At 43.4% G+C, this 72,089-nt stretch overlaps 3 protein-coding genes across 3 annotated transcripts; 2 read left to right on the top strand and 1 right to left on the bottom strand.

Annotated features, from left to right (window-relative positions):
* Positions 1-23,065: 23,065 nt before the first annotated feature.
* LOC135518178 (ectoderm-neural cortex protein 1-like) lies at positions 23,066-33,722 on the bottom strand. Its single transcript, XM_064943132.1, has 4 exons — positions 33,348-33,722; positions 31,373-31,600; positions 29,620-31,229; positions 23,066-26,204 (listed from the first exon to the last, which is right to left on the bottom strand). The coding sequence occupies exons 2-3, from the start codon at positions 31,592-31,594 to the stop codon at positions 29,676-29,678; spliced, it is 1,776 nt and encodes a 591-aa protein (XP_064799204.1). The 5' UTR covers positions 31,595-31,600; positions 33,348-33,722; the 3' UTR covers positions 23,066-26,204; positions 29,620-29,675.
* A 2,250-nt stretch (positions 33,723-35,972) lies between these two features.
* On the top strand, positions 35,973-54,131 carry LOC135518177 (beta-hexosaminidase subunit beta-like). The gene is made up of 14 exons (XM_064943131.1): positions 35,973-36,282; positions 36,668-36,819; positions 38,642-38,707; positions 40,239-40,285; positions 40,576-40,686; positions 40,843-40,944; positions 42,857-42,989; positions 43,212-43,392; positions 43,649-43,735; positions 43,928-44,000; positions 44,220-44,394; positions 48,379-48,469; positions 48,607-48,711; positions 50,335-54,131. Exons 1-14 carry the CDS (start codon positions 36,020-36,022, stop codon positions 50,396-50,398), a joined length of 1,650 nt encoding a protein of 549 aa, XP_064799203.1. The 5' UTR covers positions 35,973-36,019; the 3' UTR covers positions 50,399-54,131.
* A 441-nt stretch (positions 54,132-54,572) lies between these two features.
* Positions 54,573-68,285, top strand: LOC135518176 (ribosome biogenesis protein NSA2 homolog). The gene is made up of 6 exons (XM_064943129.1): positions 54,573-54,741; positions 55,228-55,415; positions 55,622-55,772; positions 56,069-56,248; positions 67,316-67,508; positions 67,922-68,285. The coding sequence occupies exons 1-6, from the start codon at positions 54,739-54,741 to the stop codon at positions 67,987-67,989; spliced, it is 783 nt and encodes a 260-aa protein (XP_064799201.1). The 5' UTR covers positions 54,573-54,738; the 3' UTR covers positions 67,990-68,285.
* Positions 68,286-72,089: the final 3,804 nt, after the last annotated feature.

Here is a 72,089-nt window from a genome sequence, read left to right as displayed (position 1 = left end):
TAGCAGCGGCGTAAAAGAGGGGGGGGGGGCAATGCTAATATAGCAGATATGGAGTATGACTCAGTTTCAAGTTATATTAGTCCTATGTCCAGGATTCACATGGTATTTACCATCCAACAAAATGCTTACTTGGAGGTTACTTCTCGACAGGAAATAAAATATAAGAATATGAACATAAAGTCAATTGCTCAGTAGAATAGAATAAGCATTTTAGCAAAAGTATAATACAGGAAGACACAATTTATAGTCATTTACATGTTGGAAAGTGTATAAACTAAGCAGTATAATAAGAGTCTGGTAGCAGCAGTTGTGATGTGTCTGTTTAGGTGTGTGTCTATGTGGGTGTGTCTGTGTAGGTGTGTGTTTGTGTAGGTGTGTGTCTATGTGGGTATGTGTCTGTCTAGGTGTGTGTCAGTGTGGGTGTGTGTCTATGTGGGTGTGTGTCTTTGTAGGTGTGTGTCTGTGTAGGTGTGTGTCTGTGTAGGTGTGTGTCTATGTGGGTATGTGTCTGTGTAGTTGTGTGTCCATGTGTGTGGGTGTGTGTCTGTGTAGGTGTGTGTTCAAGTGGGTGTCTGTGTGGCTATGTGTCTGTGTAGGTGTGTGTCCATGTGGGTGTGTGTCTGTGTGGGTGTGGGTCTATGTGGGTGTCTGTGTGTGTGTGTGTGTGTGTGTGTGTGTGTGTGTGTGTGTGTGTGTGTGTGTGTGTGTGTGTGTGTGTGTGTGTGTGTGTGTGTGTGTGTGTGTGTGTGTGTGTGTGTGTGTGTGTGTGTGTGTCTATATGCGTGTCTGTGTGGGTGTGGGTGTGTGTCTATGTGGGTGTGTGTTTGTGTGGGAGTGTGTCAGTGTGGGTGTGTGTGTGTCTATGTGGGTGTGTGTCTGTGTGGGTGTGTGTCAGTGTGGGTGTGTGTCTGTGTGGGTGTGTATCTATGTGGGTGTGTGTCTGTGTGGGTGTGTGTCTGTGTGGGGGTGTGTCTGTGTAGGTGTGTGTCTGTGTGGGTGTGTATCTATGTGGGTGTGTGTCTGTGTGTCTGTGTGGGTGTGTGTCTGTGTAGGTGTGTGTCTGTGTGGGTGTGTATCTATGTGGGTGTGTGTCAGTTTAGGTGTGTGTCTGTGTGGGTGTGTGTGGCAGAGATACAGTTTAGAGAGTGAAGCTGCATGTCACCGGTCGGGGGTCAGTCCTAGTCAGAGGAGCGGAGCGTGTCTCTCTCTCTCTCTGAGGCACAGTTAACAAGCTGCCTGCGGGGCAGAAGATAAAAACAGTCCAACTCCTCGCCAGCTGTTGGACGTCCTGCTTAACTTTGCTAATTACAAACTCAGTGGGCATCCTCTCTGTCCAGACTCCCCCTGCACACACACACACACTCACACACACTCATACATGCATATGAACAGGCAGACACGTGCACACACACACACAGGCATGCGCACACACATAAACACCCCACACACACCATGTCCCTGTCACGTTCTGACCATCGTTCGTGTGTGTTTTCCTTGTTTTAGTGTTGGTCAGGACGTGAGCTGGGTGGGCATTCTATATTGTGTGTCTGGTTTGTCTATTTCTATGTTTGGCCTGATATGGTTCTCAATCAGAGGCAGGTGTTAGTCATTGTCTCTGATTGGGAACCATATTTAGGTAGCCTGTTTTGTGTTTGGTTTTGTGGGTGATTGTTCCTGTCTTTGTGTTTGTGGCACCAGATAGGACTGGTTTGGGTTTTTCACATTTCTTGTTTTGTAGATTGTTGTGCTTTCATCTTTATTAAAGATGTACAAAACTAACCACGCTGCATTTTGGTCCGTCTCTCTTTCACCAGAAGAAAACCGTTACAGTCCCATCCTGCCTGTCCCGTCCGACCCCCACCTCTGCTCCATCTGCTAGCAAGCTCTTTAATTAGGAGCAGCTCTTTAGTTGATGAAAGAGAGTGAAGGCTTGAAAACTTCAAACCAACGTCTGACTCCAAACCACGGCACGTCTGCGCTGTGCTGCACTCAACCCCACATACAACTGCCAATGAAATGGGCCTCCTCCCTCCTTCATTAATATTAGATAACAGTGGCTATGCTAGCTACCTCGTCATGTCAGACGTCATTCATCAATGGGGCGTCTAAGGTAAACCAAGTGTGCCTCCATAAAAATACTTTTCCTGAAGCTATGTTGTTCTTTGCTTGCTGGACTTGTTCTCTCTCTGTGGTTGTTTTGGTTTGTAGATTAAGGTCTTTGCTTGGGACTGTTGTTTGGACTAGCTAGCAGGCTGGCAGGAGCACTGAACTTGTCACTGACTGGTACCTTCATTGGGGGTTTGGTAGACTTGTGTGTGTATATGTGTGTGTGTGGGGGGGGGGGTCAGTTCTTTGCTGTGGAGGAAGAATAGTGGCCTTGTGGAATATTGATAGTTTTGATCTGTTGTCAACATTCCCCATCATTTGTTGTCTTGTCTGAGACAACACTCCAACTATTTCCCTCCTCACTCCTCATTCGGATGGAGTGTCTGACCTTCATTCAGATGGAGTGTCTGACCTTCATTCAGATGGAATGTCTGACCTTCATTCAGATGGAGTGTCTGACCTTCATTCAGATGGAGTGTCTGACCTTCATTCGGATGGAGTGTCTGACCTTCATTCGGATGGAGTGTCTGACCTTCATTCGGATGGAGTGTCTGACCTTCATTCGGATGGAGTGTCTGACCTTCATTCGGATGGAATGCCCGACCTTCATTCGGATGGAGTGCCTGGCCTTCATTCAGATGGAGTGCCTGGCCTTCATTCAGATGGAGAGCCTGACCTTCATTCAGATGGAGTGCCTGACCTTCATTCAGATGGAGTGCCTGACCTTCATTCAGATGGAGTGCCTGACCTTCATTCAGATGGAGTGCCTGACCTGAATTCAGATGGAGTGCCTGGCCTTCATTCAGATGGAGTGCCTGGCCTTCATTCAGATGGAGTGCCTGACCTGAATTCAGATGGAGTGCCTGACCTGAATTCAGATGGAGTGCCTGGCCTGAATTCAGATGGAGTGCCTGACCTGAATTCAGATGGAGTGCCTGGCCTGAATTCAGATGGAGTGCCTGGCCTGAATTCAGATGGAGTGCCTGGCCTTCATTCAGATGGAGTGCCTGACCTTCATTCAGATGGAGTGCCTGACCTTCATTCAGATGGAGTTCCTGGCCTTCATTCAGATGGAGTGCCTGACCTTCATTCAGATGGAGTGCCTGGCCTTCATTCAGATGGAGTGCCTGGCCTTCATTCAGATGGAGTGCCTGACCTTCATTCAGATGGAGTGCCTGACCTTCATTCAGATGGAGTGCCTTGCCTTCATTCAGATGGAGTGTCTGACCTTCATTCAGATGGAGTGTCTGACCTTCATTCAGATGGAGTGCCTGGCCTTCATTCAGATGGAGTGCCTGACCTTCATTCAGATGGAGTGCCTGGCCTTCATTCAGATGGAGTGTCTGACCTTCATTCAGATGGAGTGCCTGACCTTCATTCAGATGGAGTGCCTGGCCTTCATTCAGATGGAGTGCCTGGCCTTCATTCAGATGGAGTGCCTGGCCTTCATTCAGATGGAGTGCCTGACCTTCATTCAGATGGAGTGCCTGGCCTTCATTCAGATGGAGTGCCTGACCTTCATTCAGATGGAGTGCCTGACCTTCATTCAGATGGAGTGCCTGACCTTCATTCAGATGGAGTGCCTGACCTTCATTCAGATGGAGTGCCTGGCCTTCATTCAGATGGAGTGCCTGGCCTTCATTCAGATGGAGTGCCTGGCCTTCATTCAGATGGAGTGCCTGGCCTTCATTCAGATGGAGTGCCTGACCTTCATTCAGATGGAGTGCCTGACCTTCATTCAGATGGAGTGTCTGACCTTCATTCAGATGGAGTGCCTGACCTTCATTCAGATGGAGTGTCTGACCTTCATTCAGATGGAGTGTCTGACCTTCATTCAGATGGAGTGTCTGACCTTCATTCAGATGGAGTGCCCGGCCTTCATTCAGATGGAGTGCCCGACCTTCATTCAGATGGAGTGCCCGACCTTCATTCAGATGGAGTGCCTGACCTTCATTCAGATGGAGTGCCTGACCTTCATTCAGATGGAGTGTCTGACCTTCATTCAGATGGAGTGCCTGACCTGAATTCAGATGGAGTGTCTGACCTTCATTCAGATGGAGTGTCTGACCTTCATTCAGATGGAGTGCCTGACCTTCATTCAGATGGAGTGCCTGACCTTCATTCAGATGGAGTGTCTGACCTTCATTCAGATGGAGTGCCTGACCTTCATTCAGATGGAGTGCCTGACCTGAGCCACTTTCCTGTCTGTGTCCAAAAGGCACCCTATGCACATAGGCCTGCCGGTCACTGGAGTAGCAGATGGTGACGGTTCCTCATTCTAATCTAATCACCTCCTCTGTGTCATACCCTGATCTGTTTCACCTGTCTTTGTGATTGTCTCCACTCCCCTCCAGGTGTTGCCCATCTTCCCCATTATCCCCAGTGTATTTATACCTGTGTTCTCATTTTGTCAGTTGCCAGTTAATTTTGTTTGTCAAGTCTACCTGTGTTTTCTCCTTGCTCTTGTCTTTTCTAAAGTTCCTGTTTTTTAGTTTTCTGTTTTTGACCTTTCTTCCTGCCCTGAGCCTGAGCCTGTTTGCTGTTCTGTACCTTGTCCCACTACCCTGGAAAACTGACCTCTGCCTGCCCTTGACCTGTTGTATTGCCTGCCCCCTGTTCTAGTAAAAAAAGTGTTGTTACTTCGACACTATCTGCATCTGGGTCTTCCCTGAAACGTGATACTCTGTGCTGGTTCCTCATTCTAATGTAATCACCTCCTCTGTGTTGGTTCCTCAATCTAATATAATCACCTCCTCTGTGCTGGTTCCTCAATCTAATCTAATCACCTCCTCTGTGCTGGTGCCTCAATCTAATCTAATCACCTACTCTGTGCTGGTGCCTCATTCTAATCTAATCACCTCCTCTGTGCTGGTTCCTCAATCTAATCACCTCCTCTGTGCTGGTTCCTCATTCTAATCTAATCACCTCCTCTGTGCTGGTTCCTCATTCTGATCTAATCACCTCCTCTGTGCTGGTTCCTCATTCTGATCTAATCACCTCCTCTGTGCTGTTTCCTCATTCTGATCTAATCACCTCCTCTGTGCTGTTTCCTCATTCTAATCTAATCACCTCTGTGCTGTTTCCTCATTCTAATCTAATCACCTCTGTGCTGTTTCCTCATTCTAATCTAATCACTTCTGTGATGGTTCCTCATTCTAATCTAATCACCTCCTCTGTGCTGGTGCCTCATTCTAATCTAATCACCTCCTCTGTGCTGGTTCCTCATTCTAATCTAATCACCTCCTCTGTGCTGGTTCCTCATTCTAATCTAATCACCTCTGTGCTGGTTCCTCATTCTAATCTAATCACCTCCTCTGTGCTGGTTCCTCATTCTAATCTAATCACCTCCTCTGTGTGTTTGAAAAGGGCAGCTGACAGGGAATCACTGGAGTCTGACAACATTGGAGACAGGCTCAACAAATGTGTACCAAATGCAAACCTATTTCCTATATAGTGAACTACTTTTGACCAAGGCCCTTGACCAGGGTTTCTAAGGCTCTGGTTAAAAGTACTGCACTGATAGGGAATAGGGTGCAATATGGGACACAAGCACTGTTCAACTGCCAGGCAACGGACTCATTACCAAATTCCTAGATGTAATTAGAAAGCTGATGATAGCGCACCTCGATAATGTTTAGCGTTTAACAGACTTCACCAACACTATGCTACTTTAAAGTGAAAATAATACATAACCAACCTAGCTAATTCAACAACCCCTCCTCTCTCACCCTCTCCTTATCACATGTGCCATTTATCACAAACTCAACCTTAACCACACCCAAGCAAAACAAACTTAGAACAGTAGAAATTGCAGGGCGAACCAACGCCTTTCCTTTGAGTGAGAGCCTAATTAAAAGACCAAACAGGACTATTTCAAAGCGAGAGATAGAGGGGTGTAAACAATGTTATGAGGCTGCCAGCTACACCTTGCGCACGCCTGCCTGCAGGGACTCACTGTTATTACACTATATCCCAAATGGCACCCTATTCCCTATAGGCCCTGGTCAAAAGTAAATAAAATAAAATGTTAATGTGAAATGCTAACCTTAATGTGAAATGCTTACTTTTTTCCCCCTCATTTTTATTTTATTTTATTTAACCTTCATTTAACTAGGCAAGTCAGTTCAGAACAAATTCTTATTTACAATGACGGCCTACACCGGCCAAACCTGGACGACGCTGGGCCAATTGTGCGCCGCCCTATGGGACTCCCAATCATGAACGGTTATAATACAGCCTGGATTACAAGCCCTTAACCAATAATGCAGTTCAAGAAATAGAGTTAAGAAAATATTTACTAAACAAACTAAAGTAAAAAATGAAATAAAAAGTTACACAATAAAGAGGCTATATACGGGGTACAGGTTAGTCAAGGTAATTTGTACATGTAGGTAGGGGTAAAGTGACTATGCATAGATAATAAACAGCTAGTAGCAGCAGTGTAAAAACAAAGGGGGGTCAATGTAAATAGTCCAGGTGGCCATTTGACTCATTGTTCATCAGTCTTATGGCGGTATGCAAATTGGAGTGGGTCTAGGGTTTCTGGGATGATGGTGTTGATGTGAGTCATGACCAGCCTTTCAAAGCATTTCATGGCTACAGATGTGAGTGCTACGGGTCAGTAGTCATTTAGGCAGGTTACCTTCACTTTCTTGGGCACAGGGACTATGGTGGTCTGCTTGAAACATGTAGGTATTACAGACTCAGACAGGAAGAGTTTGAAAATGTCAGTGAAGTCACTTACCAGTTGGTCCGCAAATGCTCTGAGTACACGTCCTAGTAAAGTAGTGCACTATATAGGGAATATGGTGCCACTTGGACACAGAGCGCATCCACCTTATGATGTACTCCCTATGGTGTTTCATCTCTATCCATGAGATACGCCTCTGAGTGCTGAGGTAAGCTAAGTGGCACTGAAAGCAATTCTTAAGACGTTAATAATTACGCTCTAATGACGCTAAACACATTTTATCTTATATGAAAGAGTCTGATAAAAAAAACGTATCACATATTCAACAGAGCAATGCGGTGGGGGGATTGGAATTTACAAGCACAAAGTATGAGGGAAGGAAGGCTTTTAAATCTGCTGCTGTGAGAGAAATGAGAGCGGGCGGGGGGCGCGTTACAAGGCTAGGCTGCAACATGAAGGTATGGAGCCTCAGTCCCAGTGCTTCACAGAGAGAACGCAGCATTCAGTTTTCATATCAGTGTGGGATAGGGAGTTTCATACCTTCCCAAGGATAAAGCTTTGTAAAACCATTAGTCTCTAGGTGTGGAGCTGGAAGATTTGCTGCACGGTGAGGTAGGTAGGTGTCCAAGTTATTGGACAAAACAGAGCTTATTGAGCTCCTCATAAAACATTTCCAGCTGCCTGCTTCTGATGACCTTGCTATGAACATTTATTTTTGTAGGCTTTGGATAGATGAACAGCAGCTACCTTGTCAGGAGTATTGTTAAAACTTAGGGCTGCAATCCCGTTAATGGGATCAATATGACAACAGCCAGTGAAAGTGCAGGGCGCCAAATTCAAAACAACAGAAATACCATAAATAAAATTCCTCAAACATACATGTATCTTATACCGTTTTAAAGGTAATCTTGTTGTTAATCCCACCACAGTGTCTGATTTCAAATGGGCTTTACAGTGAAAGCACCACACACAATTATGTTAGGTCACCACCAACTCACAGAAAAACACAGCCATTTTTCCAGCCAAAGAGAGGAGTCACAAAAAGCACAAATAGAGATAAAATTTATCACTAACCTTTGATGATCTTCATCAGATGACACTCATAGGACTTCATGTTACACAATACATGTATGTTTAGTTTGATAAAGTTCATATTTATATAAAAAAATCTCAGTATACATTGGCGTGTTACGTTCACTAGTTCCAAAAACATCCGGTAATATTGCAGAGAGCCTCATCATTTTACAGAAATACTCATTATAAATGTGAATGTGAATGAAAATACAATTGTTAGACATGGAAATATAGATATACCTCTCCTTAATGCAACCGCTGTGTCAGATTTCAAAAAAACTTTACGGAAAAGCAAACCATGCAATAATCTGAAAATTATCCGCCATGTTGGAGTCAACTGAAATCAGAAATAACATTATAAATATTATCTTACTTTTGATGATCTTCATCAGAATGCACTCCCAGGAATCCCAGTTCCACATTAAATGTTTGATTTAGTTCGATAATGTCCATTATTTATGTCCAAGTAGCTACTTTTGTTAGGGAGTTTAGTACACAAATCCAAACGATCATGCAGGTCCAGTTGAACATCGGATGAAAACTCCAAAGGTATATTACAGGTCGTAGAAACATTTCAAACTAAGCATAGAATCAATCTTTAGAATGTTTTTATCATACATTTTCAATAACGTTCCAACCGGAGAATTCCATTGTCTGTAGAAAAGCCCTGGAACGCAGGTCGCTATCATGTGAAATGCGCGTGACCAGGACCTGGCTCTCTGGCAGACCACTGACTCAAACAGCTCCCATCCTGCCCCACATCACAGTAGAAGCCTCATTCAAGTTTCTAAAGACCGTTGACATCTAGTGGAGGCCTTAGGAAGTGCAACATAACCAAAATCCCACTGTGTCTTCAATAGGGGCTGGGTTGAAAATCGACCAACCTCAGATTTCCCACTTCCTGTTTGGATTTCTTCTCAGGTTTTTGCCTGCCATATGAGTTATGTTATACTCACAGACATGATGATCAAACCATTTTAGAAACTTCAGAGTGTTTTTTATCCAATACTAATAATAATATACATATATTAGCAACTGGGACTGAGGAGCAGGCCGTTTACTCTGGGCACCTTTCATCCAAGCTACTCAATACTGCCCCTGCAGCCATAAGAAGTTCCTTTCCCACTATCCAAAGATGTATTCAGAAATATATTATTTGTGGGATTTGGCAACGTTATAAATATACTACTGGCTTTAACTGGAATTGGGCAAAGCTGGTAACTTCTACCATGCAAGACCATAGTAGCCTAGGCTAACCACAGCCATCAGATGTCTATGACCTTAGGCTGCTTCCCAAGAAAAGCCTTGAGAAACTGTTGCGATCCTCTGTCTTATTAGTCAGAGAAGGCTTGACACTCTCCCCATAAGCCAACATTTACTTTAGCCCTTTTCATTAACGCACACATCTGAGAGATAGCACTGAGCATCAGATCCCACTCCAAATGGTTTGTCGTGTCACGTCCAATCTGCATCTGTAGACCCATTGAGAGGTTTCTGGGCTGAGACAGGACCGGGTTAAGGAGCATTCTGGTGCATTATCCCACAGATGAGGTGTGTCAACTCTGACACTGATAAGCCAAGAGGAACAGAGCCACTGACTGAGACACCACGCTCTGTTTCCCCCTGTCCTTCTCCTGACACTCACCCATACTGAGTCCTAAATGGCACCATATTACCTACAGCACTGGTCAGTAGTGGACTATAGGGGGAGTATGGTGCCATTTGGGACACACTCCCAGTCAACTGTCTCTTTACACAAACAACAACTCCAAGAGCTTGTTTTTCTAAATAGATTTATGTTTAAGCTTAATTTTTTAAGTTTAAGCTTAAAGAACAATCTTTGTAGATTGAATCTGGAAGACGAGAGGAGATAGAGCAGACAGGCGGAGCTGACATCTAGAGCAGACAGGCGGAGCTGACATCTAGAGCAGACAGGCGGAGCTGACATCTAGAGCAGACAGGCAGAGCTGACATCTAGAGCAGACAGGCGGAGCTGACATCTAGAGCAGACAGGCGGAGCTGACATCTAGAGCAGACAGGCGGAGCTGACATCTAGAGCAGACAGGCGGAGCTGACATCTAGAGCAGACAGGCGGAGCTGACATCTAGAGCAGACAGGTGGAGCAGACAGGAGGAGCAGACAGGAGGAGCAGACAGGAGGAGCAGATAGGTAAAAGCAGACATCTAGAGCAGACAGGTTGAGCAGACAGGCAGAGCAGACAGGTAGAGCAGACAGGCAGAGCAGACAGGCAGAGCTGACAGGCAGAGCCGACAGTTAGAGCAGACAGTTAGAGCAGACAGTTAGAGCAGACAGGCAGAGCAGACAGGCAGAGTAGACAGGCAGAGTAGACAGTTAGAGCAGACAGGCTGAGCAGACAGGCAGAGCCGACAGTTAGAGCAGACAGTTAGAGCAGACAGTTAGAGCAGACAGGCAGAGTAGACAGGCAGAGTAGACAGTTAGAGCAGACAGTTAGAGCAGACAGGCTGAGCAGACAGGCAGAGCAGACAGGCAGAGCTGACATCTAGAGCAGACAGGCGGAGCTGACATCTAGAGCAGACAGGCGGAGCTGACATCTAGAGCAGACAGGTGGAGCAGACAGGAGGAGCAGACAGGAGGAGCAGATAGGTAAAAGCAGACATCTAGAGCAGACAGGTTGAGCAGACAGGCAGAGCAGACAGGTAGAGCAGACAGGCAGAGCAGACAGGCAGAGCCGACAGGCAGAGCCGACAGTTAGAGCAGACAGTTAGAGCAGACAGTTAGAGCAGACAGGCAGAGTAGACAGGCAGAGTAGACAGTTAGAGCAGACAGGCTGAGCAGACAGTTAGAGCAGACAGTTAGAGCAGACAGTTAGAGCAGACAGGCAGAGTAGACAGGCAGAGTAGACAGTTAGAGCAGACAGTTAGAGCAGACAGGCTGAGCAGACAGGCAGAGCAGACAGGTAGAGCAGACAGGCAGAGCAGACAGGCAGAGCAGACAGGCAAGATCAGTGGTTGTTTGTGGCTCCCCAGTGTTCGATTAAATCCATTGCTTAGCTAACTACTGTCCTCATTCTGATGGAAAATCATTTCAGATTATGTTCAAGTAGTAAATCAGGCGCTGATAGCATTTGGAAGGTGACTCAATCAACGCAAGGTCTCTCCAAGAATTGCACAGGGCGAGAGGGAACGAGAGAGAGAGAGTGAGAGAGAGAGAAGGGGAAGGGATAGAGAGAGGGAGAGAAGAGAGAGGGAGAGAGGGAGATAAGGGAGAGAGAGAGGGAGAGGGAGAGATAAGGGGAGAGAGAGAGTGAGAGAAGGGATAGGGAGAGAGGGAGACAGAGAGGGAGATAAGGGGAAAGGATAGGGGGATAGAGGGATAGAGGGAGAGAGAGAGGGGGGAGGGGAACTGTAAGAGGGGTAGAGAGCAGAGGAGGCTGGTATGCTATAGGAGGATGGGCTCATTGCAATGGCTGGAATGGTATTGATGGAATGGAGTCAAACATGTGGTTTCCATATGTTTGATATGTTTTACACCGTTCCAAGGATTCCATTCCATTCATTACAATGAGCCTGTCCTGCTACATCTCCTCCCACCAGCCTCCTTTGGTAGAGAGAGGAGCTAATTGAATCCATTTTAATTTCCCTGTTTGTTCAATCATGCTGCAGAGGAGATGCAGATGTATTGGACCTGGGAAGAACCAATGAAGCGTCTCCCTTCTCTGACTCCATGGAAACATTGGGACATTTCTGATTCAAACAGAACACATGTGCTTTCATTCTTTTCTCTGTATGTTCTCTTATGATGCAGCAATCGTCAATCTCTCTCTTTCAGCATGGGAAGTGCAATCTCCTACCTAAGTGTTAAAGATACTCTTTCTTTTTTATTTTCTGATATAACACAAAGAAAACAGGACCTGACCTGGGTTTAGATAGTCTTGTGTGGTCCAGACCTACAGTAGGCCTGGTGAGCCCCTCCTCTCCTATCTGTCTCTGCTGCAGTAAGTCCAGCATATGTTAGCTAGCTAACTTTCACTACCCTTTCTTCCATCATGTGTGATCTCCTACGTGCCAGGTGATCCAGATCAGCAGAGAGCCAGAGGTCAGCAGAGAGCCAAATCAAATCAAATGTATTTATATAGCCCTTCGTACATCAGCTGATATCTCAATGTGCTGTACAGAAACCCAGCCTAAAACCCCAAACAGCAAGCAATGCAGGTGTAGAAGCACGGTGGCTAGAAAAAACTCCCTAGAAAGGCCAAAACCTAGGAAGAAACCTAGAGAGGAACCAGGCTATGTGGGTTGGCCAGTCCTCTTCTGGCTGTGCCGGGTGGAGATTATAACAGAACATGGCCAAGATGTTCAAATGTTCATAAATGACCAGCATGATCCAATAATAATAAGGCAGAACAGTTGAAACTGGAGCAGCAGCATGGCCAGGTGGACTGGGGACAGCAAGGAGTCCTGAGGCATGGTCCTAGGGCTCAGGTCCTCCGAGAGAGAAAGAAAGAGAGAAAGAGAGAATTAGAGAGAGCACACTTAAATTCACACAGGACACCGAATAGGACAGGAGAAATACTCCAGATATAACAAACTGACCATCGCCCCCCGACACATAAACTACTGCAGCATAAATACTGGAGGCTGAGACAGGAGGGGTCAGGAGACACTGTGGCCCCATCCGAGGACACCCCCGGACAGGGCCAAACAGGAAGGATATAACCCCACCCACTTTGCCAAAGCACAGCCCCCACACCACTAGAGGGATATCTTCAACCACCAACTCACCATCCTGAGACAAGGCTGAGTATAGCCCACAAAGATCTCCACCACGGCACAACCCAAGGGGGGGGCGCCAACCCAGACAGGATGATCACATCAGTGACTCAACCCACTCAGGTGACGCACCCCTCCCAGGGACAGTATGAGAGAGCCCCAGTAAGCCAATGACTCAGCCCCTGCAATAGGGTTGGAGGCAGAGAATCCCAGTGGAAAGAGGGGAACCGGCCAGGCAGAGACAGCAAGGGCGGTTCGTTGCTCCAGAGCCTTTCCGTTCACCTTCCCACTCCTGGGCCAGACTACACTCAATCATATGACCCACTGAAGAGATAAGTCTTCAGTAGAGACTTAAAGGTTGAGACCGAGTTTGCGTCTCTGACATGGGTAGGCAGACCGTTCCATAAAAATGGAGCTCTATAGGAGAAAGCCCTGCCTCCAGCTGTTTGCTTAGAAATTCTAGGGACAATTAGGAGGCCTGCGTCTTGTGACCGTAGCGTACGTGTAGGTATGTACGGCAGGACCAAATCAGAGAGATAGGTAGGAGCAAGACCATGTAATGCTTTGTAGGTTAGCAGTAAAACCTTGAAATCAGCCCTCAAGCCAGAGATCAGCTGGAGGGCTTGGCAAAGAGAGGCATAGACTGCTGCACACTTTCATTACTATACAGCAGTTGAGGGCTGTATCTAAAATGACACCCTATTCCCTATTTAGGGCTCTACTTGACAAGAGCCCATGGGCCTAAAAAAGTGTACTATATAGAGAGTAGGGTGCTGTTTCGGACACAGACCAGGTTCCGTGGGCTAAAAACTAATACATCAAGCCACATGCTGTGCTGTATGACAGGTCCTCATTGAGACGCCTGTGTTACCTCATTGAGAGGCCTGTGCTACATCATTGAGAGGCCTATGTTACCTCATTGAGAGGCCTATGTTACCTCATTGAGAGGCTTATGTTACTTCATTGAGAGGCCTGTGCTACATCATTGAGAGGCCTATGTTACCTCATTGAGAGGCCTATGCTACCTCATTGAGAGGCTTATGTTACTTCATTGAGAGGCTTATGTTACTTCACTGAGAGGCCTATGTTACCTCATTGAGAGGCCTATGTTACCTCATTGAGAGGCTTATGTTACTTCATTGAGAGGCCTATGTTACCTCATTGAGAGGTTTATGTTACCTCATTGAGAGGCCTATATTATCTCATTGAGAGGCCTATGATACCTCATTGAGAGGATTATGTTACTTCATTGAGAGGCCTATGTTACATAATTGAGAGGTTTATGTTACTTCATTGAGAGGCCTATGTTACCTAATTGAGAGGCTTATGTTACTTCATTGAGAGGCCTATGTTACCTCATTGAGAGGCCTATGTTACCTCATTGAGAGGCCTATGTTACATAATTGAGAGGTTTATGTTACTTCATTGAGAGGCCTATGTTACCTCATTGAGAAGCTTATGTTACTTCATTGAGAGGCCTATGTTACCTCATTGAGAGGCCTATGTTACCTCATTGAGAGGCCAATGTTACCTCATTGAGAGGCCTATGTTACCTCATTGAGAGGCCTATGTTACCTCATTGAGAGGCCTATGTTACCTCATTGAGAGGCCTATGTTACCTAATTGAGAGGCCTATGTTACCTCATTGAGAGGCCTATGTTACCTCATTGAGAGGCGTATGTTACCTCATTGAGAGGCCTATGTTACCTCATTGAGAGGCGTATGTTACCTCATTGAGAGGCGTATGTTACCTCATTGAGAGGCCTATGTTACCTCATTGAGAGGCCTATGTTACCTCATTGAGAGGCCTATGTTACCTCATTGAGAGGCCTATGTTACCTCATTGAGAGGCCTATGTTACCTCATTGAGAGGCCTATGTTACCTCATTGAGAGGCCTATGTTACCTCATTGAGAGGCCTATGTTACCTCATTGAGAGGCCTATGTTACCTCATTGAGAGGTGTATGTTACCTCATTGAGAGGCTTATGTTACTTCATTGAGAGGCCTATGTTACCTCATTGAGAGGCCTATGTTACCTCATTGAGAGGCCTATGTTACCTCATTGAGAGGCCTATGTTACCTCATTGAGAGGCGTATGTTACCTCATTGAGAGGCTTATGTTACTTCATTGAGAGGCCTATGTTACCTCATTGAGAGGATTATGTTACTTCATTGAGAGGCCTATGTTACCTCATTGAGAGGCCTATGTTACATAATTGAGAGGTTTATGTTACTTCATTGAGAGGCCTATGTTACCTCATTGAGAGGCTTATGTTACTTCATTGAGAGGCCTATGTTACCTCATTGAGAGGCCTATGTTACCTCATTGAGAGGCCTATGTTACCTCATTGAGAGGCCTATGTTACCTCATTGAGAGGCCTATGTTACCTCATTGAGAGGCCTATGATACCTCATTGAGAGGCTTATGTTACTTCATTGAGAGGCCTATGTTACCTCATTGAGAGGATTATGTTACTTCATTGAGAGGCCTATGTTAACTCATTGAGAGGCCTATGTTACATAATTGAGAGGTTTATGTTACTTCATTGAGAGGCCTATGTTACCTCATTGAGAGGCTTATGTTACTTCATTGAGAGGCCTATGTTACATTTAACATTTACATTTAAGTCATTTAGCAGACGCTCTTATCCAGAGCGACTTACAAATTGGTGAATTCACCTTCTGACATCCAGTGGAACAGCCACTTTACAATAGTGTTACCTCATTGAGAGGTTTATGTTACCTCACTGAGAGGCCTATATTACCTCATTGAGAGGCCTATGTTACCTCATTGAGAGGCCTATGTTACCTCATTGAGAGGCCTATGTTACCTCATTGAGAGGCCTATGTTACCTCATTGAGAGGCCTATGTTACCTCATTGAGAGGCCTATGTTACCTCATTGAGAGGCCTATGTTACCTCATTGAGAGGCCTATGTTACCTCATTGAGAGGCCTATGTTACCTCATTGAGAGGCCTATGTTACCTCATTGAGAGGCCTATGTTACCTCATTGAGAGGCGTATGTTACCTCATTGAGAGGCTTATGTTACCTCATTGAGAAGCCTATGTTACCTCATTGAGAGGCCTATGTTACCTCATTGAGAGGCCTATGTTACCTCATTGAGAGGCCTATGTTACCTCATTGAGAGGCGTATGTTACCTCATTGAGAGGCCTATGTTACCTCATTGAGAGGCCTATGTTACCTCATTGAGAGGCCTATGTTACCTCATTGAGAGGCCTATGTTACTTCATTGAGAGGCCTATGTTACCTCATTGACAGGCCTATGTTACCTCATTGAGAGGCCTATGTTAGCTCATTGAGAGGAGTATGTTACCTCATTGAGAGGCCTATGTTACCTCATTGAGAGGCCTATGTTACCTCATTGAGAGGCCTATGTTACATAATTGAGAGGTTTATGTTACTTCATTGAGAGGCCTATGTTACCTCATTGAGAGGCTTATGTTACTTCATTGAGAGGCCTATGTTACCTCATTGAGAGGCCTATGTTACCTCATTGAGAGGCCTATGTTACCTCATTGAGAGGCCTATGTTACCTCATTGAGAGGCCTATGTTACCTCATTGAGAGGCCTATGATACCTCATTGAGAGGCTTATGTTACTTCATTGAGAGGCCTATGTTACCTCATTGAGAGGATTATGTTACTTCATTGAGAGGCCTATGTTAACTCATTGAGAGGCCTATGTTACATAATTGAGAGGTTTATGTTACTTCATTGAGAGGCCTATGTTACCTCATTGAGAGGCTTATGTTACTTCATTGAGAGGCCTATGTTACCTCATTGAGAGGTTTATGTTACCTCACTGAGAGGCCTATATTACCTCATTGAGAGGCCTATGTTACCTCATTGAGAGGCCTATGTTACCTCATTGAGAGGCCTATGTTACCTCATTGAGAGGCCTATGTTACCTCATTGAGAGGCCTATGATACATCATTGAGAGGCCTATGTTACATAATTGAGAGGTTTATGTTACTTCATTGAGAGGCCTATGTTACCTCATTGAGAAGCTTATGTTACTTCATTGAGAGGCCTATGTTACCTCATTGAGAGGCCTATGTTACCTCATTGAGAGGCCAATGTTACCTCATTGAGAGGCCTATGTTACCTCATTGAGAGGCCTACGTCACCTCATTGAGAGGCCTATGTTACCTCATTGAGAGGCGTATGTTACCTCATTGAGAGGCCTATGTTACCTCATTGAGAGGCCTATGTTACCTCATTGAGAGGCCTATGTTACCTCATTGAGAGGCCTATGTTACCTCATTGAGAGGCCTATGTTACCTCATTGAGAGGCCTATGTTACCTCATTGAGAGGCCTATGTTACCTCATTGAGAGGCCTATGTTACCTCATTGAGAGGCCTATGTTACCTCATTGAGAGGCTTATGTTACTTCATTGAGAGGCCTATGTTACCTCATTGAGAGGTCTATGTTACCTCATTGAGAGGCCTATGTTACCTCATTGAGAGGCCTATGTTACCTCATTGAGAGGCGTATGTTACCTCATTGAGAGGCCTATGTTACCTCATTGAGAGGCCTATGTTACCTCATTGAGAGGCCTATGTTACCTCATTGAGAGGCCTATGTTACCTCATTGAGAGGCCTATGTTACCTCATTGAGAGGCCTATGATACATCATTGAGAGGCCTATGTTACCTCATTGAGAGGCCTATGTTGCCTCATTGAGAGGTTTATGTTACCTCATTGAGAGGTTTATGATACCTCATTGAGAGGCCTATGTTGCCTCATTGAGACGTTTATGTTACCTCATTGAGAGGCCTATGATACCTCATTACCAACAACGACGAGTCGGCCTACAGGGAGGAGGTGAGGGCCCTCGGAGTTTGGTGTCAGGAAAATAACCTCACACTCAACGTCAACAAAACTAAGGAGATGATTGTGGACTTCAGGAAACAGCAGAGGGAACACCCCCCTATCCACATCGATGGAACAGTAGTGGAGAGAGTAGCAAGTTTTAAGTTCCTCGGCGTACACATCACAGACAAACTGAATTGGTCCACTCACACAGACAGCATCGTGAAGAAGGCGCAGCAGCGCCTCTTCAACCTCAGGAGGCTGAAGAAATTCGGCTTGTCACCAAAAGCACTCACAAACTTCTACAGATGCACAATCGAGAGCATCCTGGCGGGCTGTATCACCGCCTGGTACGGCAACTGCTCCACCCTCAACCGTAAGGCTCTCCAGAGGGTAGTGAGGTCTGCACAACGCATCACCGGGGGCAAACTACCTGCCCTCCAGGACACCTACACCACCCGATGTTACAGGAAGGCCATAAAGATCATCAAGGACATCAACCACCCGAGCCACTGCCTGTTCACCCCGCTATCATCCAGAAGGCGAGGTCAGTGCAGGTGCATCAAGGCTGGGACCGAGAGAATGAAAAACAGCTTCTATCTCAAGGCCATCAGACTGTTAAACAGCCACCACTAACATTGAGTGGCTGCTGCCAACACACTGACACTGACCCAACTCCAGCCACTTTAATAATGGGAATTGATGGGAAATGATGTAAATATATCACTAGCCACTTTAAACAATGCTACCTTATATAATGTTACTTACCCTACATTATTCCTCTCATATGCATACGTATATACTGTACTCTATATCATCGACTGCATCCTTATGTAATACATGTATCACTAGCCACTTTAACTATGCCACTTTGTTTACATACTCATCTCATATGTATATACTGTACTCGATACCATCTACTGTATCTTGCCTATGCTGCTCTGTACCATCACTCCTTCATATATCCTTATGTACATATTCTTTATCCCCTTACACTGTGTATAAGACAGTAGTTTAGGAATTGTTAGTTAGATTACTTGTTGGTTATTACTGCATTGTCGGAACTAGAAGCACAAGCATTTCGCTACACTCGCATTAACATCTGCTAACCATGTGTATGTGACAAATACAATTTGATTTGATTTGATTTGATTGATGTTACCTCATTGATAGGCCTATGATACCTCATTGAGAGGCCTATGTTACCTCATTGAGAGGCCTATGTTACCTCATTGAGAGGACTATGTTACCTCATTGAGAGGCCTATGTTACCTCATTGAGAGGTTTATGTTACCTCATTGAGAGGTTTATGTTACCTCATTGAGAGGTTTATGTTATCTCACTGAGAGGCCTATGTTACCTCATTGAGAGGCCTATGTTGCCTCATTGAGAGGCCTATGTTACCTCATTGAGAGGCCTATGTTACCTCATTGAGAGGCCTATGTTACCTCATTGAGAGGCCTATGTTGCCTCATTGAGAGGTTTATGTTACCTCACTGAGAGGCCTATGTTACCTCATTGAGAGGTTTATGTTACCTCATTGAGAGGTTTATGTTACCTCACTGAGAGGCCTATGTTACCTCATTGAGAGGCCTATGTTACCTCATTGAGAGGCCTATGTTGCCTCATTGAGAGGTTTATGTTACCTCACTGAGAGGCCTATGTTACCTCATTGAGAGGTTTATGTTACCTCATTGAGAGGTTTATGTTACCTCACTGAGAGGCCTATGTTACCTCATTGAGAGGTTTATGTTACCTCATTGAGAGGTTTATGTTACCTCACTGAGAGGCCTATGTTACCTCATTGAGAGGTTTATGTTACCTCATTGAGAGGTTTATGTTACCTCACTGAGAGGCCTATGTTACCTCATTGAGAGGTTTATGTTACCTCACTGAGAGGCCTATGTTACCTCATTGAGAGGTTTATGTTACCTCATTGAGAGGTTTATGTTACCTCACTGAGATGCCTATGTTACCTCATTGAGAGGTTTATGTTACCTCACTGAGAGGCCTATGTTACCTCATTGAGAGGTTTATGTTACCTCACTGAGAGGCCTATGTTACCTCATTGAGAGGTTTATGTTACCTCATTGAGAGGTTTATGTTACCTCATTGAGAGGCTTATGGCCTATGTCAGCCTAAACTACACATACAGTGTGCTCTTGATCATTCCCCACCTGTCTCACAGATCTGCAAACCTGCAGCACAACTGGAAATGGAAGGTGGCCCTAAATCCAACATAAAAATGACCCCACCATGAAGATAATATTTTACTTTGTCACTGAAAGCCCCTCCAGGGGTACATGTCTCTTCTGCTGTGATATTTACTTGGCCTGAAGCTCCCTGGTCTCTCTCTGTCTATCTTATTGGTGATGTAAAAGGGGAGTAAGGGCTGGCACATCTCAAAGGACTCTCTTTTCAACTCTACTTCGACAGGAGGCTCACACCCTGTGTGTGTGTGTGTGTGTGTGTGTGTGTGTGTGTGTGTGTGTGTGTGTGTGTGTGTGTGTGTGTGTGTGTGTGTGTGTGTGTGTGTGTGTGTGTGTGTGTGCTCGTGAACTGGTAAGGCTGAATCAGAGAGCTGCCAAACGTGTTGCCAGGCAACGGTGACATGCAGGAACATTGTTTTTATCGCCTATGGGCACGTAGTACATGCTGCCAGAGCGTAGGTGGCTTCTTGGGTGGGCAATCATTCTGTCCCTGTTATATTTTAAAAGCAGTCTTTCTAAATCTGAATATGTTTCATCTTTCTCTCTCTCTCTGTCTGTGTCTCTCTTGCTCTCTCTCTCTCTATGTCTTTCTCTTTTGCGCTCTCTCTCTCTCTCCCCTTGTCTCTCTCTCGCTCTGTCACTTTCTCTCTGTGTCACTCTCTCTCTCTCTCTGTCTCTCTCATTCTCTCTGTCACTCTCTCTCTCTCTCTCTCTGTCTCTCTCTCTCTCTGTCCCTCCCTCCATCTGCAGCACAAAGCAGGGGTTTGAAGTGAACTTGGTGAGGACAGACTTCCCAGTTATCACTGGAGGTCAACTTATCATTGGTAATGTTATGATAAGGAAAAACAGGAGCCATTTCCTGCTAGACAGGATATTTCATTTTCTCTGATTAATAAGGGACTGTTAACTCACATAGGGGCACTAGAGGAGCCTCCCAGTCCCTCAGACACAGACCAAAACTTAAACTCAAGTGCTAATCAGTGTATCTTTGTTATACAGCATTGCCGCTGGGGGAAAATAAACATACTTACTCAGTCCTCTTTGTTCCGGGTGGGACATAAGGCAGCAACAATATTCTACCACTGGAGTCTGTCTTTGGCCAAATCTTGTGGCCTGACCACAGGAAAGTAAAGAGGGAAGAAAATTCATTCCATCTCACGGATACACCGCAAAAAAGCCTGGGCGTCGCAAAACTTTCAGTTCAAACCACAAAAGTGAAGCTGAATAATAGCACATGTCCAACCTATGAACTTGAAGAATGCCTCTTTTGGTCGTGTTCCCCATCTTTCTGTGAAAGGGTACGTGTGTTGTGTTTGTCTATGGCGAGGGTCAGGACTGGAGCCAGTTAAACTGGTGTTTCAGAACCTGCTGTCACCAATCACCAATCACTAAGCAAAGCAGAAAGGAGAGGAGCTGGACTCCACAGTGCTAGAGGAATGCAGTGTTATGTTGAGTCCCAAATGGCACTCTAATTCCATAGGGTATTGGTCAAAAGTAGTGCACTAAATAGGGTCATTTGGGATGCTGTCTTATTAAGCAGCTGTGCTGTGCTGTGCTCTCTGCTTTGCAGTCTCCACACTAATGGGATATTAAACTTGTTAGAGAGACAAGGAAACGTTAAACACAGTGAGTCCACAGTTGGCAAGCAGATATGTACCGTAGTCTCTGCACTGTCTCATGTGGAAAGAGCGAGTGGAGGGTGTAGGAAGTGAGAGATGAGGGAAGGGAGGGAGAGAGTTCTCCTTTTTCCTTCCTCATCCCCCACAGTTTTCAGCAGATAAAGGTCACCGTTGCCTAGGTGACATGGCAGAAAAAGGGAAAGTATCTGGGCAGTCTTTTTTGCCTTATTCCTTCCCAAGCTGCAGATAGAGAAAGAGAGAGCAGAGCAGAGAGAGAGAACCGAGAGAGAGCAGAGAGAGAGAGAACAGAGAGATCCGAGAGAGCATAGCAGAGAAAGAGCAGAGTGAGAGAGAGAACGGAGAGAGAGCAGAGCAGAGAGAGAGAGAACAGAGAGAGCAGAGCAGAGAGAGAGAGAACAGAGAGAGTTGAGAGAGAGCAGAGAGAGAGCAGAGAGAGGAGAGAGAGCAGAGCAGAGAGAGAGGCGAGAGCAGAGGGAGAGCAGAGAGAGAGAGAGAGAGAACAGAGAGAGAGCCAAGAGAGAGCAGGGAGAGAGAGAGCAGAGAGAACAGAGAGAAGAGAGAGAGCAGAGCAGAGAGAACAGAGAGAGAACAGGAGAAAGAGAACAGAGAGAGAACAGAGGGAGTACAGTGAGAAAGAGAACAGAGAGAACAGAGGGAGTACAGAAAGAGAGCAGAGAGACAGAGAAAACAAAGAACAGACAGAGAGAAACAGAGAGAGAACAGAGAACAGACAGAGAAAACAGAGTGAGAGAACAGAGAACAGACAGAGAGAAAAGAGAGAGAGCACAGAGAGAGAGCCGAGAGAGAGAACAGAGCTGAGAGAGAGCAGAGAGCGAGAGAGCAGAGAGAGCCGAGAGAGAGCAGAGCAGAGAGCAGAGAGAGAGCAGATCGAGAGCAGAGAGAGAACAGAGTGAGAGAGTACAGAAAGAGAGCAGAGAGAGCAGAGATAACAGACAGAGAGAACAAGAGAACAAACAGAGAGAACAGACAGAGAAGAGAGAACAGAGAGAACAGAGTGAGAGAACAGAGAGAACAGACAGAAGAGAGAACAGTGAGAGAGAGAGAAAGCGAACAGAGAACAGACAGAGAGAACAGAGAGAACAGACAGAGAAGAGAGAACAGAGAGAACAGAGTGAGAGAGTGAGAGAACAGAGAGAACAGACAGAAGAGAGAACAGAGAGAACAGTGAGAGAGAGAGAAAACGAACAGAGAACAGACAGAGAGAACAGAGTGAGAGAACAGAGTGAGAGCAGAACAGAGCGGAGATGGAAAGCCAAAGGCATACAGTAGATAGGATTATTTTAGTCTCTCCTCTAACAGAACAAAAGGCTGTGTGGAGGGATAATACAGTGGGCTTTAATACTGTGGGACAATTAAAGTGAACTACATTCCCTCTAAAGCTGCCTAAATATGTGAAACATGCAATAATGAGCTAGCTAGGCCTTCAGAACCCAAGGCTATGGTGCTACTGCTGGAATGAGTGGGTTGTATTTTTCCTCATTCCTACTACTCAAGAGCTATGTCAAAATATTTGCAGGAGGTTTATAGGGGAAGTTTGTCTTAGGAATGATAGACTGTATGCAAAACCGTCACGTGCCTTCATGAGTTCAGCCTGGGAAACATTGGGTGTTGGTTTAAGCATAGTGTTAGAATACATTTCTTTAGAGGTCATTGTGTGTGCACACCAAATAGTTACACAAATAGTTGCAATAATATCAAAGCTCAATTGCAAATAAAGACAGGTAAGGCAAGTGATTACAGTAGAGAGGAAAAACTCATTTATTTTGCCATGAATTTCACACTGTGAAAAAAAATCTGTCACATGTACAAACAATGTTATAAAAAATTGAAACATGACAGAAAAAAATGAAAGCAAATGCACATTGGAAGTGTTTCTAAAGAAGTTTCCATCATTTTGGTGAATGCCTACAGCAAGCCAGTCAGGGAGAACACACCACACGTAAGCGAGCTGAATCCCAATAAAGGGGGAAGAGAGAGGGGGCAAAAAGAGAAATGAGAGAGGGAAAATATGACACTGAACAATCACTTGTAAATTGGAGGGGCACTCACTGTTGACTGTTGCCAGGGTAACTTATGCTCTAAAAGGAACCCTCTTATCTGATTGGTGAGGAGAAAGGTGCAGTGTTCTGTGGGCGGGTTGGTTGGTTAGGGGGTCGACATCAAGGAGCCAATGAGTTCTCCACAGAATTCCTTAAACAGTTTGTGCTTTTGTAGCCCTAGGAGGTGGGAGGTGGGCTGGAAGTTGGGCTGTGTGGAGGTCGGGGAGGTGGAAGTTGGGCTGGGAGGTGGAAGTTGGGCTGTGAGGAGGGCTGGGGGGTGGAAGTTGGGCTGTGGAAGTTGGGCTGTGAGAAGATAGCTCAAATAATCAAACAGGAATGTGGAATACAAGGGATTGAGGCCATTCACTGAATCCACCCAGAACACATCCTGCCTGGGAAAATCTATACAACTGTTAGCTTTTATGTTGACCTTGACAATGATTTAATCATGCTAAACTGTACATGTCAATATTTTGGCCACCCAGACAGACAAACAGACAAAAACATCCAGAAATCAACTACTGGTACAAAACTGTGGATGCAAGTATTTAAGACATTCTTTTTGTAGGTCTTTGGAACTCTCCCCTGTCATATTCCCTCCCATACATCAGTGCCCATATGGTGAAGAGCACTGCGGTGCCTGCCTGCCCTTTAAATTGACAGGATTCAGTTAACTACACATCCTCCTCCTCATCTTCACACTCACACTACACTAAAATGTCAGTATTCTGACTTGAGATCTACATGCTTAGCTTGTATTTTTCATGCAAGTCTCCCGTTGACATTGATAAATGATGTACACAGAAGTCTGAGCTACATACGCTCGTCTCAAGTCAGAATATTGAATATTTGAGTGTGGGACTTAAAATAAAGCAGATATGCCTCATAGCAGAGTCAACATTTAAATGTGAGATGTTACTCTACCCAGAGTCCACCTCTAAAACAAACATTCCCACCCACTGGCCACTTACACTCTAGGTAATCTAAGTGTCCATCCGTACACTGACTCCTAACCCCAGACCTCTGACCTGTTCACCTCACTGACCACATGGTTGGAACAGGTTGCACTTTGGGACAAACTGAACTGTGCAAAAAAAGCAGACCAAAGGATAAACAATAAAATAGAGCATCTATAACAAGGGTCATGCATGATTTACCCTTAAAAAGATCTACATTCATTTACCTGGAAATTAATGCAGGCAGAGAAACAATAAATAAAGTAAAGTCATTTTTGTATAAATTAAGACTTATGAAACATGATACACTGGAGCAAGATAAGACAAGAATGTATTACGTTTCAGTTTTGGTTAGGAAGTTAACAAGATGCTCTTGGCCAGAGAAGCTCATCATGCCAATCATACTTGAGTCCCCATATCCATGGTACATGCTCTGAAGAGTTCAGAATAATCTTCTAGGCAAAGTAGAACATGTATCCATCAGTGATCCAACAAAACAATACTGCTCATTGGAATGACTTCGGAACAAACAGTAAATATTGTGCAAGAGCAAACCCTTCAGGGCTGGATGCAATCCGCAAAGGAAGCTCAACTTTTTAAAGGTAATTTCCGATTGAGCCGACATATGCAGCCATTACCGTGAATGCAGTCTCCGCGAACATGGAAACATTGCCTTTCAATCACGCTGTAATCCTGATATTCAGCACTACAGATTGAATCGAGCCCTTAGTGTCCAACTGAGCTTGAATTAGCATTTTCTGCATTGCATTGTCCACTTCTCTTCTTTGATTATTGTTATTTTGGATCAGGAGAGTGTAGTGACCTACAGCAAGAATAGGATTGGGGGAGGCAGGGCGAAAGGGGGTAGTAACTTTACATCGGTAGACATGTCAGGACATGACCCTCCTTCACCCTCTCCCCAACTCCCCTCTCAGACTCAGCTGGCGCTGGTACTTCAAGTCCTCACAACACGTAGTGACAGCTAGAGCCAGGTCTCACAGCAAACTGCCAAAGAGGAACGTCCAACACCCATTACAACGTTTTAAACCCCAAACGCCTACTAGGTGATGGGAACAGGAAGAGGAGGGGAGGAGGTTGTCAATCTCTGTCTTTCTCTCTCCTCTTCCTTGGCGAGGGCAGAACGACTGGAACAAGAAGAGTCTAAAGTCTCAGATACACTAGGGAGAGAACAGTTTATGGATCAGCTGCTCATAATCAAGCTGAAGAGGAGTCTCTGGTCACTCTCCTCTCTCCCCTCATATGTATCCTATGTCCAAACAGGTGTTCCTTCATGCTATTACATTAAAGGCCCTGTGCAGAGAATGTTTCTTCTTCTTCATTTTTCAAATTTCATATCACAGAATTATCAGTGTGAGAAGAGCAAGGACATAGTCCGCAGTACAAGTATTTCATGATTGAACAGAAAGAAATCCAGGCTGTGTGAGTGTGTATGTTGACTGATATGTTGATGGGTCTTTCATGGAAGGCTGAGACGCACAGGCGCGGTATGCCGATAGTACACTGGGATTAGGGGGTTGTTGGATTTTACAGTACAAGCAGCAGGTTGTTGGATCTTACAGTACAAGCAGCAGGTTGTTGGGTATGTTTGCATGAATAACGTCCAAACCTCTCTCTCAGAAACGATATGACATCATTCTGTGTACAAGGTCCTCTCAGAAGCATTGATGGTTCTTTAAACGTCTGTAAACTCACAGTAGCATTAGGGTGGATCGTGTGTTTTCACACTTATTCAATGGTTCAGTTTTTTTCATGAAGAAAATTAGAATGTCTTATTTTTTTATTGCACAGACAGGAAGTTAAAGACTGTGATTCTATCTTCACAGCTGGAATCCAGTGGATGATGCAAAACAGAGAAATCTGAGGGAAAAGGAGAGAGAGAAAAAAAAACATTAGACAAAGTGTTTAAGAGGTCATGGAAAATATCTCTGCTTTTGCTCCTCGAAAAAAGGCTCAAAAGTAGACTATTTAACATATTTGCTAAGATTCAAAAGTTCAGGGACAGACAAATCCCTCAGATAGGGTCTGGAATCTATCTTCACTCCTTTACAGTCTCCCCTAACTCATTCTCTTTCTCCCCTCAGTAAAAAACTAAACAGACACTGCCTTGCCTGCCGTGGCATTTGCACCTGTTCCTCTAGAGACTTGTCAGAGATATCATGCATTAGGCTAGAAGGCTAATGGACTCTTTGTGAAATTCATCCACTTTACTGCCATTCCCCTGACACAGTTAGGGTTCTTTTTATCGCTCCCCCAAATCTAAATCCAGATAGATATTTCAAATCTGACGGCCTTTCGACTTCTGCTCTGCATCTTATTCTGACTTTTCGGTTTTAAAAGCTTTATTTTTTTCAGCATTACACCACAGATGGTTTATAGCCTCGGGAAGGCCCCTTGTGTAACAAGAGTCTAATATCCATTTTAAATACATATCCTCCTCCCCCATCTCATTCCCATGTGGCCCTATCTTGAGGGGGAAGCCCAATCTTACAACTGGCTGTGGTAGCTAGAGGAAACGCACATACAGGCACACACATGCAAACACACACACGAACGCACACACACACACACACGAGTGCATAACGGTCGCTCCACCAACTCTGCCTCCCAGAAGAGGCCTTTCTCAATTAGGCTTCCAGAAAAGATCCAGGTCTAGTGATGGGGATATCTGCCTGGAGGTCATCGCATAGCGAAGGATGAATAACAATAAGCAAGCATCTCTATCCTCTCCAATGCATGAGTGGAATGAGCTAGCTGACTGATAATGAAATCCTCATTTCAGATTTTGGAGGATTCTATACCCTGGAATTCCCCAGTCCTTACCAACCTTGGACGTTACAAAATGGAATGATAACAAATGGGACTTTATCAGTATTGGCACCCTTGCGAGACGAAAGCAGATCTCTGAACAAAAGCATGAATTGGCTTGACACCAGATACCTAGTGGGGGTGTAACCAGTACAAGCCAGCAGGACGGACGAGACCTAATAGAGGGAGAGAGAGGAAGGGAAAAGGGAGGGATGAAGAGAGAGGAGAGGGAAGTGTAGAGGGGAGTCCCCCTGGGAAGTGTTGAGCATCCAAAAAAGTGTGAAAACAGACTAACTGAAGAGATCTGTTTTTCACCCTCCTCTCCTCCCACTATTTAGTGGCCAGTAATACATCAGTGTCACTGTGTCTCAATGTGGAGTCACCACTCCAGACTATGACTGTTTACAGAAAAATGGGCACCTACACAAAAGAGAGGAGCAGGCCTTACAATAAATCAGTGACTGAAATCTGAAATAATTGTACACCCAAAAGCAGTATGTTGCATTGGTCTAGTCTAGAGGGTTAAAGCTTTCACTGCAGTCTCTGTTTCAGAGATGAGTCACTGAAGAAAAATGTGCACTTAAGTCAGGGAGCATTTCATCAAAGGAGAGCAAAGAATAGTGGAGCGGAGAGGCGCATCAGTATCCCAGGCCGATCAATCTATTTATCTATCCTTCCCTCTCTGTCTCTCCCTCTCTTTGGCTCATGAGCTGAGGGCACGCAGCCATTTCACCAAGGTCTGCGAAATGAGAAGGTCTGCCAATTGTGTCTGCATGCGTGTGTGTGTGTGCATGTATGTCTGCCTTTATACGATCGTGTGTGAGTGTGAAAGAGAGAGTCGGATTATGACACCAGGGTCTCCAGTGTTCAGAAAGAGCAGGGTTGCCAATGGTCTGTGCTCTACATCCGTCTGGCCTGCTTATTGTCAAGGAGACAGAGAGTGGTTACTATAAGGCTTTGCAGATACACACAGACAGACCCAGGGGAGAGGTGGGGAGACTGGGGCTGCTCAGAGAAACAGTAAACACTCACTTCCTGTCCAGGCACTGTTATTTGTCAGGGCCGGAGTGTGTGTACTGGCTGTGCTTTGCTTGTCTGCATGGCTGTGCAGCCGCGTTCTCTCTGAAAGACAGGCACCGAAGCCTTACTCCCTGTTACCACCCTCTGCCTTCTCCTCATCTCAGTAACTCCAGACTGCCTCTCTCTCTCTCTCACCTCCCACCCAGAGCACCATAAACCCATCAAAAAGAGGCAATTGAGAGTGGATTAGCCTCACCAGGATGTTGTAGCTTGCTGGCATGTAACTTGTCTAATTGGCCTCCCCGCTCTCAACCCCCTCAGACAAATTTCCCCCACAGGGACAATAAAAGTATTCTATTCTGTTTCAATTACCCCCCTGTGTGCCTCCTCCTTCACTGCCTCGTGCAGGTTGAAGTTTATTGTCATGAGTCTTGTCCTGTAGGCAGAACGGAGTGATTTCCCCTTAGGCCAGCAAAGTCTAAATTGTCTCGCCCTAACCCTGCGGTCTCATAACTCTCATGACCTACACATACAATCCCCCATCCTACCACTCACTCCCCTCTCTCCACACAGTGGTCTGGTGTATTTTGTTTCTCCCTGTATCTGTGGTTTTCACTGGTATCAACAGACACAAATCAAATAGTGGCGGCTGCTTGGTTAGTATTCAAAGCATGCAGTTCAGCCCTGGCCTAAATCGCATGGCAATCTAATTACTCTATCAATAGTCCATTTGTGCTTGATTCAATCAGGATCTTTGTAGGGTGATGGAGGAAGAACAGGATTTTTATCTACTGGCTACTGAATGAAAACAGCTGCCTTGAACCTATGAGCTGGGAATTTTACTTATATCATCCCAGTATGTGACAATGAGAGCTCAAAACACAGCCCAATAGATATTTGACAATGAGAGCTCAAAACACAGCCCAATAGATATTTGACAATGAGAGCTCAAAACACAGCCCAATAGATATTTGACAATGAGAGCTCAAAACACAGCCCAATAGATATTTGACAATGAGAGCTCAAAACACAGCCCAATAGATATTTGACAATGAGAGCTCAAAACACAGCCCAATAGATATTTGACAATGAGAGCTCAAAACACAGCCCAATAGATATTTGACAATGAGAGCTCAAAACACAGCCCAATAGATATTTGACAATGAGAGCTAAAAAAAAACTGGCCCAATAGATATGTGACGAAGAGTGTTCATTATAAAAACTGACAACAAGAAACTGCCTTATGCACTCAGCTCAGCTGAGAATATTTGAAATCGCTTGGACTCTCCAGTCTGGTCTGCCTAGAGTATCACTAATACATTATGCATTCCATCTCATTCCTCTACTGACAGAGAGTAACAAACAAACAAACAGACTCCACACACACACACACAGAGAGAGAGAGAGAGAGAGAGAGAGCGAGAGAGCGAGAGAGCGATCTCCATACCTCATGAGAGGGGGGTTGGGATGGACATGTGGGGTTATCCCAGAATGCCATGCAGGTCAGGCTGGGAGATGTTTCCAGGTGCTGACGAAGGCAGTGGGGATGAGGGAGTAGGGTACGGTAGTGATGCTGTTCCAAGCATCCAGCGTCGGGTCATAACAGTCCAGAGTCTTACACCGCTGTGTGCCAAAGTAGCCCCCCACCACATACAGTTTGTTACCTGACGCTACGGCCTGGCAGCTCATTCTCTTAGCCGTCACGTCTCCCACTTTAGTCCACTGGTAGGTATCGCTGCTGAACTTATAGGCCGAGCACGCCGAGAACTCTGTGTCCCCGCCCATCACAAAGATCTGATTGCCGAGGACGGCGGCGGCAGTGTAGCGCCAGGGCTGCGGGCAGGAGGCGGGAACCATCCAGCAATTCTCCTGCGGGTCGTAGCACTGCACCTTGGGAAGTTTGTCATGGGTGACGCTGGTTCCGCCAAAGGCGAAGAGTTTCAGCTTGACGCTGACCACCGCCGCGTTGCTCACGCCTTCCCTCAGCGGCGCCACCATTGTCCACTTATTGGCCGCCGGGTCGAACTGCTCCACCTGTTTCAGGGACACCGAGGGCGAGGCAGGGAGGCAGCCGGTGCCGGCCGTGTGTCCTCCAACCACGTACAAGCAGTGTTTCAGCTCGGCTGACCCGTGGCCGAAGCGGGCAATGAGCATGGGCGCTGCCTTGGACCACTCCTCATGCACAGTGTCATAGACCCACACGTCTTTGGACACACCGTTCTCTGAGCCCCTCCCGCCGGTCACGTAGACATTACAGCCGATGGCGCAGGCGCTGAACTCCTTCCTGGGGCTGGGGATGTCCGCCTTGGGGATGATCTCCTTGGCCTTCTGGTCCACCAAGTACAGCTTGTCACACATGAAAGTCTGTCCTCCCAGGAGGAACAGGGCGTGGCTGGTCTTCCTGGGCCGGGCGCAGGGGCTGTTCACCACCCCGTCGTTCTGGAGGATCTTTAGTTTGCAGTGGATGGCCTCGTCCACCAGCTCCTTGCTCTTTAACTGGGCGTTGATCAGCTCCTCTGTGGACACATTCTCCATGAGGAAGATGGCGGGGAGCAGTGCCAGGCGGACGGTCTGCAGCAGCTCCGGCAGGTGACAGTGCCTCCTCTCCAGGTCGTAGTTGACCCAGTTGAGGGTGGCCTCATAGACCAGCCTCTCGTCCTCTGTCTCCAGCTCCTCGTGGGACAGGAGCTGCACCACCATGTCTTTGGGGAGCTGCAGGAAGTCCTCGGTCTTGCAGATGGCAGGGAAGTTGCTGAGGCACATGGCCCAGGACAGCTCAGACAGCTTGGTGCACTGGTGGGCGTCGGACAGCAGCAGCATGCCCAGGCAGTTGGACGGGTGCAGGTTCCTCTCCAGGAACTCGGCACAGGCGTCCCGGATGTCCTGGAACTCCAGCATGTCCCCGGCCTCCAGCAGAGACTCTGCATTCTCCTCGTTGATGACCACGCGAGAGGAGTAGACGTAGTCTAATAACAGCTCCAGGACCTCAGGGTGGATGGAGTCCCTGAAGTCAACCTCGCTGGCCTGGCTCTCCCGGAGACCTCCAGAGAACATAGCCTGACAGACAAACAAGGGGGTGGGAAACCAAGAGTTAACGGATTAGCATTTGGTCCAGCTAGTGTTAGCATGGCAGCTAAACATGACTGGTTTTCCAACGGCAAACACTAACAGTATCCTGCCTTGGGTAACAGTGTCTTTACCTGGAAGTAGCGGCTGCAGGCGGCCAGCACGGCACGGTGGCAGGGGAAAGAGCGGCTCCCGGCGTGGAGGAGGACGTCGGTGAAGAGACGTTGCTGCCTCAGTGTGTTCAGGTGCATCAGGACGCTGTCGGCGTACGACGACTTGTGGAACAGGTAGATGTTCATGGAGCCGGTGCTGGCACGCGACTTGCGGTTCTCATGGACGCACACAGACATTTTCATCGAATCCTGGAGAAAGAGAACAAAATTATGAATTGTATTTGCATTATTATACTGTATAATAATCAAGTAATAGACATAGCCAGTGGCATAAGTGATTCTAAAAAGAAAACCCATACAAACATATGGAGACCCATACAAACACATCATAGAAAAATTCATGATAATATATTTAAAGCATTGGGATGTAGCCTACAGTTCAAAGTCCTTTTTCTAACCAGAATCCCTGAATATAAATGGAAGCTAGTCCAAGCCAAGCCAAACCCTGTAAGAGTGTATTACTCATCTCTACACAGTCCTAAGGAAGGGTAGTGAGTCTCCATCACATTCTCAGGATGCATCCCAATTGGCCCCCCATTTCCTATAGAGCCCTATGAGCCCTGGTCAAAGTAGTGCACTACATAGAGAATATGGTGCCATTTGGAATGCAACGTCTCAGTCTCATTTTGATTTCAGGCAGGGTGTGTGATATGATCAATATCAGCAGGGTCGCTCGCTCCCTGGGCTGGGATCAAGAAAGCAATGTCTATCTGCCAGAGACGTTGATATGACTGGGTCAGGCAGACAGATAGCTGCTGTGCTGGATGATGTCATGACACACACACACACACACACACACACACACACACACACACACACACACACACACACACACACACACACACACACACACAGGCTGATCTGATGTCTGGTGCTGGCTGGAATCTGTCAAATCATTGCCAGGTGTTCAAAGTGGACCAGGGATATAGAGAGAAGAGGTGGGGGGGCTAGGCAGGGAGAAAACTTGCAAAAGTAAACAGCAAGGCATGTGTATCCTATAACGGTCCGATCCATGCAGGAAAAATAAACCCTATCACTGGGCAAAATGCCAATTTAACCCCTCAGTGTAAACAGCCGTCATCTGCGAGTGTATATTCAAATCCAATCAGTCCTAATTGTCATGTAACCAATACAATGCCGGCGGTCCCCGACTGGCTGTCGTCGTCTCTGTGCGAGAGGTTAATTGTGTTGTTAAACCCAACGCTCCACGGGACTAAAATTGTGTTCCTTGCCGAATTTAACCGAATAAGGAACATTAATGACACATCAGCAGCTATGTTGGCAATATATCACACCTGATGCCCTCCGTTAATCTCGTTACACCGCGAGCAGCTGTGAAGGGCACCCAGGGAGACCATTCAGAATAGACCGGGATAAATCAATGAGAAGACAACACAATTTAAGGGTTACAATTGCAAGGGATGATTTTTTATTTTTTTTATAAACATCGCCTCAGTGTTTCTAGATGAGATTGGCTTGAATATATTTATACAAGACGTACACATGCTAAAAGTCCTCTTCATGCCCTAAAAATAACACATGTTAGGCTATATGATCTCAATATTTGCTTTGTCTTGCTTCTCTCGTTAAAGTATGCTAGAATATATGCAGCCAATTAACATGATAATGCAAATGTAAAAGCACAACGTTCCCTCTGAATATTGTCCTCTAAATTATTCTAATATGGCATCTCCTAGACAGACATTTGAGGAATTCCTTTAATAAGTGTCATGCTGCAAAATCCATTACAGGATGGTGTCTAGGCTATGTTCTTAAATTAGGCGTTTCCACAGAAAGACAATAATGGTAGATGTGATCCTCTTAAATGCTCCATCAAAGCTCCTCCGTGCATGGAGCCTATATCACAACATCAACAATAATGGCAATAACAATTCTCAAATGTGAAAAATACAAATAGGCTATGTGCCATTCCTACCTCTTTGGGTGAAAGTAGGAGTTCAATTGTGTCTGCTTTATCCCTCGAACATGCCACTGCTGGAAGAGTAGCCACGATGCTGGTTCAAGCAAGCCACTTGTGCTTGGGAGAATGCGCGTCTTGGGTTCCTCAAAAAGGAATAGCCTTATTTGGAAAGGATCTGGACAATATTTCTAGTCCTATATAGATGTCAATGGACTCGACTCATCTAAATGTGTCGTTCAGTGATGAGATCTCCAGTTCAACATTCGTCGTTCCGTCCAGTTTGAAGGAATAACGATAAAGGGTTGCGCTCGCGGACTGACTCCAGACTTGCTTCTGATCCTATAGGAGTTCTATGTCGATAGTGCATACCGTGCGCTCGGTTGAGTCGGGTCTTCCCTCTGTAAAATCAATGGGTGTGTTTATAGTGAGAAAGGGGGAGGAACGTCCTCGTGTCGAGGAAGTGGAGTGGGAGAGGTAAACTATGCAAAGTAGTCTAGTGTGGTGGGAACGGAGCAGCAGTAGGATGACAACGGAAGGGAGAAGTAATAAAACAGTAAAATAGTCAGTGAGAAATAGTCTGGCGTCTCAAATCTAAGAGTAGTACAATTTACTCACCTCCAGAACTGTGCCCTTTATTACAAACAGACGCTCAACAGACAAATTGTATCCTGATCCGTCAGAAGGCCTAAATAGCCCATAGCCTACCTCCACTCTAATGTAGACGTGAGTTCAGATTTGTTTGCACACCATACGAGGCCTACTGGATGATAAAATGCACACAATATGATTTATATTAGGCTACATTTGATTTCCATGAAGTCAACTTCCTTAATGGGAAACGTCACCATTCTCCAACTTCATAGTCATCATCTCCAGCACCATCCCAACATCAACATGTGAAATTGGTGCATTTCTACGGTTTGTACTAAAACATAGAGGAAGATAAGCGTTTCCAATGACATCATAGGTGTGCATCGTGATTTTGATCAATTTTGAGTAGGTATTGCCTACTAATTCGTTGATGATGTCATTAGAATCACATATTTCTCGATCATAGGAGTGTTTCTGGATAAAAAAGAAGAATAAATGGAATGGCGCTAAACACAGGCAGAATCTTAGAGAAAAAGCTGCTTGTCTGCTTTCCACCAGACACTGGGAGATTAATGAACCTTTCAGCAGGACAATAACATAAAACACAAGGCCGAATCTACACTGGAGTTGCTTACCAAGAAGACTGACTCACAGTTAAAATATATGGCAAGATGTAAAAAGGGTTGTCTAGCAATGATCAACAACCAATTTGACAGAGCTTGAAGAATTTTGAAAATAATAATGGACAAATATTGTACAATCCAGGTGTGCAAAGCTCTTAGAGACTTACCCAGAAAGACTCACAGCTGTAATCGCTTCCAAATATGATTCTAACATGTACAGACTCAGAGATATGAATATTTCAGGGAGACATTTCTGTATTTCATTTTCAATAAATGTGCAACATTTCAAATTTTTTTTTCACTTTGTCATTATGGGGTATTGTGTGTAGAGGGGTGAAATGTGTTTTGTTACTTTAATCCATTATGAATTCAGGGTGTAACACACTAAAATGTGGAATAAGACAAGGGGTATGGAATCCTTTCTGGGGGCACTGTACGTGTGTGCCAATATACATGTGACCAGAGGCCTGGCCATGACCCAACATAGTCTAGTGTACAAATTATGTGGAATATATATTTTGCCTGCCAGGGTCTTTACACCTAAATGTGTTCACATTTGTAAAATATAATGGACAGACAGACACGGGACAGTACGTTTAGATGGATATAGGTCATTTTGGCATGCAACATTGGCAAAATGTCAAACGTTTTACTACGTGAAACATATTGTCACAAATAATTAATCCACTTAGAAATTGTGAAATGGTGAGATATTGCTGAGATTGATGTGAGACTGAATGAAAACTTCATTAGAGTCTGAAACAACTTTGTGAAACATGACTGTTTTTGTGACAACATCGCCACATGCTGGAGAAAATGAAAGCTTGAGAAAAGGTTGATTCTAGAACGTTTAAAGAGCAATGAGCCATATTATCAAGTCTTCTTACTCACTCACTCAACATTCGTTTGGTCAATGTTCAGGCAGCAGGTGTAATATGTGACCATAGGTACTGGCTAGATTATCCCTCAACCTGCTTATGTATTTTGTCCATAAGCTTTTTTTAACCATGATCTATTTATGTGGCAATAAGACTTTAATCCATCCGGTGGGGATGAGAGCAAATAAACATAATCATGTTGTAATGTGTTTGTGGAGATATTCTAGACACTCATACTTGTAGTAGGTATTTACAATAAATAGCCTAGCTATCTTGAGGACCTCTAACTCATAAATCACGTATTTATATTTCCTTTACATGATTTATGAGTTGAAAGTCCTCAGATAGCTAGATTGAAAGGTCATCTCGCCAGTCCCTGTGGTCACATATTACACTGGCTGCTTGACCATTAACCAAACAAATGCTCGATTTTCAGTGATTTACTGTCTCATGGCTCATTATATAAATAAAGACATGTCTTATATGATTTGCTAGATTAGATTTCGTCCTATTTCCACATTGATTCAAGCCCCACCCGCTCGAGACTAATGCAGTCTTGCCAGTTGTCAACCGACTGGCAACACCATAGCACATCATGTTTGCGACGCTGAAGTTTGCAGCGTTGTTGCTCGCGGTTGTTGTCTGCTGGGCAACGCAAGATTATGATTATAATGACGCTGAAATAGACGAGGAGCCTACTCTGGGTGATTCTCCATATGGATCTCTTTGGCCGTTGCCTCAGAAAGTCAAAATATCCACGGTAGTATTCAAACTCAGCGGTGCTAGCTTCCATATATTCGACGCTAAAGAATCGTCTTCTGGTGCGAGCTGCAGACTTCTTCAAAATGCATATCGAAGGTAAGACGACCGAGTCGTGTAAATGACAGGCATCAATCAGCATGCTTTCGTGATTTGTTTGTTTTGCGTTAGCTCCTTTTAAAGTGGCAATATGCGGTTGGTACATCAGTAGTTTTACTTTTAAATGAATGTACCCATTGATTCTTGAAGAATATAAATTAATTGCCTCATGAGTTTATGAATGAGGCGTTACATTTCTCCAGCCCCAGATGTATCAATCTGAATGTTTTTCAAAAGTACTAGATAAATTAATGTATAAATACAAGTGGCTTGCTGCTGAAGTGTATTCTGGATAGATATTCTACTTACATTTCTTCTCTTCCTGGGGTTCTAGACCAATTGTCACACACACATGACACACTGGTTTTGTTCCTCCTTCCTTCAGGTATGATGAGTACATCTTTACCAGTTCTAGAAAACAAGGGCAAAACAAGAGCAAAAAGGCATTGGCCTCTGACATGTCTGAATTACAGGTGTGGATCACATCAGCTGACTCTGAGTGTGACAGCTACCCCAGTGTGACATCTGACGAGTCATGTGAGTTCACAGGCATGGTGTTTGTCTTTTTCCATTTTAGTCATTTAGCAGACACTCTTATCCAGAGCGACTTACAATTATAGTGCATTTGTAACTGATGTGAAATGGCTAGTTAGTTAGCGGGGTGTGCGCTAACAGCGTTTCAATCTGTGACATCACTCACTCTGAGACCTTGAAGTAGTTGTTCCCCTTGTTCAGCAAGAGCTGCGGCTTTTGTGGAGCGATGGGTAACGATGCTTTGTGGGAGGCAGTTTTCGATGTGTGCAGAGGGTCCCTGGTTTGAGTGCCGGTAGGGGCGAGGAGAGGGACGGAAGCTATACTGTTACATTGGTGCCGTGACCCAGATCACTGGTTACTGTGGAAAAGGAAGAGGTCAAAGTGTAACCGAGTGTAACCGGTGTGAAATGGCTAGCTAGTTAGCGGGGTGCGCGTGTAACGGATGTGAAATGGCTAGCTAGTTAGCGGTGGTGCGCGCTAATGGCATTTCAATCGGTGACGTCCCTCGCATTGAGACCTTGAAGTAGTGGTTCCCCTTGCTCTGCAAGGGCCGCGGCTTTTGTGGAGCGATGTGTAATGATGCTTCTCGTGGGTGATTGTTGTTGATGTGTGCAGAGGGTCCCTGGTTCGCGCCTGGGTCGGGGCGAGGGGACGGACTGAAGTTATACTGTTACATTGATGCTGTTCACCCGGATCACTGGTTGCTGCGGAAAAAGGAGGAGGTCAAAAGGGGGGTGAGTGTAACGGATGTGAAATGGATAGCTAGTTAGCGGTGGTGCGCGCTAATATCATTTCAATCGGTGACGTCACTCACTCTGAGACCTTGAAGTAGTTGTTCCCCTTGCTCAGCAAGGGCTGCAGCTTTTGTGGAACGATGGGTAACGATGCTTCGTGGGAGGCAGTTGTCGATGTGTGCAGAGGGTCCCTGGTTCGAGTGCAGGTTGGGGCAAGGAGATGGACGGAAGCTATACTGTTACACATTCATCTTAAGGTAGCTAGGAGAAACCACTACATATCTCAGTCATAATATGTACATTTTACCACAATAAAACCGCTGTCAGCAAAGTCGGTGCAAGTAAGAAAAGACGGGTGCTGGAGTTCTAAGACAGGGTCCGTATGCACAAAGACTTTCAGAGTGTGCAAACACAGGATCTGATTTCTAAAGCATATGGTCAGGGGGGGACCTAATCCCAGATCAGCACTCCTGAGACTCTGTGACTATGGGCACATGTTTTCAAGTTTGGGACTGGAGCAGGATATATGCAAATGGCAGAGACAGTCGTGTAGTGGAGGGGCCTCCCCAGAGGGATCGGGGTCTCATCATCCCACACCAGTCTTTTGGGGAGTATTATCCTCTGATGTGGTTTACGTCTGCCAGTATATTTTACGTCAGTAGTAGACCAAGAGGGAGACCCATTGGATGAGATGGTCAGAAGGGCAGGACCTCTGAGTTTTGAGATGCAGTCGAGAAGAGCAGACGCAAGGAATCAAGAAAATGCAATTGAGATTATCCCACAGAGGGATTACCTGGATTGTCTTGGAGATAATGGATTTATTCTACGGTCAGATCTTTGTTGTGAAGGCCCTTAGCTACTGTTTCATGAATGCATACCAGTAGTACACATGCATGTTTGGTCGTGGATGAGTTTCAAGGCCCCAAACTAATAGAGAAATGAACGTATTTACTTACACATCAAAGAAGAAACATTCACTTACCTAGATGGGTAACCATGACAAATGTATGTCTTTGAATCAATTTGCATTATTGGATGTTAACACATTTTAAAACACAACATAGGACTGTGTTCTCTCTGCCTTTCCATAGACAAACTGTCAGTGGACTCTCCTGTTGCTGTGCTGAAAGCACCTAAGGTGTGGGGAGCTCTGAGAGGTAGGGGTCATGGCTTTTATTCTACACACTGTTTATGTTCTGATGAAGAGGTTTGTTCAAGACCGTCACGACATCCTCTATTTTCATACTATAATAACCCTTTATTGTTTATTGTTTTCATAACCCATGTGCAACTTTTGTGGTTGCCTTTAGAGTTTCTTGTGTCTAGACCTTGAGTGCTACAGAAAGTACTATCTCCATACCCTGATCTTTGAGACTTATACTTTCTATAGTACTGTTGTCCTGGGAGGAAAGCTTGCACGTAAGCATTTGATTGTACTGTTTACAACACTACACTGTATCCTTTGCATATGGCTAACTTTGATTTGAGACATATCCAGTATGCAGCAGTGTGTTTTAAATGGGGATGTAACAATTCACCCGATACCCATCGGTCACAGATTCAAATGTTTGAGATACAAGTGCATTGGTTTGCGGACCCCAAACTGACCCAAATGTAGCATACGTCGGTCAGAAAATCTATTCAAACGTTCTGAATCAGAAGTTCAATTTGTTGTCGTTGCTCATATTACGTTCTTCATTACCTTACCATCTATTGTGACAACTGAAGTCCTACCCTTCAGTGTCAAACTGCATGTAACTATTTTTTTGCTGATCTACAAGTCATTTTGAATGCAGAACAACTCCAGGCGATATCAGTAGCCTAATCAAACTGCACACTGTGTGGCAGGTAGCCTAGTGGTTAAGAGGTTGTGCCAGTAACTGAAAGCTTGCTGGTTCGAATCCCAGAGATGATTAAGTGACATCTGTTGATGTGCCCTTGAGCAAGGCACTTAACCCTAATTGGTCCTTTAAGTCCCTCTGGATAAGAGCGTCTGCAATAGTGTTGGTAGTTTTGCTCTAAACAATCAGAGTATTTGGTAGTTTTTTGATATATAGGGTAAAGTTCATAACGTCATAACGAGGACAGCAATCACTTTTGCGAGGAGAATTGTGTGGCAGAAGCGAGAGAAGAGAAGATCACTCTGTTAACTTCCAAATGATCAAACCCATTTGATTTTGGTATTTGGGGGGGTGAGTGAAATCCAAAGTTGTGCTATGTATTGGCCTTGTCATAGCTAATTTCTAAACGATAAATATTGATTATATGTCATTAGCTATCTCAAACATTTAATCTGCAAAAATGACAAGTGTGTGTGTGATGGTGGTTTCATAACCAAAGTGGTGGGACCAAAAACAGGCTAAAGTGCACCCCTCTAATCTGATAGTGGTAATGAGATGGTAGATGCCTAGTCTCCCTTATGGCTCAACTCAGGAGCCTACATAGTACATGCACTATAGACATACATAATTTACACACACCACATATCAAACCGACTCACAAATCGTTTCAAACTAAACTAAAACATATCTGTCCTATATGGTATCGGAGCCCATACATCTAGGTACCTATCGAATCCTCTTGAAATGGTAAGGTGCACATCCCTAGTTGTAAAGCATGTCTTTGCAATCGTTGCGATTGTGACTCTGTTGATTAACCATTGTCTGTGTCTCGTTTCCTAATTGCTAGGTCTGGAGACTTTTAGCCAGTTGGTGTATAAGGATGAATATGGAGCAGTAAGTTTGCGTTAGTGCCATGTGAATAGTTTGCTGCATTCAACCAGGAGGCCTCACCCATGTCTGAACACCAGTCGTATGGTTACGGAAGTAAACTACCTCACCGGTTTTAATTTGTTATTATGCCAAGTGTTTGTATTACATCAACACATTTGGATATTCAGTTGCCCTCAATTTAGCAAGCTATTTTCAATCTAACATCGTGGTTTTGGCTCAGTGACTCAGTATTCATTGTGTAAATTGTACCAATATTTCAATAATAATTTCATTTTACATTTTTTTTTTCACAGAAAAGCATCAATAGGACAGACATTCACGACTTCCCACGGTTTGCACATCGAGGCCTCTTATTGGACACCTCTCGTCACTTCCTGCCCATCAAAGTCATTTTAGCCAATCTGGTGAGAGGACGATACATTGATCCTGATTTCAGTTCACTTTGTTGTTATGGTTAAATGTTTGCGTTGGCCATATGATCAAATCATTTTCAATTTCTAATAATGGCATAACATAACGTCATACTCATTACATAATTTTCTCCCCAAATCCATACACAGGAAGCCATGGCGTGGAACAAATTCAATGTTTTCCACTGGCACATAGTAGATGACCCCTCCTTCCCTTACCTGAGCCGTACCTTCCCACAGCTGAGTCAACATGTGAGTAGATGGGCATTGTTATTGATATCCTGGTCCCATTTCAGCTGATATGCCTTCAGTTTCCCACACCTGAAAGGACTAGATGGGTGAAGGGGATATGGCGAAAGTGAAATGTGAAAAGAATATGGTCGGTGCTTCACAAGGCCTATTGGAGTGCTAGGTAGAGCCATCATATTGCTAACACATCTGTATTAATAGATGTAGGGATATACAGTGTCTTGCGAAAGTATTTGGCCCCCTTGAACTTTGCGACCTTTTGCCACATTTCAGGCTTCAAACATAAAGATATAAAACTGTATTTTATTGTGAAGAATCAACAACAAGTGGGACACAAATCATGAAGTGGAACGACATTTATTGGATATTTCAAACTTTTTTAACAAATCAAAAACTGGGCGTGCAAAATTATTCAGCCCCCTTAAGTTAATACTTTGTAGCGCCACCTTTTGCTGCGATTACAGCTGTAAGTCGCTTGGGGTATGTGTCTATCAGTTTTGCACATCGAGAGACTGAGCTCGAGCTCAGTGAGGTTGGATGGAGAGCATTTGTGAACAGCAGTTTTCAGTTCTTTCCACAGATTCTCGATTGGATTCAGGTCTGGACTTTGACTTGGCCATTCTAACACCTGGATATGTTTATTTTTGAACCATTCCATTGTAGATTTTGCTTTATGTTTTGGATCATTGTCTTGTTGGAAGACAAATCTCCGTCCCAGTCTCAGGTCTTTTGCAGACTCCATCAGGTTTTCTTCCAGAATGGTCCTGTATTTGGCTCCATCCATCTTCCCATCAATTTTAACCATCTTCCCTGTCCCTGCTGAAGAAAAGCAGGCCCAAACCATGATGCTGCCACCACCATGTTTGACAGTGGGGATGGTGTGGTCAGGGTGATGAGCTGTGTTGCTTTTACGCCAAACATAACATTTTGCATTGTTGCCAAAAAGTTCAATTTTGGTTTCATCTGACCAGAGCACCTTCTTCCACATGTTTGGTGTGTCTCCCAGGTGGCTTGTGGCAAACTTTAAACAACACTTTTTATGGATGTCTTTAAGAAATGGCTTTCTTCTTGCCACTCTTCCATAAAGGCCAGATTTGTGCAATATACGACTGATTGTTGTCCTATGGACAGAGTCTCCCACCTCAGCTGTAGATCTCTGCAGTTCATCCAGAATGATCATGGGCCTCTTGGCTGCATCTCTGATCAGTCTTCTCCTTGTATGAGCTGAAAGTTTAGAGGGACGGCCAGGTCTTGGTAGATTTGCAGTGGTCTGATACTCCTTCCATTTCAATATTATCACTTGCACAGTGCTCCTTGGGATGTTTAAAGCTTGGGAAATCTTTTTGTATCCAAATCCGGCTTTAAACTTCTTCACAACCGTATCTCGGACCTGCCTGGTGTGTTCCTTGTTCTTCATGATGCTCTCTGCGCTTTTAACGGACCTCTGAGACTATCACAGTGTAGGTGCATTTATATGGAGACTTGATTACACACAGGTGGATTGTATTTATCATCATTAGTCATTTAGGTCAACATTGGATCATTCAGAGATCCTCACTGAACTTCTGGAGAGAGTTTGCTGCACTGAAAGGGGCTGAATACTTTTGCACGCCCAATTTTTCAGTTTTTGATTTGTTAAAAAAGTTTGAAATATCCAATAAATGTCGTTCCACTTCATGATTGTGTCCCACTTGTTGTTGATTCTTCACAAAAAAATACAGTTTTATATCTTTGTTTGAAGCCTGAAATGTGGCAAAAGTTCGCAAAGTTCAAGGGGGCCGAATACTTTCGCAAGGCACTGTATAACCAGTCTGAACTTCATTGTGATCATGAAGTACAGGACGTGCATTAATTATGCATGTTTCATATAAATGTCAAATGTGTGAAGATAACTTTTTCTATTCTGTGACTGCAGGGAGCATACCACCCGTACACACATGTGTACACGCCTTCTGATGTGAAGATGATCATCGAGTTTGCTCGCCTAAGGGGCATTCGGGTTGTCCCTGAGTTTGACACCCCTGGGCACACTCAGTCATGGGGCAAAGGTGACATTTTCTGGCTGTATTTAGGGGTTCATTTCTAGGGGGTCAGGGTTGTCTTTTGTCCTATCGACATGCACATTTTCATAATCTTTTTGTAAGAATTAAACTGAAATATGCATCTACCTGATATTGCATTGGTTTTATCTGCACCAAATGACACCTCCTTCCTCTCGAATGCACCCTTCTGACTCATGCTTCCCTCCCCCTCATGCTCACCCCTTCCAGGGCAGAAGGACCTGCTGACCCCCTGTTACTCTGGAGCCAGCCCCTCTGGTTCGTTCGGACCGGTCAACCCCATGCTCAACACCACCTATGACTTTATGAGCATGTTCTTCAAGGAAGTCAACACAGTGTTCCCTGATGCCTACGTCCATCTGGGAGGAGACGAGGTCGACTTCAGCTGCTGGTAAAACAGGGACATTTAACATGCATTTTGCAATGGGAGTTACAGTTAACATATTCAGCACCCACTTAACCACAGACTCCTCATCCACTACAAATGTATGACCACAATAATTGTCAATAGCCAACAGCCATGTGACACTGGCTTGTTTGACACTCAATGGAAATTAAATCACAGAAACCGTACTGTAGGCCGTGTCTTGGCCAACATCAAGCACATCAATAAAAACACTTCTACTTTCTGCCACTGTGATCCACAGGAAGTCCAACCCTGACATCCAGAAGTTCATGGAGCAGCAAGGCTTTGGGATGGACTACAGCAAGCTGGAGTCTTTCTACATCCAGAGGTGTGTCTTCATTCAAACCTCTGGATGGCCTTAAAGTGAAACAAATTACGTTGATCACTCATTCGGCCAACCTGAAAAACCGTAATTTATCCATATATTCTCAGATTTCCTCTCCTTGATTTCCACTCTTTTTTTTCTTTCTTAAGCTTAATTATTCACATTATCATGTGGTTATTTTCTGTCACATGATAGGCTCTTGGATATCGTCACCACTACCAATAAGGGCTACATGATCTGGCAGGAGGTCTTTGACAACGGTGTTAAGGTAACAGAACAACAGCAGTTATAAGCACGGGCAGAGTGAGAAGCAGCCACTCTAATGTCTAGAAATCAAAGAGTCATTTTCTGAAATCAAATTCTGATACTTCTATAATCAATATATCTTCAGTTACCCTACTCACTTCTTGCCTGGTGTACCACATCCACAAATAATACACAGACAAATATGTTTTCTGAGTCTAACAAATCAGTGTAATACTTGCAGTTGAAGTCGGACACGGTAGTGCATGTGTGGATGGGGAACAAGGTGGAGGAGGAGCTTCAGAAGGTGACGGAGGCAGGCTTCACCACCATCCTCTCCGCCCACTGGTACCTAGACTACATTAGCTATGGACAGGACTGGCAGAAGTTCTACAGAGCCGAACCGCTCAGCTTCAAGGGTCAGTTGGCTTCATCAGATGGTGTTTTTATACTCTCAACGTGTGTTATATATATATATGGGAATTTCCCTGTGTTTTGGCCTAACACGCCAGGGCTGAAAATGCCAAAATAGTGATTTAAAAACTGAAATACTTCACTCAACAGGTTTGCGCTTTAATATTGCACAGCTGTATCGAAATCTCTGCTCTCTGGAAGAAAGTTTTGTAGGGAGATGGGGACTGTTGGAAGGCGGGTTCGGCTCTATGTTGTGCCATTAGCTCTTGCTGGTTTTGAGAGCAGCCTATTCAGTTGAAAAAGTGTCTTGTTTACATCTATTAAAAATGTTTCTCCATCCTGGTCTTGGTGTCCCAAAGGGGTATTTTGGTTTTTGCCTTACCACTAAAAACATCATTCATATCATCAAAGCTTGATGGTGAGTTGATCATTTGAATCAGCTGTGTAATTTTAGGGCATAAAGTAAAATACCCCTTTGGGTCCTCAGGACCATTATTGAGAAACACAGTATTACCATGTTGACAGGTGGCCCGAAGTATACATCTTCATGGCTTGTTGCAGGGTATTACTTTCCAAATACTATCCCTGACAATTCCTGCATTGTCAGTTATTTTCCTTTCTGTACATGTTCACTTGGCATTCATGATGCGTTGTTTTTCAGCTGCACAATGCTTCTCTTATATCAGGGTTACATTCAAGACCAGTAACACTGTAGCATGTCAAACATTATGAGCAAGACGTTGACATACAGTGCATTCAGAAAGTATTCATAACCCTTCTCTTTTTCCACATTGTGTTATGTTACAGCCTTATTCAAAAATGGATTGATGAGGATTTTTCAATTATTTAATCTACATACAATAAATACCCCATACTGACAAAGAGAAAACAACAGGTTTTTAGACACTTTTTTTGCAGATATATATCTCAAAATTGGGCTCAGGTGCATCCTGTCTCCATTGATCATCCTTGGTGTTTCTACAAGTTGATTAGACATGATTTGGAAAGGCACACATCTTTCTATATAAGGTTCCACCAAGCCATAAGATGGAATTAATTGTCCGTAGATCTCTGAGACAGGATTGTGTTGAGGCACAGATCTGGGGAAGGGTGGCAAAAAAATTCTGCAGCATTGAAGAACACCATGGCCTCCATTTTTTAAATGGAAGAACCACCAATACTCTTCCTAGAGCTTGCCCATTGGCCAAACTAAGCAATCGGGCGAGAAGAGCCTTTGTCAGGGAGGTGACCAAGAACCCAATGCCCATTCTGACAGAGCTCCATTGTTCCTCTGTGGAGATGGGAGAACCTTCCAGAAAGACAACCATCTCTGCAGCACTCGACCAATTAGACCATCATGGTAGAGTGACCAGATGGAAGGCACTCCTCAGTAAAAGGCACACAGCCCGCTTGGAGTTTGCCGAAAGGCACCTAAAGTTTCTCATGGTCTGAGAGTCCAATATTCTCTGGTCTGATGAAACCAAGATTGAACTCTTTAGGCCTGAATGCCAAGCATCACGTCTGGAAGAAACCTGACACCATCACAACGGTGAAGCATGGTGGTGGCAGCATCAAGCTTTGGGGATGTTTTTCAGCAGCAGGGAATTGGAGACTCAGGCTCGAGGGAAAGATGAACAAAAGAAAGTACAGAGAGATCCTTGATGAAAACCTGGTCCAGAGCACTCAGAACCTCTGGGTCAAAGGTTCAATTTCCAACAAGTCAACGACCCTAAGCACACAGCCAAAACAACACAGGAGTGGTTACGGGACAAGTCTCTGAGTGGCCCAGCCAGAGCCCAGACTTTAACCTGATCAAACATCTCTGGAGAGACCTTAAAATAGCTGTGCAGTGTCGCTCCCCATCCAACCTGACAGAGCTTGAGAGGATCTGCAGAGAAGAATGGGAGACAGTCCCCAAATACAGGTATGCCAAGCTTGTAGCGTCATACCCAAGAAGTCTCGAGGTTGTAATCGCTGCCAAAGGTGCTTCAACAAAGTATTGGGTAAAGGGTCTGATGTCAATAAGTATTCATATTTCAGGTTATTGTTAATACATTTGCAAAAATTGCTAAAAAGCTGCTTTTGCTTTGCATTATGTGGTATTGTGTGTCGATTTAGAATAAGGCTGTAACAAAATGTGGGGGGGAAAATCAAAGGGTCTGAATACTTTCCGAATGCACTGTAAAACCTTACAAATGCAGGCAACTTTGGACTTTGCTCCATCTGTATTGTGATCTCTACCCCCGAAGAGAGACGAATGCCAATGCATTGATGAAAATCACCCCACCGGAAGCATCTGACAAGAGGACCACTACTTCAATTGGTCACTGCTCTGTTGTTTTGCATCTTGAATGTACCCTGATGCAAGCTTATCCATGTAAGCTCTGCTGTGGCATTTTGTTTTTCTATTTAATGTTTTTCTCCAAAAAATACTACTCTACCCTAATCAGTACTAATAATACTCCTAATTGCTAAGGCTATTTCTCAATCACATGTTGCATGTGTATCTGTGTGTGTCTACTGTATGTAGCTGAAGGCAGACTCACTAATCCACATGTGGAAAGGCAACTTGTAGCAGTATCAGGCTGAGATGACGAGGGTCACAGCATCAGGCTACCAGACCCTGCTCTCCACACCCTGGTACCTGAACCGCATCTCCTACGGCCAAGACTGGCAGGCCATTTACAAGGCCGACCCATAGAACTTCAATGGTGTTTACCTTATATGGCTGTGTTTACACAGGCAGATAAATTCTGATTTTGTTCTCCACTAATTATAAATAAATAATAATTGTGAATTAGGCTGTGTTTACACAGGCAGCCCATCTAGATGCTTTGGACAGGCTTTATTTCTGGGAAAGTACGATTCCTCGGCTCTTACTTGTCTTTGCTGTGTTGGACATTTTAAGGATGCACGAGTTGTACCAACTTAGATGGTGCTTGTTCATTTTAGGATTTGAGGAGTTGTTAGTTTGTCATTTTGCACACTGGCCCCAACACTCTTCACAAACCCAGTGGTGTAAAGTACTACGTAAGTCTTTAAAAAAAAAAATCTTATCTGTACTTTGCTATTTATATTTTTGCCAACTTTTACTCAACTACATTCCTAAAGACAAATAATGTACATTTTACTCCATACATTTTCCCTGACACCCAAAAGTACTTGGTACATTTTGAATGCTTAGCAGGACAGAAAAAGGGTCAAATTCACGCACTTATCAAGAGAACATCCCTGGTCATCCCTACTGTCTCTGATTTGGTCGGACTCACTAAACACATGTCGTTTGATGTGTTGGTGTGCCCCTGCCAATCGGTAAATGAAAAAACAAGAAAATTGTGCTGCCTAGTTAGCTTAATATAATGAATTTGAAATTATTTATACTTCTTTTGATAATTAAGTACATTTAAGTACAATTAAGTACAATTACATGTTATTTTGATACTTAAGAATATTTAAAACCAAATAGTTTTAGACTTAGTGAAGTCGTAATTTACTGGATGACTTTCACTTTTACTTAAGACATTTTTTATTAAGGTATCTTTACTTCTCATCAAGTATGAAAATTGGGTACTTTTTCCACCACTGACAATACCTCACTCAATATTAACAGTAGGGCAGCAAAGACCAATACAGTGATTGACTTGCTTTATGGTTTGTGATAAAGAAAGACTTTGCCTGGCCCTGCTGTTCTAGAGTGCTAGTGGATTAATGTGACAGTTCTGAGGTCACCCACTTTCTGAGTCTAAATAGGGAAAACCCCCACCGTGCCAAAAGCCATCTGCTTTTTTTCTAATGAGCCGATGGTCACACGGTTTGGATTTCTGTGCAACTAAGTGTAAACCTGTTGACTGAAGTAGCAGAAAAATCCCTCCAAAATCTGTGTTCACATGGTAAGATTAAATACAGAAATTGGCATACATAAATGTTTACATATGATGCTTATGTGAAGGTGATTACCCCCTGACTCCTAAATTACCCTTTGAACCCAGGCACAGATGCCCAGAAAAAGCTGGTGATTGGAGGAGAGGCATGTCTGTGGGGAGAATATGTGGATGCTACCAACCTGACCCCTCGACTCTGGTACACCAGGCAACGCCACATCAATAATAGATGAGAAAGGATGTTTCATTATCTCACACATATGTTCAACAATGTTATAGCCTACAGATTAATTACTAAGAAGTCTGTTGGTCCCATAATGTATTTCCTATGCTCAGGCCCCGTGCCAGTGCTGTGGGGGAGCGGTTGTGGAGTGACAGGGATGTGAGGGACCTAAACGATGCCTACAGTCGTCTAGCCAAGCACCGCTGTCGCATGGTCCAGTAAGTCGTGCCCATAGAGATACATAAACTCAACAAAAAAAGAAACGTCATCTCACTGTCAACTGCGTTTATGTTCAGCAAACTTAACGTGTAAATAGTTGTATGAACATAACAAGATTCAACAACAGACATATTCTGAACAATTTCCACAGACATGTGACTAACAGAAATGGAATAATGTGTCCCTGAACAAAGGGCAGGCCAAAAAGTAACAGTCTGTATCTGGTGTGGCCACCAGCTGCATTAAGTACAGCAGTGCATCTCCTCCTCATGGACTGCACCAGATTTGTCACCTCTTGCTGTGAGATGTTACCCCACTCTTCAACCAAGGCACCTGCAAGTTCCCAGACATTTCTGGGGGAATGGCACTAGCCCTAGATCCAACAGGTCCCAGATGTGCTCAATGGGATTGAGATCCGGGCTCTTTGCTGGCCATGGCAAAACACTGACATTCCTGTCTTGCAGGAAATCACGCACAGAAAGAGCAGTTTGGTGGCATTGTCATGCTGGAGGGTCATGTCAGGATGAGCCTGCAGGAAGGGTACCACATGAGGGAGGAGGATGTCTTCCCTGTAACACACAGCATTGAGATTGCCTGCAATGACAACAAGCTCAGTCCGATGATGCTGTGACACACCTCCCCAGACCATGACGGACCCTCCACCTCCAAATCAATCCCGCACCAGAGTACAGACCTCGGTGTAACACTCATTCCTTTAACGATAAAAGGCAAATTCAACATCACCCCTGGTGAGACAACCACGACTCGTCAATGAAGAACACTTTTTGCCAGTCCTGTCTGGTCCAGCGACGGTGGGTTTGTGCCCTTAGGCAACGTTGTTGCCGGTGATGTCTAGTGAGGACCTGCCTTACAACAGGCCTACAAGGCCTCAGTTCAGCCTCTCTCAGCTTATTGCGGACATTCTGAACACTGATGGAGGGATTGTGCGTTCCTGGTGTAACTCGGGCGGTTGTTGTTGCCATCCTGTACCTATCCTGCAGGTGTGATGTTTCGGATGTACCGATCCTGTGCAGGTGTTGTTAAATGTGGTTTGCCATCCTGTCTCCCTGTAGCTCTGTCTTAGATGTCTCTCAGTACGGACATTGCAATTTATTGCCCTGGCCACATCTGCAGTCCTCATGCCTCCTTGCAGCATGCCTAATGCACGTTCACGCAGATGAGCAGGGACCCTGGGCATCTTTCTTTTGGTGTTTTTCAGAGTCAGTAGAAAGGCCTCTTTAGTGTCCTAAGTTTTCATAACTGTGACCTTAATTTCCTACCGTCTGTAAGCTGTTAGTGTCTTAATGACCGTTCCACAGGTGCATGTTCAACAATTGTCTATTGTTCATTGAACAAGCATGGGAAAGTGTTTTAAACCCTTTACAATGAAGATCTGTGAAGTTCATTCGTAAAAATCCAAATATCTTTGAAAGACAGGGTCCTGAAAAAGGGAAGTTTCTGTTTTTGCTAAGTTTACTTCTCTGTATTACTGTTCTATATAATTCCATGGTGGCCCCCCAGTTGTAGTAAAAAGAATGATCAACTCTTGACGGTAGTATACAATGTGGTAATTCTCTCTTCCTGTCCTCTCTCTTGACTGGTAACTCTCTCTCCCTCCCCAGGCGTGGTATCCCAGCTGAGCCTCTCTTTACAGGTTACTGTGCACATGAGTACAAAGGGGTATGAAAAGTGAAGACCACTGTGATTGTCTTCATGTCTTCATTGATGCACTGATACGAGCCAAAATGTGTTTAAAAACAATCCTCATTCCATGTAATGTCACATTGATCTTGTTTTTAGAAAACCATTTTTATATGAATGTATGATTCAAATGATTAATAATTACATTTTAGTCAATTCGCAGATGCTCTTAGTGACTTGCAGTAGTTAGTGCATACATTTTCATATTTTTTTTATACTGGTCCCCCGTGGGATTCAAACTCTGAAATTGCAAACTTCATGCTCTACCAACTGAGCCACACGGGACTTTAATAATAATAATAAACCTTGTACAGTGCTGTGGACACCTGAAGTGTGATAGTTTTACACACTCATGGAAATGACACATCATCACACGATCATCTTTCATACAATGTACATACATTTTCCTACAATATGTTCAGCAGCACTACTATATGCCCTCATACACGGACTACCATGTTCTTGATTAATCTGTTTGCACGGCAAACACCCTTAGAGTATTGACAGTGGCATTCCTGGCTTACATTTACATTCAAACATCATGTATATTCCACAGAAACATACTATAACAACTGAATTGTGCTCTTGTTCGGTACAAAAGTCCATTAGTCCAATCCTAGTCTCTTGTGAGTGTGGCCATGCCACATGCTTGAACTGGATGCTGAGATTTATCAAACCATAACTGTTCAGTTTCGAAGTGCAACAATCTCAAATCCTGCAGCCATTTCTTGTAGTTTAGGAACAGGAGGTGGCGTCATCAGGCGAGGCCAGACATCTTGTTGAGCAGTGTTCTGGTGCTGGAGGTTCATGGCCAGCTGGAAGGAGAAGGTGGCGTTGTCAGAGTTTGTATCTGTCCCATTATGGCGTCTGAGAACATGAGCGGCGCCATGAGGGTACAGTCTCCGTTTTGTAGTCCAAATTCTGTGAGCTGGCAAACAAACTGAAAGGGTGCACACTGCCACCTAGTTGGTTTGAACGGGTATAAGGTCAAGGTAACTTGCAGTTATGGAATGTTTCCTCACGGTTGACTACTTCAAAATAGTGAAATTCCTCAATGGCGCTGCCCATGCTAAAACAGGCACTAGAATCCTATCTATCTCTATGGTGCTAACTGATGAGTCTACTGTACTCTATTTTTAATCTCATGTGAGTGAAATGCTCACACTGCCGAGCCTTGACCTCCCACCAACATGTCTGGGGAAATGGACATCATGCGTCCTCTGACCGCACTGCTTCTCAACACAGCGCGCATCCAACCCGGAAGCCAGTCGCACCAATGTGCGTGCACCTGGCAACCTTGGTTAGCGCGCATTTGCGCCCGGCCCGCAATAGGAGTCGCTGGTGCGCGATGAGACAAGGATATCCCTACCGGCTAACCCCTCCCTAACCCGGACAACGCTAGGCCAATTGTGTGTCGCCCCACGGACCTCCCGGTCGCGGCCGGTTACGATAAGAGCCTGGGCGCGAACCCAGAATCTCTGGCCCTTAACCACTACGCCACCCGGGAGGCGTCTTAAAGTATTTCTGATTGAGAAGCTCATTAGTGGTGGTGAGTTAAAACAATGTAATTTTTCGTCACCTCAAACAGAAAGTAAACTAAGTCTGTTTTTAGAATCAGTTGAGAACGACAATAGTTCTTTAAAGTATTTGAACAATATTTCCAGTGCTCTCTCTTTCGATAACCACTCGGCATTAAAAGGAAAAATGTAATGATCTTATCCAGTAGAAACGTCATAAAATACCTGATTACTTCTTATCCTGTGCACAAATAGCCTACAGCTGTGTTTGTCCCGAGGTAACTGGCGTTGGAAACTGAGGGCACAGAATCTTAGTCTTATACTCAACTGGCCCCTCCCTGGATTTTGTGTTAAACGCTCTACAACAAAGCTTTCTCTGCCCTTAACCTTGTTCTGAACCCCTTCGAAACGAAGGTCATGTGGTTTGGTAAGAAGAATGCCCCTCTCCCAACAGGTGTGATTATTACCTCTGAGGGTTTAGAGCTTGATGTAGTCTTCTCATACAAGTACGTATGGCTAGAAGTATGCCTAGAAGGTACACTGTCCTTCTCTCAGCACATATCAAAACTGCAGGCTAAAGTTAAATCTAGACTTGGTTTCCTCTATCGTAATCGCTCCTCTTTCACCCCAGCTGCCAAACTATTCCTGATTCAGATGACTATCCTACCCATGCTAGATTGTGGAGATGTAATTTATAGATTGGCAGGTAAGGATGCTCTCGAGCGGCTAGATGTTCTTTACCATTCGGCCATCAGATTTTCCACCAATGCTCCTTATAGGACACATCACTGCACTCTATAAACTTCTGTGAACTGGTCATCTCTGTATACACGTCGTAAGACCCACTGGTTGTTGCTTATTTATAAAAACCCTCTTAGGCGTCACTTCTACCTATCTTGAGATATCTTCTGCAGCCCTCATCATCCACATACAGCACCCATTCTGCCAGTCACAATCTGTTAAAGGTCCACAAAGCACACAGATCCCTGGGTCGCTGGTCTTTTCAGTTCGCTGCAGCTAGCGACTGGAACGAGCTGCAACAAACACACAAACTGGACAGTTATCTCAATCTCTTCATTCAAAAACTCAATCATGGACACTCTTACTGACAGTTGTGGCTGCTTTGCATGATGTATTGTTATCTCTATCTTCTTGCCCTTTGTGCTGTTGTCTGTGCACAACAATGTTTACCCTGTTTTGTGCTGCTACGACGTTGTGCTGCTACCATGTTGTGTTGCTACCATGCTATGGTGTTGTCTTAGGTCTCTTATGTAGCTTTGTCTCTTTTTTATCATTATGTGTATTTTGTCCTATATTTAATGTATTTTTAATCATAGCCCCCAACCCTGCAGGAGGCCTTTTGGCAGGCTGTCATTGTAAGAATTTGTTCTTAACTAACTTGCCTAGTTAAATAACGGTTCATTTAAAAAATATATATATTTTAATAGTTTCATGTTTGGTAGAGCAAGTTTCAGGCGATACAGTTGATTGTTGTTACAATATTTCAAGTTTTTTTACAGACAAGTCATGGGTAGCCAATGTGATTAATAGAATATTTATTTTTATCAGGATATTTTCTACCTGCTGGCTACAATGTTTTTATGTTTTGTGTTTATGTAGGCAATTTTTACATAGTTGGCAATGGCAAGTTTACTTTTAGATTTGTATAATTTTCATTTAGATTTAGAATGTAGATTACTGATTGAGATACTAGATGCAACTGTTCCACAAATATATGCAAATCACAACTGGCACTCAGATTGGTAAAATTTGGAAGATAAATTGGCACTCCAAATGATAAAGGTTGCTGACTGCTGGTGTAGCCTATTTATTACAGGCAACTTCAGGAGCATAATGGCCGAATCTGTGAAGGCCAGCAGCAGCGGGAGGAGCATTGAACTGTTTTTTACATTTTTTTATCTTTGGCTCCCTCTTGAGTAATATGTGTCATAATTATTTAATCAAACAGCCTGCTTAAAGGATCAGACAAGTTCAGTACATATAGCCTAGTTTATTTTATTAAACACTGTTTTATATCTACAGTACCAGTCAAAAGTTTGTTTACACCTACACATTCAAAGATTTTATTTTATTACTATTGTCTACATTGTAGAACAATAGTGAAGACATCAACTATGAAATAACACATCGAATCATGGGGTAACTAAAACGGTGTTAAACAAATAAAAAACATTTTTTTAGATTCTTCAAAGATTCTTTGCCTTGATGGCAGTTTCACCCCTGCTCAACTCAACTTAGCACCTACTGTTGGCCATGAACTGGCTGTCAAATAAGCTAAACACATTCTTTAAATGCCTGGCAATCATTTTTCATGATAACAATAATCAAAAACAGTAATGTATTCATATCTCAATGATCCAACTATAAGAAATCTATCCACATTTTCCTAATTTTCCTCACACTTTCCTCATGAAAGCAACCTTCAAAATACATTCCCAACAGCATTTCCATCAGAATTTAACTTTCGGTTTTACATTTTAAAAAGTGTAATGAGTATTAAAACTGGCCAGATTTTTAAAATTGTATTAGTAATTTATAGGTAACTCGTCAATTTAGTACAGTTTATAGTGTGCAACGGGACAGTTCCTGAACCCTCGCACCAGGTTTCATTCCGGAATTTGTTTGAGGACACTCCAGTCACGTACTTCCTCTAAAATTCTGGCTTCGGGGAAAATAAACACCAAAGACCCAAGCCTTAAGTCAAAACGACAAAAGAAAAACACATTTGAAACAACCAATTAAATCAAATAAGTATTGTACCAGAACACGTAACATTCAAGACACAAAATGGTAAGATATTCACGTATAACATTTGATGGGAAAATGTGTTAGCATGCAAAGTTAGCTAGCTGCCTAGCTAACATGTGGCAGACGCCTGACGACAGTGTCTCAAATGTGTTTTGTTGGTCGAACTGCTCTAGATATAAAACCACGGCTTGTTTCAGATACATATTTGCAAATCCGATGCACAATAGTTAATACCATTTGAAATGACAATGAAACATACTATAGGATTAGGCCCGCTGGACTGAATTGTTTTGATCTTGCCTTACCTCAAGTAGCTAACGCTAATCAATCAGCAATTAGCTAACCAAGTTACTTTAATGGTCATCATTCCAAACATATTTTGAGGATGCTTGAGCCAAGTAAGCCGATCTTTATATATTCAGAAATAATTCATTATTTGTGATGTTTGTTTACTTAACACACATTCAGACAGCCCTAACCCTTTTAAAAAGAAGTCGAATTGTGATCCTTCTTTGCCTTTTACCCCAGCCCCAGAACGAACACATTGAGTTACATCGCAAGCGCCATGGCCAGCGCCTGGACCATCAGGAGAGGAAGAGGAAGAAGGAGAGCCGTGAGGCCCATGAGCGCTCACATAAAGCCAGGAAGATGATTGGTCTGAAGGCAAAACTCTACCACAAACAGAGGCACTCTGAGAAGATCCAGATGAAGAAGACGTGAGTATATAGTTTTACACTACCATGCTGCAGCACCCTTTGAAAAATCAGAATAACATTTTTTGAAAGTAGTGCACTGGGCCTTTACTAGTCCTGTATTAATGGACCAATATAGCTGTCTTTAGCGTGGGCAAACAAATGTCTCCTTTGATTTGCCATTGCTGCTGTTTGTTGACAGCTATGTACCACAACCTGTCTCACCACAGCCTCAAAATGCACGAACAGAGGAAGACCAAGCAGAAGAACGACGACAAGACGCCTGAGGGAGCAGTACCAGCCTACTTGCTGGACAGAGAGGGACAGTCACGCGCCAAGATCCTCTCCAACATGATCAAACAGAAGAGGAAGGAGAAGGCTGTGAGTATTCGATGCCTTTCTTTTTCTTGTTTGTGTTTTCATCATGTCTCACCAAAGACAGTGTATGTCTGGACAGATTATCTTGTATAAAAGGGAACAATACCTAGCTGACATTGTTTCAAATGTCAACATAAAACTGTATGGATTGGTTTCCAGCAATCCCATATTAAGCCTAGTCCTTAACTTAAATGCACTTTCAATGAAAGTGTGCAAAGCCCAAGCCAGTTTAGTTGAAAACAGGTTCTTAAAGGTGTCCTGAAATGCTCTCTGATCGGATATTCTGTTTCTCCCTGTAGGGTAAATGGGAGGTGCCCCTGCCCAAGGTTCGGGCCCAGGGGGAGACGGAGGTGCTCAAAGTAATCCGTACAGGCAAGAGGCAGAAGAAGGCCTGGAAGAGGATGGTGACCAAAGTGTGCTTTGTAGGTGACAACTTCACCCGCAAGCCTCCCAAATATGAACGCTTCATCAGACCCATGGTAAGGAGGATGGCGCCATTACTCACTAGCATACTGTGTGTGTGTGTGTGTGTATAATATATATTTATTGTGTGTGTGTGTATATATTAGAGGTCGACCAATTATTATTTTAACGCCGATACCCATTATTGGAGGACCACAAAAAGCCGATAACGATTAATCAGACGTTTTTACATTTTATTTTTAAATACATACATATTTGTAATAATGACAATTACAACAATACTGAATGAACAATGAACACTTATTTTAACTTAATATAATACATCAAATCAATTTAGTCTCAAATAAATAATGAAACATGTTCAATTTGGTTTAAATAATGACAAACAGTGTTGGAGAAGAAAGTAAAAGTGCAATATGTGCTAACGTTTAAGTTCCTTGCTCAGAACATGAGAACATATGAAAGCTGGTGGTTCCTTTTAACATGAATCTTCAATATTCCCAGGTAAGAAGTTTTAGGTTGTAGTTATTATAGGACTATTTCTCTCTATACCATTTGTATTTCATATACCTTTGACTATTGGATGTTCTAATAGGTACTTTAGTATTGCCAGCCTAATCCCGGGAGTTGATAGGCTTGAAGTCATAAACAGTGCAATGCTTGAAGCACAGCGAAGAGCTACTGGCAAAACGCACAAAAGTGCTGTTTGAATGAATGCTTGCGAGCCTGCTGCTGCTTTCCACTGCTCAGTCAGACATCAAATCATAGACTTAATTATAATATAATAACACACAGAAATACGAGCCTTAGGTCATTAATATGTTCAAATCCAGAACACAATTTCCCTAGTTAAAATAAATTCATGTTAGCAGGCAATTAACTAAATATGCCGGTTTAAAAAATATACATGTGTATTGATTTTAAGAAAGGAGTTGGTGTTTATGGTTAGGTACAAATTGGTGCAACAACAGTGCTTTTTTTTGCGAATGCGCTTGTTAAATCACCCGTTTGGTGAAGTAAGCTGTGATTCAATGATAAATTAACAGGCACCGATTATATGCAACGCAGGACATGCTAGATAAACTAGTAATATCATCAACCGTGTGTAGTTAACTAGTTTTTTATAAGATTAATGCTAGCTAGCACCTTACCTTGGCTCCTTGCTGCACTCACATAACAGGTAGTCAGCCTGTTACGCAGTCTCCTTGTGGAGTGCAATGTAATCGGCCCTAATTAATCGTCCATTCCGATTAAAATGGGTCGACCTCTAGTGTGTGTGTGTGAATATATATATATATATGAGGTCGACCGATTTAATCGGAATGGCCGATTAATTAGGGCCGATTTCAAGTTTTCATAACAATCGGAAATCGTTATTTTTGGGCGCCGAATTGCTGATTCTTTTAAAAGTATTTATTTTTTGCACCTTTTATTTAATCTTTATTTAACTAGGCAAGTCAGTTAACCTCTTACACTTATGGTGGCGCTATTTCATTTTTGGAAGAAAAACGTTCCCGTTTTAAACAAGATATTTTGTCACAAAAAGATGCTCGACTATGCATATAATTGCTACTGTTCAAAAGAAAACACTCTGACGTGTCCAGAAATACAAATATCTTCTCTGTGCGTGCCCTTTAACGTGAGCTTCAGGCAAAACCATGACTTGGCATCCAGGAAATGACAAGGATTTTTGAGGCTCTGTCTTTCATGATCTCCTTATATGGCTGTGAACGCAAGAGGAATGAGTCTGCCCTTTCTGTCGTTTCCCCAAGGTGTCTGCAGCATTGTGACGTATTTGTAGGCAGATCGTTGGAAGATTGACCATAAGAGACCACATTTACCACGTGTCCGCCCGGTGTCCTGCGCCGAAATTGGTGCGCAAAAGTCACCTGCCAGTATTTTTCCATGGGGCACAGAGAGAGAAGCAAGCTTCCACGAACTGCATGTCAATGAAGAGATATGTGAAAAAACACCTTGAGGATTGATTCCAAACAACGTTTGCCATGTTTCGGTCGATATTATGTAGTTAATCCGGAAAAAGTTTCACATTGTAGGTGACTGCATTTTCGGTTCGTTTCGGTAGCCAGGCGCAATGTAGAAAACGGAACGATTTCTCCTACACACAGACGCTTTCAGGAAACACTGCGCATTTGGTATGTGGCTGGGAGTCTCCTCATTGAAAACATCAGAAGCTCTTCAAAGGTAAATGATTTTATTTATTTGGTTATCTGGCTTATGTGAAAATGTTGCGTGCTACATGCTACACAAAATGCTATGCTAGCTTTGCATACTCTTACACAAATTAGTCAATTTCTATGGTTCAAAAGCATATTTTGAAAATCTGAGATGACAGTGTTGTTAAGAAAAGGCTAAGCTTGAGAGCAAACGCATTATTTTAATTTTATTTGCGATTTTCAGAAATCGTTAACGTTGCGTTATGCTAATGAGCCTGAGGCTTAGTCACAATCCCGGATCCGGGATGGGGAGTTTCAAGAGGTTTTAAGAACACATTCTTATTTTCAATGACGGCCTAGGAATGAGGCAGAACGACAGATTTTTAACCCTGTCAGCTCGGGGGATCCAATCTTGCAGTTAACTAGTCCAATGCTCTAACACCTGATTACATTGCACTCCACGAGGAGCCTGCCCGTTACGCAAATGCAGTAAGCTAAGGTAAGTTTGTGGCGAAATCTGCACGGAGCCTTCACCGTGCACTGCCACTTTAAGAGCGCATGAGCAGTAAGGAAGGAGGAAATAAAGAGCTCATTCAGCTCTTTGGGGAGGGGCTCTTGGGTGGCGCGACAGTTTGATTGTGTGTGCTGTGCTGCAGAAGTTTTGTTTGTTTTCAGCGTTTGTAGTTTATAAAGTATTTAACTCTATCATCGGTGTGATTGCTTTAGATCGTGGTTGTTTTTGGGACCGCGCCCGTTATGGATCGCATGGATTAGTAGCAACATTGTTGTGAAGCTTTAACATACAAACCAACAAACCATGGGACAGTCAGACAGTACACCGGCAGGCCTGACGACCACAGCTAAGATTTTTCTTTTTCTCTCTCTTTCTCTTCCCTCTCGTTCCAGTGCTTTACCCTGCAACAGACTCTCTATTTTTCAAATGCACTTCCCATTGAAGTTCATTAGAGCTGGACTATTATTGCCCTGCCAGAAGTATTTTGATGAACATTTTAGTTAAAAGGGAGGTTGCTTGCAAGTTGTGAACTGTATTGAGGTGAGGTGTACTAATGACATGTGGCCGAGAAGACTGTGGACATTTTTAAGGCCTTTGTTGTGTCGATGAACACCCCCCACATTCATACCCTCTGCACCCATCCACTAGAAAATATTACAGATTATTGCAAATCCTCTGTTGATGACTGGGTTCGTTCTTGTATGAAGTTGCTGTTGAATTGCTCTGCCATTATTAGTATTATTGTATGAGGTATTCTTGTTGGGGTTACCCCTGTGCTGTGATGTGGGTTTTATATGGTGTTTATTCTCTTTTCTCTCCACTGGCTATCTGGTAAACAGGCTACACTCTAGGCAGTCTCTTCTGCTGATGTGTGTGGGTCTGGTAGTGATACTCTCTCTATTCTACTCTTTTCCTTTCGGCATGGTTAATACCTGCCTGGCGCCCGAACAAAATCTTTCTTTACCCCTCTCTAATAAATACCGCTACAAGTTGCTAGCTAGCATTAAACTTATCTTATAAAAAACAATCAATCAATGACTGTCATTGCTCCAATGTGTGCTTAATCATAAACATCAATGCCTTTCTTAAAATCAATACATAGAAGTATATATTTTTAAACCTGCATATTTAGCTAAAAGAATCCAGGTTAGCAGGCAATATTAACCAGGTGAAATTGTGTCATTTCTCTTGCATTCATTGCACGCAGAGTCAGGGTATATGCAACAGTTTGGGCCGCCTTGCTCTTTGCCAACTAATTTTATGTAATTATGACATAACATTGAAGGTTGTGCAATGTAACAGGAATATTTAGACTCATGGATGCCACCCGTTAGATAAAATACGGAACGGAATAGTCGTTTTGTTTTCGAGGTGATAGTTTCCGGATTAGTCAAAGGTATATGGTTTAGAGAGAAAGAGTCGACGCGTTATAATTCCTGTAATAACTTGCGGCTGAACTTGAAAGGGGTTCCTTCGTTATTTTACCGTTCATGTCTTCCATAGAGAATGCCTTGATCTACTTCAAATAAGGTCTGTGTTGCGTGCAGGCTTAAATTGCCTCGGCGTTTTGATACCTGTGTAAATCTCAGTAGGATAAGGTAACGTTTGTCAACATATTCCATAAATCCACTCTACAAAAAAATTATCTTCGCTTATATTTAGCCAATATTGATCAGAGTTACCTTGTCCTATGGATATCTACACAGTTATAAAATTGGCACGGTGGTGCAAGCCTACACGAAACACAGACCTTATTTTAAGTGAATCTAAAAAATATCCTATAGAATAAATGAAGGAACTGCTTTTCAGATTTTGCTAGAAGGTGTCATGGGAATTATGACTCGCACTTTGGTCGTCAATTCTTACCATGCCCATTATTAAAATAGGATTTCCTGCATATAGAAATTACAGTTTTTGTTTAACATTCATCACAGGTAACTTAACCTGTTACATCTATGGGGGCGCTATTTCATTTTTGGATAAAAAGACGTGACTTTTTTAAGCGCAATATTTTGTCACAAAAAGATGCTTGACTATGCATATAATTGATAGCTTTGGAAAGAAAACACTCTGACGTTTCCAGAACTGCAAAGATATTGTCTGTGAGTGCCCCAGAACAGATGCTACAGGCAAAACCAAGATGAAACTTCAACCCGGAAATGAGTAGGATTTTTGAGGCTCTGTTTTTCATTGTCTCCTTATATGGCTGTGAATGCGCAAGGAATGAGCCTGCCCGATCTATCGTTTCCCCAAGGTGTCTGCAGCATTGTGACATATTTGTAGGCATATCATTGGAAGATTGACCATAAGAGACTACATTTGCCAGGTGTCCGCCAGGTGTCCTCCGTCGAAATTGGTGCGTCATCTTCAACTGCACGTCTTTTTCCAAGCGATTCACCGGAGAAAGGAGACTACCACGAACGATATATCAATGAAGAGATATGTGAAAAACACATTGAGGATTGATTCTAAACAGCGTTTGCCGTGTTTCAGTCAATATTATGGAGTTAATTTGGAAAACAGTTCGCCGTTTTGATGACTGAATTGTCTTTTTTTTTTTTTTTGGTACCCAAACGTGATGTACAAAACGGAGCGATTTCTCCTACACAAAGATTCTTTCAGGAAAAACTGAACATTTGCTATGTAACTGAGAGTCTCCTCATTGAAAACATCCGAAGCTCTTCAAAGGTAAATTATTTTATTTATTTGGTTATCTGGTTTTTGTGAAAATGTTGCGTGCTAAATGCTACTCAAAATGCTAAGCTAGCTTTGCATACTCTTACACAAATTAGTGAATTGCTATGGTTCAAAAGCATATTTTGAAAATCTGAGAAGACAGTGTTGTTAAGAAAAGGCTAAGCTTGAGAGCAGGCGCATTATTTTCATTTTATTTGCGAATTTCAGAAATCGTTAACGTTGCGTTATGCTAATGAGCCTGAGGCTTTATTCACGATCCCGGATCCGGGATGGGGAGTATCACAAAAGTCTAAGCTTGAGAGCAAATATATTTATTTCATTTCATTTGCGATTTTCATGAATAGTTAACGTTGCGTTATGCTAATGAGCTTGAGGCTAGAAATAGAATCCCGGATCCGGGATTGCGCGACGCAAGAAGTTAAGCTCTATTTTTATTCAAACAGTTGAGTATTGGTCTCCTAAGCAGTCTCTTCTGTATCATTGTCACTTCAGAGCTGTGTGTGTGTGTATTTATGTATTATACACTGCTCAGAAAAATAAAGGGAACACTAAAATAAAGCACCGCCAGCATTCAAAGGTGACCAAAACATCAGCCAGGAAGCATAGGAACTGAGAAGTGGTCTGTGGTCACCACCTTCAGAACCACTCCTTTATTGGGGGTGTCTTGCTAATTGCCTATAATTTCCACCTCTTGTCTATTCCATTTGCACAACAGCATGTGAAATTTATTTTCAATCAGTGTTGCTTCCTAAGTGGACAGTTTGATTTCACAGAAGTGTGATTGACTTGGGAGTTACATTGTGTTGTTTAAGTGTTCCCTTTATTTTTTTGAGCAGTGTATTAAGTTAAAATAAGTGTTCATTCGAGTATTGTTGCAATTGTCATTATTACAAAAATGTGTGTGTGTTTATGATATATATACTTTTATTTTTAAATAAATCGGCCGATTAATCGGAATCGTGTTTTTTGTCCTCCAATAATCAGTATCGGTGTTAAAATCATAATCGGTCGACCTCATATTATACACACACACACACACACACGTGTGTATATATACATACATACAGTTGAAGTCAGACGTTTACATACACCTTAGCCAAAGATATTTAATCTCAGTTTTTCACAATTGCTGACATTTAATCCTAGTAAAAAATTCCCTGTCTTATGTCAGTTAGGCTCACCACTTTCTTTTGAGAATGTGAAATGTCAGAATAATAGTAGTGATTTATTTCAGCTTTTATTTCTTTCATCACATTCCCAGTGGGTCAGAAGTTTACATGCACTCAATTAGTATTTGGTAGCAGTGCCTATAATTATTTACGTTTTGGGTAGCCTTCCACAAGCTTCCCACAATAAGTTGGGTGAATTTTGGCCCATTCCTCCTGACGGAGCTGGTGTAATTGAGTCAGGTTCGTAGGCCTCCTTGATCGCACAGGCTTTTTCAGTTCTGCCCACACATTTTCTATAGGATTGAGGTAAGGGCTTTGTGATGACCACCCCAATACCTTGACTTTGTTTTTAAGACATTTTGCTGCAAATTTGGAAGTATGCTTGGGGTCATTGTCCATTTGGAAGACCCATTTGCGACCAAGCTTTGACTTCCTGACTGATGTCTTGAGACGTTGCTTTAATATATCCACATCATTTTCCTACCTCATGATGCCATCTATTTTGTGAAGTGCACCAGTCCCTCCTGCAGTGACCAAAAAGTCGCATTTGTGTCCTCATTACCAGTAAAACGTAATCAAAACATTTCTTTGCTGTTTCGTTGTTAAGTCGTTTCATTCTCAACCAGGATTTCATCATCCATGTCAAGCAGTGAAGTTTCAGTTCTGTCTGTCCGTGGCTTCTATTCCTCGGTGCGCTCTGTCACTGTATCCGTTTCCATCTTGTCCAGCTGTGTATGTAAATTTCACGTAAACCCTGTTTCTTGTCTGCATCGAAGTAACGGTCCTTGTACCTAGCATCGAGCATGGGGGCGACACAGTAAAGAGGCTCAGAGAGAATGCCACCGACTTGTTTGTTCACAGCCTGGAGTACTTTTGTAAGTTAACCCCTCGGTCTGTGTCGACAGTTTTGTTGAGCGGGCGTTTCAATGCCATGACCGAGGATATCACGTCTGCTGCAGATGCAGTTGATGAGCTCGTTTCTTGAGTCAGTTGTTCGAATGGAGCAATGAGTGTGTTCATGTTGCAAACATGTTCTCAAAGGCCATTGAAATAGCAGCAGCGGTATGAGAACCAGCACATTTTTGAGCATGCAATACGGCTTTCTTCAGTACGAAATCCTTATCGACCCACTGTGCTGTCAGACTCTGCATGCTCATGGGGCTGACATCGTTGGTCCAAATGTCAGTTGTGAAGCTAATACCAGTGGCACCCATAGCAAGTAGCTCATGGATGTGTTTCAACAATACTGTAACTCCGGTAGGGCAACCTCTGAAAAATAGCACCTACTTGGTAGTGTGTATCGGTGCTCGACGAGTCGGGGAAAGCCAACATCATCCACAACAGAGAAAGGTTGATTGTCACGGGCAATGAATTTCATTATCTTGGAGTTTAATGGATTTTGCCTTTTGAGTTGTCTCGCTGAAATGTTCTTACTCTTTCAAATGACTGCTGGACTTGAACTTGTTTAGTTGTTGTAAGTGTGGGCTTAGTATTTTTCTGCTTTTGTTCTGTGTTACGCTCCCGGACCCGGGATGGTTAGTATCACGAGGTTAATCCCACCAAAGTGTCCGATTTCAAATAGGCTTTACAGCGAAAGCACCATAAACGATTGTTAGGTCAGAGCCAAGCCACAGAAAAACAGCAATTTTCCAGCCAAAGAGAGGAGTCACAAAAAGCACAAAGAGAAAATTAATCACTAGCCTTTGATCTTCATCAGATGACACTCATAGGACTTCATGTTACACAATACATGTCTTTTTTTTGTTCGATGGTGCATATTTAGATTTTTTTTTAAATCAGCATACATTGGCGCATTATGTTCACTAGTTCCAAAAACATCCGGCGATATTGCAGAGAGCCACATCATTTTACAGAAATACTCATTATAAATGTTGATGAAAATACAGTTGTAAGACATGGAAATATAGATACACTTCTCCTTAATGCAACCGCTGTATCAGATTCCAAAAAAGCTTAACGGGAAAAATCAAACCAATAATCTGAGTACAGTTTTCAGACAACAAAGCAGCCAAAAAGATATCCACCATATTGGGTAGTCAACATTAGTCATAAATAGCATTATAAATATTCACTTACCTTTGATTTTCATCAGAATGCACTCCCTGGAATCGCAGTTCCACAATAAATGTTTGTTTTGATTGATAATGTCCATTTTTGTCTAAAGAGCTACTTTTGGTAAACAAATCCAAATCCAGCATCACTGCTGGCAGACCTCGGACTCATTACTCTCTCACTACTGTGAAGGTCTCACGAGCCCCTCCTTTATAGTAGAATCCTCAAACAAGTTTCTAAAGACGGTTGACATCTAGTGGAAGCCTTTGGAAGTGCAACAACTAATATCCCACTGTGTATTCAATAAGGGCTGGGTTGAAAATTGACCAACCTCGGATTTCTTCCCAGGTTTTTGCCTGCCGTATGAGTTCTGTCATACTCGGACCGTTTTAGAAACTTCAGAGTGTTTTCTATTCAATACTATTAATAATATGCATATATTAGCAACTGGGACTGAGGAGCAGGTAGTTTACTCTGGACACCTTTCACCCCAAGCTACTCAATACTGCCCCTGCAGCCATAAGAAGTTAATGCTTATTGCACGTTTTATAAAACCGACTAAACGGCCTGTATCGCAATCTTTATTTGACTAAAATGCTGCAGTAATGCGTGTGAAACTGAGCATTCATTTTCCACAATGAAAATAGGTACATCCGATTTTAGTAGTGGTTGCTCTGCTCAAGATTTGAGTTGAAACATCAACAGGGTATGATTCGAAATGTTAATTTATCCACTTACAGTAAAATGTCTCCATGTGTTTGTGTCCATATGACCGATTTCTGTTGGACCAAACCTCAAATGCAAGTAGCAAGTTAACTCTTGCCAAAATCTGTACAAATTAAGCCCAATGCATTTCTATGGGCTTATTTTTAACCTAAGCTTGTCACCTGCCTTCCCGCCTTTGGGACATCGACTCCCATTGTTAGGACGGAGACATGAGCATCTCGTCATTATATACAGATCTCTGGTGTGAATGGAAAGGTGCACAGACAGAGCGAATGAGACAAGATCAAAAGGACGTGAGAACAAGTGGATTAAAATACAAAACTAAATTATGCGATACATGCATTTTGGAATATCACGCAAGAAGATAATTAATTTGAATATATCCCCCAGCCCTAATGTGTATGTTCTCTAATATACAGTATTTGGCATGTTGATGCCTTTCTCAGTTAGTTGCAGTGTTTGAAACTTTGACGTGTTAACACCATCACTGTGTGAGCGACTACATTTGTAAAATGTATCAGTCTAGAGCAACTTAGTTACAACCAGTGCATTCAACTAAATGATGTAAAATAACTTAAATTGACTTAACCTCTAGCGTCGAGCAATCCCGTATCCGGGAGCGTAATCATAGCCTCAAGCTCATTAGCATAACGCAACGTTAACTATTCATGAAAATCGCAAATTAAATGAAATAGATATTGGCTCACAAGCTTAGCCTTTTGTTAACAACACTGTAATCTCAGATTTTCAAAATATGCTTTTCAACCATAGCTACAAAAGCATTTGTGTAAGAGTATTGATAGCTAGCATAGCATTAAGCCTAGCATTCAGCAGGCAACATTTTCACAAAAACAAGAAAAGCATTCAAATAAAATCATTTACCTTTGAAGAACTTCGGATGTTTTCAATGAGGAGACTCTCAGTTAGATAGCAAATGTTCAGTTTTTCCAAAAATATTATTTGTGTAGGAGAAATCGCTCCGTTTTGTTCATCACGTTTGGCTATGAGAAAAAAACAAATTCAGTCATTACAACGCCAAACCTTTTTCCAAATTAACTCCATAATATCGACTGAAACATGGCCAACGTTGTTTAGAATCAATCCTCAAGGTGTTTTTCACATATCTATTCGATGATAAATCATTTGTGGCAGTTGCCTTTCTCCTCTGAACCTAATGGAAAAGTGGACGCAGCTGGAGATTGCGCAATAATTTCGACAGAGGACCCCAAGCGGACACCTGGTAAATGTAGTCTCTTATGGTCAATCTTCCAATGATATGCCTACAAATACGTCACAATGCTGCAGACACCTTGGGGAAACGACAGAACGTGTAGGCTCATTCCTGGCGCATTCACAGCCATATAAGGAGACATTGGAACACAGCGCATTCAAAATCTGGGGCATTTCCTGTATGAAATTTCATCTTGGTTTTGCCTGTAGCATTAGTTCTGGGGCACTCACAGACAATATCTTTGCAGTTTTAGAAACGTCAGTGTTTTCTTTCCAAAGCTGTCAATTATATGCATAGTCGAGCATCTTTTCGTGACAAAATATCTTGTTTAAAACGGGAGCGTTTTTTTATCCAAAAATTAAAAGAGCGCCCCCCCTATATCGAAGAAGTTAAACCTTCTTGCTCTTTGGAGACCATTGGCAAACTTTCTCCAGTGGGCTCAGTGTTGAACAGGTTTTTACACTTCTTTCAATGATGTTAAGAGGCAAAAAACCCTGAAATAAAATGTCCTACCCGCCTCTGCCCTTTCCTCTCTTCAGGGTCTACGCTTCAAAAAGGCCCATGTGACCCACCCAGAGCTGAAGGCCACATTCTGTCTTCCCATCCTGGGTGTGAAGAAGAACCCCTCGTCACCCCTCTACACCACCCTGGGGGTCATCACCAAGGGAACCGTGGTAGAGGTCAACGTTAGCGAGCTGGGCCTGGTAACGCAGGGGGGAAAGGTCATCTGGGGTGAGTCAGCTCCTGTCCTCTCACATAGATATTTATCTGGATCATTATGGGCCGGTTTCCCGGACACCAATTTAAGCCTAGTTCTGGACTAAAAAGAGATTTTCCATTACACATGCTTAGTCCACGACTAAGCTTAGACTGTCTGGGAACCCGGCCTTATGTTATTTATTTAACCAGAGGGCTGCAGAATGGTGGGGGTTGGTGTAGTCCCGCATTGCTACAGGAGGATGTATACTTTTATTAAACGGTGCAGAAATGTCTGATAAGACGGGTGTGGCCAAAGTAAAGAATAGTGAGTGATGGCAATATATTTGATTGATCTCACTCCTGACAACACTAATATAAAACTGCATACAATCTCAGTGTAATTCAATTTCTGAAATGTAGGGATTAAAATGTTTCTTCTTCCCCAGGTAAATACGCCCAGGTGACAAATAACCCAGAGAACGACGGCTGCATTAATGCTGTACTGCTGGTGTAAAATGAAGAACTCTATGGGACGTTTTCCCAGACACAGATTAAGCCTAGTACTGGACGAAAGCATTTATGGAGACTCTCCATTGACCTTGTTTAATAGTCCAGGAATAGGCTTAATCTGTGTCCAGGAACCCGCTCCTCTATACAGACTGCCTGTAACGTACAGCCAGAGTTGGGGCTGGCATAGAATAACCGACATCTGTGGTTAAACTGTATGATGGAGAAAACATCAGATGGCATATTTTGCAACAAGGTGTCTTGTAACTAAATTCTGGACTGTGACTAAAAGTGTTTGTCAAATAGTTGTCATTTGTTTTTCTTGGTTGCATATTGCCTCAACAAGATTCATATGTGACTGCGCTCTGAGAAGGGGGGGTCCTTCAAAACTGATTAAGCGCAATGCTTGTGAAAAAGGATGGTGGGAGAAAGCCAGCCTATACAAGTCCCCTGCACTCCTCAGAAAAGTCTGACAGCAGGCAAGCCCGTTGATGTCCGGATACCTGAAGGTCATCCAAAGTCCCCACAGAAGAGTAGGTGGTAGATGTTCCCTTTTTCTTTGCCGTCGGCAACTACAGACCGATTTATCAGACCTACAAAATCACCTTTCATCATAAATTACTACTCATTGTGATTCGTAGATCGTTCACTCCGCAGCTGCTAACTGCAACGCTGTGTATTGGTCCAGCTTGCTGCTGATGGTCTTGCAGCCCTTTACGGAGAAGAGCTTCTCTGTTTTGGGGAAGTAAATCATTTCTCTGGCCGACTGGTTAGCCACTTCCTGGTTGGGCTTCAGGCCCTTGGCAGCCATCTCAACCATGCCACACATCAGAACGTGTTTGTACTCCAGAGGCATGAAGGGGACAAAGAAATTCACCAGGCTCATCAGACTAGTGTGCCAGAACCCACCTTTACAGAGAAAGGTGGAATGAGATGGGTTAGGGAAAAGAAACAAGGATGGACTTTTTTAATTTGAGGTCTACAAAGCCTTGTTTTCTAATTCCAGGATTATAAACACAGAAGGGACTAATCTTAACATTAGACACGTGTAATTTGATCTTTCAATGCATGATTTGTTAAATAGGAGAACGAGTTACAACCGTGCATCTAAAGAGTGATAGTGAACAGCTGGCTTACTCTGCTTGTTGTTGGACAAGGAGAGCGGTGTTTCCAAATCCTTCAGTTCCATCTCTGTCTCACCCTGCTCTCCAGAAGTCCAGGGCCACCTGAACTATTATCTCCTCCAGTGTTGCTGTGGAGATTAGCAACACAGTAAATATTAAGGGATCAGAAATAACTTAATTTTGTATGATTAAATGTCTTATTGACAGCTGACTTTCAGCTAAGTAAAATAATCACTACAGGTCACTTAGTTGTGGCCAAAATTTGGGAATGACACATTCATTTTCACAAAGTCTGCTGCCTCAGTTTGCGTGAGGGCAATTTACATTTTCTCCAGAAGGTTATTAAGAGTGATCAGATGAATTGCAATTAATTGCAAAGTCCCTCTTTGCCATGCAAATGAACTGAATCCCCAAAACACAGTCCCACTGCATTTCAGCCCTGCCACAAAAGGACCAGCTGACATGTCAGTGATTCTCTCGTTAACACAGGTGTGAGTGTTTACAAGGACAAGCCTGGAGATTACGGTCATGCTGATTGAGTTCGAATAACAGACTGGAAGCTTCAAAAAGGAGGGTGGTGCTTGGAATCATTGTTCTTCCTCGCCAACCATGGTTACCTGCAAGGAAACACGTGCGTCATCATTGCTTTGCACAAAAAGGGCTTCACAGGCAAGGATATTGATGCAGAACATTGATGCAGTAGTAGCTAAGATGGGGAGAACTCTAGTTTTGTCGCACCTTGACTACTTACTGTTCAGTCGTGTGGTCAGGTGCCACAAAAAAGGACTTAGGAAAAGTGCAATTGGCTCAAAACAGGGCAGCATGGCTGGCCCTTGGATGCACACAGAGCTAATATTAATAATATGCATGTCAATCTCTCCTGGCTGAAAGTGGAGGACAGAATTGACTTCACTACTTTTATCTATAAGACATGTTGAATGTACTGAGCGATCTGTCTAAACTACTGGCACACAGTTTGGACACCCATGCATGCCCAACAAGACATGCCACAGGTCTCTTCATAGTCCACAAGTCCAGAACAGACTATGGGAGGCACAGAGTACTACATAGATCCATGACTACATGGAACTCTGTTCCACATCAAGTAATTGAAGCAAGCAGTAAAATTAGATTTAAAAGACACCTTATGGAACATTGGGGACTGTGAAGGAACACACATTGGCACAGACACATGCATACACACAATAACATATGCACTATACATACACATGGATTTGGTACTGTAGATATGTGGTAGTGGTGGAGTAGAGGCCTGAGGGCACACAGTGTGTTGTGAAATCTGTGAATGTAATGTTTTTAAAATTGTATAAACTGCTTCAATAATGAAGAATAGCTGCTGCTTTGGCAGCAAATTGCAAGTAGCCAAGGAATAAGCCCTTTACTTACTGCAAAGGAGGATATGTTAAGAAAACCAGTTGCAACCATTCATAAATCTGTGAAACCCCCCCCCAAAGAAACGTTACCACTCTGATAGTAAAAGTTCAACATACCTGTTATGCTGAAGGAGATCCAGTCTGGTCTACAATGTTCGTGATAATAGTAACCCATAAAAAGTATATTTGAGTCAAAGTCTGTTAAACTAGTCGCTGATTCTGAGCCATCCCTTCTGGTTAGTTCTAGTCAGGCAGCTTAGTCTCCCATTCAGATGACCCCCACTTTTGCTAGTGTCTTATTGGTCAAGGTCACACCAAATACTTATCACCACATCTCCTTCAGCCTGTCAGTGGCCTTGATTCCCAGGACTTCAGTTAGTCTATGACCCCAGCATGCCTTGTGGTCAGAAACATGCTTTCCCCATCCTGATGAGCACTTCCACAGTTAGCCCTTCTGTTTAACTTTTCCTCCTTTGGATTGAATCCCTGTATGTCTGATGTTTATTGTGAATGCATGTTAACTTAATGTCCGTTCTCACTGGACATGATTCTCAGTTATCTGAACCATGAGTGGTCAAGTTTGTCTTCCATTAAACTCCCCTTAACCTGGCCATCCGCCGCATCCTTGTTCTGACCGGACATTCTGTAGTGGTTGCTACCGGGCTTAAGCCAGCACTTAAGATATCTTATTACATTCATGGTCCTTTGATTCTCTACAACCCTACCTCTATTTTTTTAAGTATAAAAGTATTTGGTTTAAAATGCACTTAAGTATCTAAAGTAAAAGTATAAATAATTTCAAATTCCGTATTTATTTGAGTATAGCCAGGGACACACTCCAACATTCAGACATAATTTACAAACTAAGCATGTGTGTTTAGTGAGTCCGCCAGATCAGAGGCAGTAGGGACGGTCTGGTGGTGTGAGAATTGGACCATTTTCCTGTCCTGCTAAGCATTCAAAATGTTATGAGTACTTTCGGTTGTCAAGGAAAATGTGTGGAGTAAGTACGATATTTTCTTAAAAGGAATGTAGTGAAGTAAAACAAATTAAAAATATGAATATTGAAGTTCAGATACCCCCAAAAACTACTTAATTAAAAATACATTAAATTATTACTAAGTACTTTACACCACTGCCAAAAGGTTGAACGTATGTTAGGATCGTAAGAAAATCCATATGTAAATTGTTAGGATCATAAGAATAGCCATGCGTGAAACATTAAATGTAACCGTTAAAATAGATCTGTAAATGTACAAACCTTCTGAATTAGAATACGTGGACAACTACAAATACCTAGGTGTCTGGTTAGACTGTAAGCCCCATATACCAAAGCCCCATATACTACCCACCATTGCGACCTGTACACTCTCGTTGGCTGGCCCTCGCTTCATACTCGTCGCCAAACCCACTGGCTCCATGTCATCTACAAGACCCTGCTAGGTAAAGTCCTCCCTTATCTCAGCTCGCTGGTCACCATAACATCACCCACCTGTAGCACGTGCTCCAGCAGGTATATCTCTGGTCACCCCCAAAACCAATTATTTCTTTGGCCGCCTCTCCTTCCAGTTTTCTGCTGCTAATGACTG

Source organism: Oncorhynchus masou, chromosome 28, assembly GCF_036934945.1.
Source record: "Oncorhynchus masou masou isolate Uvic2021 chromosome 28, UVic_Omas_1.1, whole genome shotgun sequence".
Classification (NCBI taxonomy): Eukaryota; Metazoa; Chordata; class Actinopteri; order Salmoniformes; family Salmonidae; genus Oncorhynchus; species Oncorhynchus masou.
The sequence above is the reverse complement of the archived record's forward strand: the minus strand, read 5'-3'. Positions and strand labels throughout refer to the sequence as shown.

Bases quoted from the DNA above. Each gene is read 5' to 3' on its own strand.
- LOC135518177 (XM_064943131.1), top strand. From the start codon at position 36,020: ATGTTTGCGACGCTGAAGTTTGCAGCGTTGTTGCTCGCGGTTGTTGTC. The intron at 40,286-40,575 runs GTAAGTTTGCGT...TTTTTTTCACAG, and splicing joins ATAAGGATGAATATGGAGCA to AAAAGCATCAATAGGACAGA. The intron at 40,945-42,856 runs GTGAGTAGATGG...CTGTGACTGCAG, and splicing joins TCCCACAGCTGAGTCAACAT to GGAGCATACCACCCGTACAC.
- LOC135518176 (XM_064943129.1), top strand. The intron at 55,773-56,068 runs GTGAGTATTCGA...TTCTCCCTGTAG, and splicing joins AGAAGAGGAAGGAGAAGGCT to GGTAAATGGGAGGTGCCCCT. The intron at 67,509-67,921 runs GTGAGTCAGCTC...CTTCTTCCCCAG, and splicing joins GGGGGGAAAGGTCATCTGGG to GTAAATACGCCCAGGTGACA.
- LOC135518178 (XM_064943132.1), bottom strand. From the start codon at position 31,594: ATGAAAATGTCTGTGTGCGTCCATGAGAACCGCAAGTCGCGTGCCAGC. The intron at 31,230-31,372 runs GTAAAGACACTG...TTTGTCTGTCAG, and splicing joins CCTGCAGCCGCTACTTCCAG to GCTATGTTCTCTGGAGGTCT.